A 72089-nucleotide genomic window follows, 5' to 3' on the forward strand; every position below is an offset into this window, starting at 1 on the left:
AGGTGGGCGGATCACTTGAGGTCAGGAGTTCAAGACCAGCCTGGCCAACATGGTGAAACCCCATCTCTACTAAAAATATAAAAATTAGCCAAGCCTGGGGCACATGCCTGTAATCTCAGCTACTTGGGAGGCTGAGGCAGGAGAATCACTTGAACAAAGGAGGTGGAGGTTGCAGTGAGCCAAGATCGTGCCACTGCACTCCAGCCTGGGTGACAGAATGAGACTTCGTCTCAAAAAAAAAAAAAAAAAAAAAAAAGAGAGAGAGAGAGAGGGAGAGAGATCTGAAAAGCAGTCTGTAAGGAAAAAAAAAAATCAGATTTTACAATCAACAGATGCTTTGCCAAAAGAAATTATGGGAGCCAGGTGACATGAAACATTATTTTTATGGTGGTGAAAGTAAATAACCCAATTACTTTAAATAATATAAAAGTATTTAAAACTCCAATTAAAATATAAAATTTTCAGACTGAATGAGAAAACAAAACCACACTACAAGTTGCTTAGATGAAGCTTAAGCATAAGGTCACTTATAGTGGAAAGTGAAAGTATAAATAAAAATATACCATACCAACAATAACCAAAGAGGCTAGTATAGCAATATTAATATGATGCAAAATAGACTTTAACTTGGTAAGAGTTTCTACAGATAAAGGGGATATTTAAAAATGATAAGTAGGTCAATCCAGCAGGAAGCTATTATAATCCCAAATCTGAATGCACCCAAAAATATAGTGTGAAAATAAATAAAACAAAAATGGATAGAACTAAAAATAGAAATAGACATATCCTCAATCATAGTGGCAGATTTTAACACACCTCTTTCTGTAGCTAATAGAACAGGCAAATAAAATGTTGGTAAGCGTATGAAGAATCTGAATAATACAACCAAAAGACATGACCTATTTGATATATAATGAACAGTGCACCATACAATAGCACATTTTATATTTTTAATGCGCACAGAACATTTATCAAAGTTAACAATATTTGGTGATGTAAAGTAAGTTGCCACAAATTTGAGGATTGAAATCCTAGAGAATGTTTTCGGACTATCTTGTGGCTGAATGAGGCTAGGTTACGAGAAACAGAAATAACTAGGAAATCCCCAGCCTCTTGGAAGCTAAACAATATACTTCCAAATAACCTATAAGCAAGAGAAGAGATCAAAATAGAAATTAGAAACTATCTTGAACCAAATGTTAACAAAGATATAACAAATCATAATTCATGTGGCACAGGTAAAGTCATGAATTCACGCTCTTTCTTGTTTGTTTGTTTGTTTTTTGAGATGGAGTCTCGCTCCCATCATGCAGTGGTGTGGTCTCGGCTCACTGCAACCTCCACCTCCAAGGTTCAAGCGATTTTCCTTCCTCAGCCTCCCGAGTAGCTGGGATTACAGGCATGTGCCACTATGCCTGGCTAATTTTTGTATTTTTAGTAGAGACAGGGTTTCGCCATGTTGGCCAAGATGGTCTCGAACTCCTGATCTGAGGTGATTCACCTGCCTCAGCCTCCAAAGTGCTAGGATTACAGGCATGAGCCACCATACCCGGCTGAAACTCACACTCTTAACTGATCAGATTATCTGATATTTAGCCTTGTTTTTCTTATGTCAGATAACTGATAACTGAGTATCAGGTAACTGATATTCAGTCTTTTTTCTTTTCTTATATCTTCCACTAAGAGTATGAGTTTTAACAAGCATTATATCTATGCTTATATCTAAATGTCAAGAAAAAACCCAACAATTTAACCTTAAATTAAAAAGAAATAACAAACATCAGAGGAGAAATCAATGGAATAAAAAACAATCATACAGTCGGAGAAAAGCAATAAAACCAAAAGTTGATTTATTGGAAATAATAAAACCAATAAACTCTAGAAACACTTAGTGCCAAGGCTGTCTGTCTCATCACAAAGTTCAACTTATTTTTGGATAACAAGGAGAAAGGATAGGCTACCATAGACACTCGAAATGAGAAATATCAAATGTGTGTGTGTGCACATGAGTTAACTGTTAGAAAAACACTTTCTGGATTATTGGAAATACAGAAATATATATATACACACACGTAGGTAGAATTTGGTAAGTAGAACTCATTCCCTAGTGTTCTTGTTAACTAATCAGGGAGAACCATTGAACTTAAGCATTTTATCCTCCCTGGCACCATTATCTCAGGAATAGAAAAATATCCCAACAAAGGCTAATGTGAGAGTATAGTGTAGCAACTAATTCCAAGTTTAAGAAGTTCTCCTGACATCTTTCAAAAATTCCCTGCAGCTATCACTGAAGTAGCAATTCATAACACAAGAGATGGGGAAATGTGAAACCAAGAAGAATTGCAGATTGGCAATTCTGCCTTTTCATTTTTCAGCAATCTCAGTTATTCAGCAACAAGAGCTGAGTGTTTTGGTGTAGTCATGGGGACATCTGCACATTCCATCTGTGTCTGGAAAGGCATTGTAGACATCTGAGCTTTCCATTGTATGTCTTTGAGCTTCCCAATGCCGTCAGACTCAGCTGGGCCCTTCTTGCTGCTCTGTAACAACAGCTGGTCTCTAAAAGTTTTGTCCTTCAGTGGGAACTTTATTCCAAGAAATGACACTTGAAATATTTAACAACAACTACAGCACAGACACTGACCAATCAGAATGAATGCCAGCCATAAGCATCCATTGAATACCTACCAGGTGAGTAAGCAGCCTTGAATCCGGGTGATCAATTACTCAGTTACTTTACCCCTGAGACCCTTGGGCTCCCAGATTGTCAACCCTAAACAATCAACTGGATTTCTACTTTCTGCAATCCCAATCATGACAGAAAGTCCATCCTACACTCACCCCATTTTCTTTAGGATCCTTTTTCTGCAACCCTCTTCAACTGCAATTTTTATATCTGCCTAGGTACATCATTACAGAAACTGGTTCTCTTCAGTGAAACAGATGAGACGGCCATTGTCTATTTGTCAGGGAGCCTGGGCTTCTGAAGCAGTGGGGATCCAAGGAGACCCAGGCAGCCTGGCTCTCAGGAAGTCACACTGGTTAGGGAGCCACCAGACAGTTCCTGCCAGCCCGGGAATGAATGCTAAGCTGTCTCTGCCTCTACAAGTCACTCAGTCTTCATGCATATGTCAGTCGGTGGCACTGGGTGGCCAGAAGTGCCAGGAAGACAAAGAGAAAGTGGCTTTTTTCTTCAGCTTTGGGGGCCGCAAGCAGAGCCATGTCTTCCACTGTGCCTCACACAACTGGGGATCCTCAAAATGTGGACAGAGGGTTCACAAGGTGGGGAAGAATAGGAAGAAAAAAAAAGGAAACACAAGAGAAGTGCTCACCAAAGAAAAGCAAGATAAGACCGATCAGGCCTGCCCAGCAGATCTGGGCAGGTCACGTGGGGCAGCAGGAAAGTAGAGAGTAGCACGGGACAAACAGACCTCCTTACCCTCTCGTCCTCCTTGCAGGAAGAGTCAGCTGCAGGGGCCTCAGGAGGTGAAAGGAAACTGTGTTTGAATACCCTGGTCAGTATGGGAAGAAATTAGTGTAGTTAGGGAACATATGAATTTGAGTCAGGGACCTGTGGATTGTCAATCAAATGCTTTACTCAAAAACAACTAGTGTTGCTTTGAACATGCTTCAGTTCTGAACTTTAATGCAGGGAGTCGAGTAATCACTCGACTCATGGCCTGCCACTACCCCTGGCTGACTGTGCCATTGCGATTGGTCACCTTCCTACCACGCCCACAGCTTCATTCCGACTTCTCCTACCTTTCCCACACTCTCCCACCTCGACACCCCTGGCCACTGCCTATGCCTGAAGCTCAGCACCCCACATGCCCTCAGTGATGGACTGAAGGCAGGCACTAGCTTGAACATCACTGATGCTTCCCACCAGGATGTTGTATAGAATGACATGTTGTTGTAGGTTCCAAAACAATTTTCCAGCCACTTAGAATTATTGGATGTTAGAACAGGTATTAACAGGGGATTATGCCCCAAACCACCCCCAAAAGTAGAAGTTCTCTGATTCCTCCTCAGTCCTACTAAATTGGAATTTCTAGGGAGTAATCGGTATTTTTGATAAGATCTGTCAGTAATTCTGATGCCAAGTCAGACTGGATGACCTCTGATTCAGCCTGTCCTGCCATAATATAAACTTCAAAGAAGAGCAGCTAATTAGAACTTCTGAAACACATGCAGGTTATTGGTGAATTGACCATGACTTGTGCCAGCAAGATGAAGTCACCTGAGAAAACTGACACAAGCTATAGGAAGGATGGTGGTGAGTGACAAGCAAGCCTAACATCAGGAAAAGAGAACCCACAGCTAAGTGGCAGTAGGGGGCACCCGGATTTGAACCGGGGACCTCTTGATCTGCAGTCAAATGCTCTACCCCTGAGCTATACCCCCTTGCCTGGTGGACATTCCTCCTTAGCATATTTCACCTGTGTTGCCACACCCAAGGATTCTATAGTGCACTGTAAATTGTATTCATTCCCAGCCAGCTTATGGAAATTGGCAGCCCTACCACAAATGACTAGACACTGCTCTTCAGGCCATGAGTTCACTGCTTCACTCCCCCAGAGAACCCCCATCACTTCTCACTTGTCTAATGGCAGCTTTCTACCTTGTAGCCACAACCTGAACTCCTTCAACTGAGGTCTCCTCCTGTTCCCTTACTCAGTACCTGATGGGAGTAGGGGTTGGGGGAGAGGCAAGTTTAAGTATCAAGGCTATTTTCACAACAATGTATCATAACAAATAATCCCAAAATTGGCTGCATGAAACAATAAGCATGTATTCTCATGCTCATAGGTCAGCAGCATGGGTGCCAATCAGGTGAAGTAGGCTGGGCTTGACCTGGTGTATCAGCTTCAAGCTGTGGGTCCATCTGTGCTTGGTTTTTGTCTGAGCTGGGCTCAAGTCTGCTCCATGTATGTTCCTTCTATGATCCTGGGTGGAGGAGTAGCAGCTAGCAAGGGGACAGTTTTCTTATGGTGACAGCAGAAATGCAAAGGGGCAGGCCCAACTATGAAAGCAGCTTTCAAGCCCCTATTTGCATTACATGTGAGAACAACTCAATGATCAAGGGCAGTCACAAGACCAAGCCTTAACTCAAGAGCAAGAAAGCATGTTTCACCTCCAGTGGGAAGATCTGAAAAGAAGGTGAAGGCCATAGATGCAGAAATAAGTCAACATTCAGGGTCAACAGTTTTATCTACCATGAACTGCCCTCTTGGTCATAATTACTTACATCTCTCCCACATGCAAAATATACTCACCTCTATTCCAAGACTCTCAAAGCCTCATTCAATTAGATAGAGTCCAAATTCTTGTGATCTACATTAAATCAGATGAGGATTCTCTTGACTCAAAGATCTATGAACTCAAAAGAGAAAATTTCTACCCATTGAACACCTCAAGTATAATGATGGTACAATAACAGAATTATTGCAATAAACATTTACATTCAAAGACTGGACAAAATGGAAGGCATGCACAGTCACAGAAACTGGTTCATGGAAACTAAAATGCTGAGACTGTAGAAAATGGTGGATGGAAGAGAAGACCAGTGTGCAGCTCCCACTTGGACAAACAGAACAGCATGTGTAGATTCACATCATGAACTTTTGCTCCAAGAACCACCATAGGATCACACCAAAAAAACCAAAAGAACTCACAGACCCTTTTAAAGAAGCAGCTTGCTGCTCCAAACTGTATGAGCAAACTATACAGTTTACTGCTGCAAACTGTATGCTGAAAACTGTATTTCATGAGTTTTACTCATGAAAAACTGTGAGTTCCCAATGTATGAGTGGGGAAGGTCTGCCTCTGAACACACATCTTCACTGTAGAACCTAAAAACCCAGATCATGGGACTAGGATTTAACCTTACGTGGAGCTAAAGTTGATTTAGGGAGCTGAGCAAAATATAAAAGTAGAAGAAGCAGTAAGAAGGGCCCCATGTGCACTCCCAGACTCCAGCTCAAGCCCAGGGAAGCCATTCCTGACTTTATCTCACAGGGGTCCTTGGGGAAGGCAGCCAGCAGAATTAGGGAGGGGCTACATGGTAATAGAAGCTTCTAGTTGAACTTTTAATAATTTCAACTGAGCATGAATTTTCCTGAGCAGAATCCAGTGGGTGAATGAGAAGTGTAGGTATGAGTACAGGACCTGCAGCTGACATCATGGGCAGACAGGGAGGGATGAGGCCTGAAAGCCCTGCTTGCTTTCTCAGTGGGGAGGCTTCTAGCCTGAAGCAGGATCACAGCCCTGTGTGCCAGCTGCCTGGATATAAACTCGGTGCTGTTGGCAGGGCATGGAGGGAGTGAGACTGGCCTTGCTGACTGCATGGGAGCTGGGTGAGGCCTGTCACTGCTGGCTTTCTCCCACTTCCCTGGCAACCTGTATAATGCAGCAGAGACAGCCATAATCCTCCTTGGAACATAACTCCATTGGCCTATGAACCACTCACCCTATGCCCTACAGTGACTGCAGCAAGCCCCACCCAAGGAGTGTCAGAGCTCAGACCCACTTAACACTGCCCCCACCTGGTGGCTTTCCTCTACCCACCCTGGTAGCTGAAGACAAAAGACATAAGCTCTTGGGAGCTCTATGGCCCCATCAATCACCTGGGAAACTTGAATACTTATCCTGGCCAATTTAGGGCAAGCTTATATCCCCCATCTACTATCACAGCTGGTGCTCTATTGAAAGCACCACCTCCTGGCTAAATGCCAACCAACTCAAGCCATTACAGCAATGTATAACAGAACATCCCACTCCAAAGGAGAAAACAACAGTTAATTCCACTGCCAGTAACATCCTGCCTAACCAGAGGTCCTGAGTCTGTCCACATGACAGCTTTAGTGCTAGCACAACCAACATTTAAGAAAATCAGTGCATTAAGTGAAACTACAACCAAGGAATCTCACAGAGTCCATTTCACTCCCCTGCCACCTCCACCAGAGCAGGTACTGGCATCGCAGCTGGGAGACCTGAAGACGGCTCACATCACAGGACTCTTTGCAGACATTCCACAGCACCAGTTTAGAGCCTGGTAGCCCCACTGGGTGGCTAGACCCAGAAGGGCAATAACAATCACTGCAGTCCAGCTCTCAGGAAACCCCATCCGTAGCGGGAGCAGGAGAGCACCACATCAAGGGATCACCCCATGGGACAAAAAAATCTGGACAGAAGCCCTTGAGTTCTAGATCTTTCCACTGAAACAGTCTATCCAAATGAAAAGTAATTCTGGGAATATAACAAAACAAGGTTGTATAACACCCTCAAAAGATCACACTAGCTCTCCAGCAATGGATCTAAACCAAGAATAAATCTATGAACTGCCAAATAAAGAATTCAGAAGATTAATTATTGAGCTACTCAAGGAGGTACCAGAGAAAGGTAAAAACCAACTTAAAGAAATTTTTAAAAAACTACAGGATAAGAATGAAAAAGTCTCCAAGAGAAATAGGTATCATGAAGAAAAAATAATGACAACTTCTGAAAATGAAAGACACACTTAGAGAAATACAAAATACACTGGGAAGGTTCAACAGTAGCCTAGAATAAGTAGAAGAAAGAACTTCAGAGGTCAAAGATAAGGCTTTGGAATTAACCCACTATGACAAAGACAAAGAAAAAAGTATTTTAAAATAGGAACAGTTTGGGCATGGTGGTTCATGCCTATAATCCCAGCACATTGGGAGGCCGAGGTGGGTGGATTACCTGAGGTCAGGAGTGAAACATGGTGAAACCCTGCCTCTACTAAACATACAAAAATTAATCAGGTGTGGTGGTGTGCACCTGTAGTCCCAGCTACTCAGGAGGCTGAGGAAGGAGAATCACTTGAACCTGGGAGTCAGAGGTTGCAGTGAGCCAAGATCATGCCACTGCACTCCAGCCAGCCTATGTGACAGAGCGAGACTCCATCTCAAAAAAAAAAAAAAAAAGGAAAGAAAGACAAAACTTCCAAGAAATTTAGGATTATGTTAAACAAACAAACAAACTTAAAAATAATTGGTGTTCCTGAGGAAGAAGAGAAATCTAAAAGTTTGGAAAACTGTTTTGAGGGAATAATCAGGGAAAACTACCCTGGCCTTGCTAGAGATCTAGACATCCAAATACAAGAAGCTCAAATAGGAAATTCATCACAGAAAAATCATCACCAAGGCACATATCTAAAGTCTTGACTTATCTAAATCCAAGACAAAGGAAAGAATCTTAAGAGCTGTGAGGCAAAAGCATCAGGTAAACTATAAGGGAAAGCCTATCAGATTAACAGCAGATTTCTCAGCAGGAAACTTGCAAACCAGAGGGATTGGTGTCCTATCTTTAGCCTCATTAAACAAAATAAGAATTTTGTATCCCGCAAAACTAAGCTCCATACATGAAGGAGAGATAAAGTCTTTTTCAGACAAACAAATGCTGAATGAATTTGCCACTACCAAGCCAGCACTACAAGAAATGCTAAAAGGAGTTCTAAATCTTGAAACAGAACCTTGAAATACACACCAAAATAGAACCTCCTGAAAGCATACATCTCACAGGTCCTATAAAACAATAATACAATGAAGAAAAAAAAAAAAGAAGGTATTCAGGCAACAACTAACACAGTGAATAGAACAGTACCTCACATCTAAGTACTAATGTTGAATATAAATGACCTAAATGCTCTACTTAAAAGATACAGAATGGCAGAATGGATCAAAATCCACAAACCAAGTATCTGCTGTCTTCAGGAGACTCACCTGACACATAAAGACTCACATAAACTTAAGGTAAAGTGTGGAAACAGACATTCCATGCAAATGGACAGCAAACACACGTAGGAGTAGCTATTCTTATATCAGACAAAACAGACCTTAAAGCAACAATGGTTAAAAAAGACAAAGGGACATTATATAATGATAAAATGACTAGTCCAACAGGAGAATATCACAATCCTAGTTATATATGCACCTAACACTGGAGCTCCCAAATTTACAAAACAATTACTACTAGACCTAAGAAATGAGATAGGTGGTAACACAATAATAGTGGTGGACTTCATTATCCACTGACTGCACTAGACCAGTCATCAAGAGAGAAAGTCAACAAAGAAACAATAGACTTAAACTACACCCTACAACAAATGAACTTAACAGATATTTACAGAACATTCTACCCAACAACTGCAGAATATACATTCTTTTCATCAGCACATGGAACATTCTCCAAGATAGACCATATGATAGGCCACAAAACAAGTCTCAATAAATTTAAGAAAATTGAAATTATATCAATCAAGTACTTGCTCAGATCACAGTGGAATAAAATTGGAAATTAACTCCAAAAGGAACTCCCAGAACTATACAGATGCATGGAAATTAAACAATCTGCTCCTGAATGATCATTGGGTCAACAATGAAATCAAGAGAGAAATTAAAAATTCTTTGAATTGAATGATAATAGTGACTTATAAAATCCTCTGGAATACAGATAAAGTGGTGCTAAGAAGAAAATTCATAGCATTAAATATCTACATCAAAAAGTCTGAAAGAGCGCAAATAGACAGCCTAAGGTCACGCCTCAAGGAACTAGAGAAACAAGAACAAACCAAAGCCAAACCCAGCAGAAGAAAATAAATAACAAAGATCATAGCAGAACTAAATGAAATTGAAACAAACAAACAAAAAAATACAAAAGATAAATGAAGCTGGGTGCAGTGGCTCACATATGTAATCCCAACACTTTGAAAGGCCAAGGCAGGTGGATCACATGAGGTCACAAGTTCAAGACCAGCCTGGCCAACATGGTAAATCTCCGTCTCTACTAAAAATACAAAAATTAGTTGGGCGTGGTGGCACATGCTTGTAATCCCAGCCACATGGGAGGCTCAGGCACGAGAATCACTTGAACCTGGGAGGCAGAAGTCAGAGTGAGCTGAGATTATGCCACTGCACTCTAGCCTGGGTAACACAGTGAGACTCTGTCTAAATAAATAAATAAATAAATAAATAAAATGAAACAAAAAGCTGGATATTTGAAAAGGTAAAAAAAACGGATAGACCATTATTGAGATTAAACAAGAAAAGAATAGAGAAGATCCAAATAAGCTCAATTAGAAACGAAACGGGAGATATTACAACCGATACCACAGAAATACAAAAGACCATCCAAGGCTACTAGGAACACCTTTATGTGCACAAACTAGAAAACCTAGAGGAATGTGGACAATCCTGAAAATATCTAGCCCTCCTAGATTATGCCAGGAGGAAATAGAAACTCTGAACAGACTAATAATGAGTAGCAAGATTGAAACAGTAATAAAAACAATTTCCAGCAAAAAATGTCCAGGACTAGATGGATTTACAGCTGAATTCTATCAGACATTCAAAGAAGAATTGGTTCCAATCCTACTAAAATGATTCCAAAAGATATAGAAAGAGGGAATCCTCCCTAAATCATTCTACGAAGCCAGTATTACCATAATGCCAAAATCAGGAAAGGGCATAACAAAAAAAGAAAACTACAGATCAATATCCCTGATGAGCATAGATGCAAAAATTCTCAATAAAATGCTAGCTAACTGAATTCAACAGCATATCAAAAAGATAATCAACCGTGATCAAGTGAGTTTTATACCAGGGATGCAAGGATGGTTTAACATACACAAGTCAATAAATGTAATACACCACGCAAGCAATTAAAAACAAAAATTGCATGATCATCTCAATAGATTCAGAAAAAGCATTTGACAAAATCCAGCATCTTTATGATTAAAATCCTCAGCAAAATCAGCATAGAAGGGACTTTAAGGTAATAAAAGCAATCTATGACAAACCCACAGCCAACATTATGCTGAATGGGGAAAAGTTGACAGCATTCCCCTTGCAAAGTGGAACAAGACAAGGATGCCCACTTTCACCACTTCTATTCAACATAGTACTGGAAGTCCTAGCCAGAGCAATCAGAAAAGAGAAAGAAATAAAGGGCATCCAAATCAGTAAGGAGGAAGTCAAACCATCACTGTTTACTGATGATAATGATCATGTAACTAGAAAACTCTAAAGACTCATCCAAAAAGCTCCTAGATCTGATAAATGAATTCAGTAGTTTTGGGATACAAAGTCCATGTACACAAATCAGTAGCACTGCTATACACCAACAGTGACCAAGCTGAGAAATCAAGAACTCAGCCTCTTTTACAACAGCTGCAAAATAAATAAATAAATAAATAAATAAATAAATAAATAAATAAATAAATAACTTAGGAATATACCTAACCAAGGAAGTGAAATATCTCTACAAAAGACGGCTGATATTTTTTTCTAGTTCTGTGAAGAACGATGATGGTATTTTCATGGGAATTGTATTGAATGTATAGATCGCTATTGGCAGTGTGGTCATTTTCACAATATTGACTCTACCCATCCATGAGCATGGGATGTGTTCCATTTGTTTGTGTCACCTATGATTTGTTTCAGCAGTGTTTTGTAAAGACATTTCATTTCCTTGGTTAGGAAGGAGTTGGAGGTTGCAGTGAGCCGAGATTGCGCCACTGCACTCCAGCCTGGTGACAGAGTGAGACCCTGTCTCAAAAATATATATCTAAAGAAAGAAAATAAAGAAGTAAAACCATAGCCTGAGAGCCAAATCCCACCTTCTACCTGGATTTGTAAATAAAGGTTTGAAAAATGTTACTGAGATATAATTCACATCCTATGCAATTCACCCATTTAAAGTATACAATTTAATAGGGTTTTTTTGGTATATTCACAGGTATGTGCAACCATCACGACAATTTTAGAGTATTTTTATCACCTCAAAAATATTTCAAAAACAACCAAAACCCATACTCTTCAGCTATAATCCTACCCTTCTATACTCCCCACCCCCAAGCATAGGCCAGCACATATCTACTTTCTGTATCTATACATTTCCTTATTCTGTACATCTCCTATGAATGGGATAATAAAATACATGGTCTTTTGTGACTGCCTTCTTTTACTTAAACATAGTGTTTCCATGATTGATCCATATTGTAGTACGTAGCAGGACCTCACTCCCCTTGTGGCCAAATAATCCATTGTGTGAATATATGGATATATTACATTTGGTTTATCCATTCATCAGTTGATGAACATTTAGGATTTTTCCACTCTTTGGCTATTATGAATATTGCTGCTATAAACTTTTTTTTGGTGGTGGGGGGGTTGCATACAGAGTCTTGCTCTGAGTGCAATGGCACGTTCTCCTGGGTTCAAGCGATTCTCCTGCCTCAGCCTCCCGAGTAGCTGGGACTACAGGCATGCCCCGCAACCATGGCTGGCTAATTTTTGTGTTTTTAGTAGAGATGGGGTTTCACCATATTGGCCAGGCTGGTCTTGAACTCCTGACCTTGTGATCTGCCCGCTGCAGTCTCCCAAAGGGCTGGGGTTACAGGCGTGAGCCACCACGCCTGACCTGCTATAAACTTTTATGTACAGGTCTTTGTGCGAATATTTGTTTTCATTTCTCTTGAGTGTTAAATTGTTTTGGTTATTCTGGGTTCCTTGTAATTCCATACAAATTTTAGAATCAGCATGCCAATTTCTACAAAGTCAACTGGGATTCTGATAGCAATTGCACTGAATCTGTAGATCACTTTGATGAGTAGTATCATTATCTTAATCTGTTGTGGCTGCTATAACAAACTGTCATAGACTGGGTGGCTTATAAATAACAAAAAATTATTTCTGGCTGTTCTGGAGCCTGGGAAGTCCAAGATCAAGGCACTGGCAGATTTGGTGTCTGATGAGGGCCCACTTCCTGGTTCATAGATGACTATCTTCTCACTGTGTCCTCATGCTACAGAAGGGGCAAAAGAGGCAGAGGGAGCTCTTTGGGGTCTCTTAATAAGGGCACTAATCTTCATAAGGGTTCCATCCTCGTGATCTAAGCACCTCCCAAATGTCCTACCTCAAATACCATCACACTAAGGATATGGTTTCAACTTATGATTTTTTTGGGGGGTGTGGGGGGACACAAACCTTCAGTCTATTGCATCATCTTAACAATATAATGTCTTCCAATCCACAAACATGGAATGTTTTTTCTTTTATTTAGATCTTATTTAATCTCTTTGAACAGTGTTTTAGCTCCAGATAATAGGTCTTTTGTAAAATTTATTCCTAAGTATTTTATTATTTTTGATGCTATTTTAAAGAAATTGTTTTGTTAATTTCATTTTTGGATTGTTCATTGTAAGTTTATATAAATAGGTTTATTTTTGTATATTAACTTTATATCCTGCAACATTGTTGAATTCATTTATTAGTTTAAACAGTTTTTAGTGAATTCCTTAGGATTTGCTATATATAAGATCATATTATCTGTGAATAGGTATAGTTTTACTTCTTCTCCATTGTGAATGAGTTTTATTTTTCTTGTTTATTGCCCTGGCTAGAATTTGCCATATAATGTTGAATAGAAATGGTAAGAGCAGACATCCTTGTTTTATTCCTGATCTTAGGAGGAAAGCATCCAGTCTTTCACTACTAAGTACAATGTTAGCTGTGGGATTTTCCAAAGATACCCTTTATCAGGTTGAGGAAGTTTTCTTATTCCTAGTTTTTGAGTGTTTTTACCATGGAAGGCCATTTGATTTTGCTAAATGCTTTTTCTGCATCTATTGAGATGATCATGTGATATTTTTGTTTTGTTCTATGTATATGGTTTATTATATTGATTTTCTTTTTATTTTTTAATTTAAAAATTTGTGGGTATACAGTAGGTGTATATATTCATGAGATACATGAGATATTGTGATACAGGCATTCAATGCACAATAATCACATCAGGGTATATGGGATAACCATCACCTCAAGCATTTATCATTTCTTTGTGTTTCAAACAATCCAATTATACTCTTCTAGTTATTTTAAAGTGTACAACAAATTATTATTGATTGCAGTCACTCTGTTGTACTATCAAATACTTGATCTTATTCATTCCATCTAACTATATTTTTGTATCCATTAACTATCCCACTCCCCCCACCCCACTATCATTCCTAGCCTCTGGTATCCATAACTTTACTCTCTCTCTCCATGAATGTAACTGTTTTAAATTTTTTTTAGGTCTCACAAATAATTGAGAACATGCAAAGTTTGTCTTTCTGTGCCTGGATTATTTCACTTAACATATTGACCTCCAGTTCCATCCGAGTTGTTGCAAATGACAGTATCTCATTCTTTTTCATGGCTGAATAGTTCTCTATTGTGTATACATGCCACATTTTCTTTTTTTTTTTTTTTTTTTTTTGGACGAGACAGAGTCTCGCTCTGTCACCCAGGCTGGAGTGCAGTGGCCGGATCTCTGCTCACTGCAAGCTCCGCCTCCCGGCTTTACGCCATTCTCCTGGCTCAGCCTCCTGAGTAGCTGGGACTACAGGCGCCCGCCACCTCGCCCGGCTAGTTTTTTGTACTTTTTAGTAGAGACGGGGTTTCCCCGTGTTAGCCAGGATGGTCTCGATCTCCTGACCTTGTGATCCGCCCGTCTCGGCCTCCCAAAGTGCTAGGATTACAGGCTTGAGCCACCGCGCCCGGCCACATGCCACATTTTCTTTATCCATTCATCTGCTGATGGACACCTAGGTTGCTTCCAAATCTTGGCTATTGTGTATATTGCTGGATCATAAAAGTAGTTCTATTTTTAGGTTCCTGAGAAACCTCTAAACTGTTCTCCATAATGGTTGTACAAGTTTGCCCTTTTCTCCACATCCTCAGAAGCATTTGTTATTGCTTGTCTTTTGCCTGTCAGAACTACAATGAGTTATTGTCTTACCCCAGTTAAAATGTCTATGAGCCATTTTAAGTGGGGTAAGACAATAACTCATTGCAGTTTTGATTTTCATTTCTCTGATGATCAATGATGCTGAGCTGTATCTTTTCACAGACTTTTTTGCCATTTGTATGTCTTCTTTATAGAAATGACTATTCAGAACTTTTGCCCATTTTTCAATTGGATGATTAGATTTTTTTAATTGAGTTGTTTTAGTTCCTTATACATTTTGGTTATTGATCACTTGTTAGATGGGTAGTTTGCAGATATTTTCTCCCATTCTGTGGGTTGTCTCTTCACTTGTTGATTTTTTCCTTTGCTGGCAGAAGCTTTTTAACCTGATGTGATCCCATTTGTCCATTTTTGCTTTGATTGCCTGTACTTGTGGAGTGTTACTTAAGATGTCTTTGCCCAGTCCAATGTTCTAGTTTCCTCAATGTTTTCTTATAGTAGTTGCATAGTTTAAGGTCTTAGATTTAAGTCTTTAATCCATTTTGATTTGATTCTTGTATATGGCAAAATATAGGGGACTAGTTTTGTTCTTCTGTATGTGAATAGCTAGTTTTCCCAGCATCATTTACTAAAGAGACTGTCCTTTCCCCGATATATGTTCTTGGCACCTTTGTCAAAAAAGAGCTCACTGTAGATGTATGGATTTCTTTCTGGGTTCTCTATTCTGTTCCATTGGTTGTGTGTCTGTTTTTATGCCAGTACCATGCTTTTTTGGTTACTATAGCTCTGTAGTATAATTTGAAGTCAGATAATGTGATTGCTTTAGTTTTGTTCTTTTTGCTCAGGACAGCTTTGGCTATTCTGGATCTTCTGTGGTTCCATATCAATTTTATAATTAATTTTTCTATTTCTGTGAAGATTGTCATTGGTATTTGGTAGGGATTGCATTAAATGTGTAGATTGCTTTGGGTAGTATTGACATTTTAACAGTATTGATTCTTTCAATCCATGAACATAGAATATCTTTTAATTTTTGTGTCTTTGTCCATTTCTTACATCAATGTTTTATAGTTTTCATCATAGAGGTCTTTTGCTTCTTTGGTTAATGTTATTCCTAGATTTTTTTTTTTACTTGTAGCTATTGTAAATGAGATTACTTTCTTAATTTCTTTTTCAGATTGTTCACTGTTGGCATATAGAAATGCTACTAATTTTTGTATGTTGATTTTGTACCCTGCAACTTTACTGAATTTATCTGTTCTAATAGGTTTTGGTGGAGTCTTTAGGATTTTCAACATACAAGATCATATCATTGCAAATAAAGATAATTTGACTTCTTCCTTTCCAATTTGAATGCCCCTTATTTCTTTCTCTTATGTGATTGCTCTAGCTAGGACTTCCAGTATTATGTTGAATAACAGTGTGAAAGTGGGCATCCTTGTCTTGTTCCAGATCTTAGAGGAAAGGCTTTCAGATTTCCTCATTCAGTATGATACTAGCTGTGGGTCTGTTGTGTATGGCTTTTTTGGTGTTGAGGTATGTTCCTTCTATACTCAGTTTTTTGAGGGATTTTATTATGAAGAGATGTTGAATTTTATCAAATGCTTTTTAGCATCAATTGAAATGATGTGTTTTTTGTCCTTCACTCTTGATATGATGTATCACATTGATTGATTTGCAATATGTTGAACCATCCTTGCATCCCTGAGATGAATCCTACTTGGTCATAATGAATGATTGATTAATTTATTTATTTGAGATGGTGGTCACTCTGTTACCGAGGCAGTAGTGCAGTGGCATGATCTCCGCTCACTGCAAACTAGGCTTCCCAGGCTCAAGTGATTCTCCAGCCTCAGCATCCCAAGTAGTTGGGACTACAGGCACGTGCCACCAAAGCCCAACTAATTTTTGTGTTGTTTTAGAGATAGGGTTTCACTATGTTGCCCAGGCTGGTCTCCAACTCCTGAGCTCAAAGTGATCCACCAGTCTCAGCCTCCCAAAGTGCTGGGATTATAGGCATGAGTCACTACATCCGGTCTGAATGATCTTTTTAATGTGTTGTTCAATTTGATTTGCAGTATTTTGTTGAGAATTTTAAAATCAATGTTCATCAGAGATATTGACCTGTAGTTTTCTTTCTTTTTTGTTTTTTTCATGTGTCTTTGATTTTGGTATCAGGGTAATACTGGCCTCATAGAATTAGTCTGGATGTATTCCCTCCTCTATTTTTTTGAATAGTTTGAGTAGGATTCATATTAATTCTTCTTTAAATGTTTGGTAAAATTCAGCAATGAAGCCATCAGGTCCTGAGATTTTTTTTTCCTGGAAGATTTTATTACAGCTTCAATCTCATTACTTATTATTGGTCCGTTCAGGTTTTGGATTTCTTCTTGGTTCAATCTTGGTATGTTGTATGTGTCTAGGAATTTATCCATTTCTTCTAGGTTTTCCAATTTATTGGCATATAGGGTTGGGTTAGGGTTAGGCTCATAGTAGCCTTTATGATCCTTTGGATTTCTGCAGTATCAATTGCAGTGTCTCCTTTTTCATCTCCGAGTTTATTTATTTGGATCTTCTCTATTATTTTTCTTAGTTTGAGAACAGACCCTCAAATCTGGCCATAAACTGGCTCTAAAACTGGCCATAAACAAAATCTCTGCAGCACTGTGACATGTTCGTGATGACCATGATGCCCACACTGAAGGTTGTCGGTTTGCCGGAATGCGGGCAAGGAACACCTGGCCCACCCAGAACAGATAAACACTTAAGGTGTTCTTAAACCACAAACAATAGCATGAGTGATCTGTGCCTTAAGAACATGTTCCTGCTGCAGATAACTAGCCAGAGCCCATCCCTTTATTTCGGCCGATCCCTTTATTTCCCATAAGAAATGCTTTTAGTTAATCTATAATCTATAGAAACAATGCTTACCACTGGCTTACTGTCAATAAATATGTGGGTAAATCTGTTTGAGGCTCTCAGATCTGAAGGCTGTGAGACCCCTGATTTCCCACCCCACACTCTATATTTCTGTGTGTGCGTCTTTAATTCCTCTAGCGCCACTGGGTTAGGGTCTCCACGACCAAGCTGGTCTCAGCAAGTGGTACCCATATGTGGGGCTCAAACGCAGGTCAAAGGGTTGCCAGGGCAATGGTTGGAGAACATGGAAGTAAGCTGGAGGACACCTGAGTGCTCTTAAGCACTCCCCATGGTGAGTAAGAAGGGGAGCTTGGAAGCATCAGGGTAACAATGGGACAAGTGTGGGCTCTGGTTTGTTCTACCTTGGAACCTTTTCACACTGATGATGAGGAGGAAGGAGAGTATAATGAAGTAACAGAGCAGGTTTGTTTGCCAGCTAAAGCTAAAGCAGCAAAGGAGGAGGAGGTTCATCCCGACCCTTCTGCACCCCTTCCTTATTTTGAAGAAAAAGAGTGGCCTGACCCTCCAGATCTTTCTTTTCCAGAGGACACTGGGCAAAAAGTACTTGTCCCAGTGACTGTTCGAGCAGCGCCTTGAGCAACCGCTTTCAGTTCTATTCAGGCAGGAATTCAGCAAGCTAGAAGAGAGAATGATTTAGAGGCCTGGCAGTTCCCTGTTAGAATACACCCCCCAGGCTGGGCACAGTGGCTCACACCTGTAATCCCAGCACTTTGGGAGGCTCATGAGGTCAGGAGATCAAGACCATCCTGGCTAACACAGTAAAACCCCATCTCTACTAAAAATACAAAAAATTAGCCAGGCGTGGTGACAGGTGCCTGTAGTCTCAGCTGCTAAGGAGGCTGAGGCAGAAGAATGGCGTGAACCCAGGAGGCGGAGCTTGCAGTGAGCCAAGATCACACCACAGCATTCCAGCCTGGACAACAGAGCGAGACTCTGTCTCAAAAAAAAAAAAAAAAAAAAAAAAAACCCCCCCCCCCCCCAGATCAACAGGGAAATATTATAGCTACATTTGAGCCTTTTCCTTTTAAATTACTCAAAGAATTTAAACAAGCTATTAATCAATATGGACCAGGTTCTCCTTCTGTAATGGGACTGTTAAAGAATGTTGCTGTTTCCAGTCGGATGATTCCTACTGACTGGAATGCTCTTATTCGAGCTTGTCAAGCTCCTGCTCAGTTCTTACAATTTAAAATTTGGTGGGCAGATGAAGCTTCCATTCAGACTGTTCACAACGCCCAGGCCCAACCTCAAATTAATATAACTGCAGACCAACTTTTAGGGGTTGGCGGCTGGGCTGGGTTAGATGTACAAGTGGTCACGCAGGATGACACCATAGAACAGCTTAGGGGAGTGTGCATTAGAGCTTGGGGAAAAAAAAATCACTTCAGGTGGAGAACAGTACCCTTCCTTTAGTGCTGCAAAACAGGGACCTATAGTGTTGCTGTTATTAGCTTTCGACAATGCTAATCCCGAGTGCCAGGCTGCTCTGTGACCTATTAGAGGGAAAGCACATTTAGTTGATTATACCAAGGCGTGTGACGGTATCGGAGGTAATCTGCATAAGGCCACTCTGCTAGCGCAGGCAATGGCAGGACTGAGAGTGGGTAAAGGAAATACTCCATTTCCTGGAGCTTGTTTTAACTGTGGGAAGCATGGTCATACTAAAAAAGAATGTAGAAAAAATCAGTGAGTCAGGCCGCCGGATAGAAGAAAAAAGAAAACTGCTGCACCTGAAATATGTCCAAAATGTAAAAAGGGAAAACATTGGGCTAACTAGTGTCACTCTAAGTTTAATAAAGACGGGAACCCGATTTTGGGAAACGCCATGAGTGGCCCATCCCGAGCCCCGTTTCAAACCAGGGCATTTCTGGCTCAGGCCATTCCCTCACCCTTGTACAATGTCTGTCCCCCACCGCAGACAGTAGTGCCGCAGTATATTTATGCTGCACAAAATCTGTGAACCTTCTGCCGGGGAACCCTGTAAAAGGTCCCAACAGGAGTCTGTGGAGCTTTGCCAGCTGGGACGATAGGATTACTTCTAGGAAGATCTAGTGTAAATTTAAAAGGAGTACAAATACATATAGGAGTCATTGATTCAGATTACAATGGGGAAATTCAAATTGTTATCTCTACTTCTGCTCCCTGGAAAGCAGAGCCAGGAGAGCGTATAGCACAGCTCCTGATTGTGCCATATGTGGAAATGGGGAAAAGTGAAATTAAACAAACAAGAGGATTAGGAAGCACAAATAAACAAGGCAAAGCAGCTTATTGGGTGAATCAGATTACTGATAAATGTCCTACCTGTGAAATAACTATTCAGGGAAAGAAATTTAAAGGTTTCGTAGACACAGAAGCAGACATTTCAGTCAATTCTCTACAGCACTGGCCATCCACCTGGCCAATTCAACCCGCTCAATTTAACATAGTTGGAGTTGGTAAAGCCCCTGAAGTATATCAAAGTAGTTATATTTTGCATTGTGAAGGGCCCGATGGACAACCTGGGACTATCCAACCAATTATAACTTCTGAACCTATAAATTTATGGGGAAGAGATTTATTACAACAATGGGGAGCACAAATTCTAATTCCAGAACAATTATACAGCCCTCAAAATCAACATATGATGCATGAAATGGGGTATGTCCCTGGTATGGGACTAGGAAAAAATTTACAAGGTTTGAAGGAAATGCTTCAAGCGGAAAGACAAAGTTCCCACCAAGGTTTAGGATATCATTTTTGATGGCGGCTGTTGTTAAGCCTCCAGAACCTATACCTTTAAAATGGTTAACAGATAAGCCAATTTGGATAGAACAATGGCCACTAAGTAAAGAGAAACTGGAGGTTTTAGAGGACTTAGTTAATGAACAATTAGAAAAAGTGAGAGACAGGACTAGCTGGATTTCCTAGGCTAAGTATTCCTAAGCATAGCTGGGGAAGGTGACCATACCTACCTTTAAACACAGGGCTTGTAACTCAGCCCACACACGACCATTCAGGTAGTAAAGAGTGTTCACTAAAATACAAATTAGGCCAAAAGCAGGAGGTAAAGAAATAGTCAAATCATATATCGCCTGAGAGCAGAGGGGGAGGGACAATGATTGGGATATAAACCCCAGGCATTCAAGCCGGGGGTGGCAAAACCCCTTTGGAGGGCAACCCCCTTTGGGTCCCCTCCCATTTTATGGGAGCTCTGTTTTCACTCTATTAAATCTTGCAACTGCAAAAAAAGAAAGAAAGAGAGAGAGAGAGAAAGAGAGAAAGAGAAAGAAAGGAAAGAAGGAAGGAAGGAAGCAAGGAAGGAAGGAAGAGAAAGAAAGAAAGAAAAGAAAGAAAGGAAAAGAAAAACACTCCATAGTGCCCTGATGATCCTTTGCAATCCTAGTGAATGTTTGGCTTCAGCCTCGCTGGCATCACTCCCATAGTTCCTTGCCTTCATCTGCTACACCCTTTTAGATGATTGTCCTTTCTCTTCATCCTCAGGATCTGTGTGGTCTTTGGGCCTTATAGTAGAAACTTTCAGGGGAAAAGTCCACAGAGGCAGAGATCCTGGTCCTAATACAGAGGATACTGGAGGCCTGAGCTTCAGGGCTCATACAGCCAGCCTTTGTGCCTGGCCCTGGCTCTTCCAGTTGTACTGAGCTACTAGTTTGTGGAGGCTGGGACCCCTCTGGTATGGTGTCTCCCTTTTAAAGACAAGGACTAGTAAATGAGCTGGAAGAAGTGCCAAAAGTTAAAAAAAAATGTAGGACTAAGCCCAAAGTACCCCACTGTGCAGAGGATGAAAGTGAAGTGGAGAGAGAGTATGGGAAGTTTGTTAGAGAAGATAAAACTTAGGAGAGAAAGAGAGAGGAAGCTTCCAACTCTAAACAATTCTGCAAATTGTTGCCCCACACAGGGACTGAGGAGGAGGCTACAGGATTCTAGGCAGGAAAGATTTCTAGAAGTCCTCTGATAGGTCCATAGCGAAGGACAGGGTAAGTCAAAGCCAGATAAGGGTCTGTCTGAATGAGGTCAGTCAGTTGCCAGTGGTTCACTGAAAATGATGAGAAATTATAATGTATATTAGATCCTTGGATGTGGGAACATAGGTGAAACAGTGTCAGTCAGGAAAGTCTAAACAGATAGGGGGGCATATTTTGGGGGCAGAGCATATGGTTGCATATCAAGTAGTCCCTGGTTCAAGACAGTGTCACTTATTGGCCCTTCCTTTCACTCTGCCCACATGTTTTCAATCACTCCGTCCTGTGTCACGTCCCAGTGACCACAGATTTCTCTGATTCTCCACTTCTCCACTTTTCCATGGATTGGATCCTTTCTTCTGGTCACTACTACCATCTGACACATCGTGGGATTCAGCAAATGGAGGATAAAAGGAAAGGAGAGGAAAGGAAAAGGCAGTTCATCTCCTGCCTCAGAGTGTTGAGTGCAGAGAGGCCCTTTATCATGAATGTGGATTCTTGTCATGACTTGGTCATTAATCAGGTGTGTTTTGTTTGGGCACAATTTTAATTACTGTCATTTTTTCTAGATCTGTACCATGGAAGGGAACAGTTTAAACCAGTAGCTTCAAACCATATGTCAGAATGGTGTAGGAGGTTTGTTAGAATCATAAGTTGTCCAAGTCCTCTTCCCAGAGAGTCTGGCTTAGGAGTCCTCAAGTGGGGCCCAAGAACTTTTGCTTTTACCCAGCTCTGCCCAACCCAGCCTCACCTTTAAAGGGTCTGTTGAGCAACCAGTTCTTTGAGTCCTGCTTCTCTAGGTGAGTCTGAAGGATGTTCTGTCTGCAAACCTGTGATTTTAATAGAATTGGAGAAGGAAGAATGCTGGTTACAAGTAGAGCTGGCAGGCAAGTAGGTGTAAAATAGGAAGGGGGCATATGGTGACAAAGCAAGTATGCATCTCATGATGGTGACAGCCAGGGGTGTGGCCATATGGGTTTATAGTGGTTAGTAGAGGCAAATAACCAGGTGGGGGTATAGCTCAGGGGTAGAGCATTTGACTGCAGATCAAGAGGTCCCTGGTTCAAATCCAGGTGCCCCCTCTCTGTTTCACTTTTCTTTTCTTTGTGAGATAGAGTCTCACTCTGTTGCCCAGGCTGGAGTGCAGTGGCGCAATCTCGGCTCATTGTAACCTCCCCTCCCGGGTTCAAGCAATTCTCCTGACCCAGCCTCCTGAGTCACTAGGATTACAGACGTGCGCGACCATGCTCGGCTAATTTTTGTATTTTTAGTAGAGATGGAGTTTCACCACGTTGGCCAGGCTGGTCTTGAACTCATGACCTCAGGTGATCCACCCCCCGCTTCGCCCCCTCAAAGTCATGAGATTACAGGCATGAGCCACCACACCCGGCCCCCTGTTTCCTTTTCACTCACTGAACATGATAGGATATTCTACTCTTAGCTTTTCTTCAACACATGGATTCATTCTGCAAAGGAGGAGAGAGAGGAGGCAGGTCAGGTCTTCACTGGAAAGCTCCCCCTGACACCTGAAGCTCCAGAGAAATCTGATTTCTTGAAGACTAAGTCAGTGCTCATAGGTCTGGGGTGAACTTTTTTTTTTCCTTGCATATCTCAACTCTCTTAATTTCATTTGGGGAATTCACAATTGTGTAACTCTTGGTGGAAGACAAGATCCTGTCTCTGGTTAGGGAAAACAACAAGATCAGATATTTCCTCCCCCGAAATGTTGGTGTGTGAGTCGGGGTTCTTCAGAGAAAATAGAATCAATAGGGTGCATGCGTGTGTGTGTTGTGTGTGCGCGTGTGTGCATGTGTGTGTATACATAGAGATTTTAAGGAGTTGGATCATGCAATTTTGGGGACTGGCAAGTCTGATACAGGACACGGCAGCAGGCTGGACTTGCAGGAAAGAGTTGAGGTTGTAGCTCGAGTCTGAAGACAGCATGGGGGCAGAATTCCTTCTCAGGGGACAGCAGACGTTTCTTCATAAGTCCTTCATCTGATTGGATGAGGCCCACCCACAATTTGGAGGATAATCTGCTTTACTCAAAGTATGGACTTAATATTAATCACCTCTAAAAAATACTTTCACAGCAGCATCTAGATTGGTTTGGACAAATATCTGGGAACCATGGCCCAGCCAAGTTGACACATTTTTAAAAAAATTTTTTTTTTTTTTTTGAGACAGGGTCTTGCTCTATCACCCAGGCTGGAGTACAGTGGCATGATCTCCGCTCACTGCAACCTCTGCCTCCTGGGGCTCAAGAAGTCCTCCCACCGCAGCCTCTGGAGTAGCTGGGACTACAGGTGCGCACCACCACACCCAGCTAATTTTTGTATTTTTTGTAGAGATGGAGTTTCTCCATGTTCTCAGGCCGGTCTCAAACTTCTGGCCTCAAGCAATCTGCACACCTCGGCCTTCCAAATTGTTGGAATTACAGGGATGAGCCACTGTGCCCTGCCAAGACATAAAATTAACCAGCACAATTGGTAATGGCTAATGTTTGGCCAACTATATGCCCCTAAACAAGACTATGAATGTTGAGTAAATTGCACATAAGAGGCAGGGCGAATTTGGAATTCATTCTGGAAATGGCAGAGCTCTGGCAATGGCCGTAGGACCAGAGACTGCAGCCAGCAGCTATCGTGGAGACAGTGGCGGCTGAGGTCCTGCTTACTTGATAAGCCTGGCTCTGCAGGCTTCTCTGAAGTGCATGAACTTCTTGCCATCCTGTCAGTGATTTCCCTCTGTCTCCACTCACCTTTGATGGCCTCTTCTTTAATCACAGTGCCCTGGCTGGTACCAGGGATGTATAAAAAGTGATTTCAGGGAAATGAAGGGAACGTGAATTGGGAATCTGGCCTCATTAAACTTGAAGGTAATGAAAACGTTGGTAGCTTGATCTGGGGGTTAGAAATCCAGAAGCCCATATCAGACTGTAGAAAAGTTGAGTAATTTTTGCCTGCAGTTCCCTCAGGACCAATTTGTATTTCTCAAATTATAAGTGGTCTTTGGGCAGGATGGCTGGTCCCACCAGTTTAAACAAAGCAAATAGTCAGCTCACGTGTCACCCTGTGTGATCTGTTCCACATGGACTGAAACACAGGCCTTTTTCTGTCTGTATCACAAAACTCTCTGATCTCCTGCCCCCGAATAAGCGAAACAACTGAACATGAGAGCCAGGGCTGATCCCTGTGGGTGCCAACCTTTGATGTCCATGGACTTGGCAGCTTCCCCCAGTCTCCCAGCTGAAAATAGGTCAGTGATGAAGAGAGTGGAACTTCAGGAATTGTAAGGTGGATTTATGGAAGCATTTGGAAAACTCGATTTATCCCAAATCACCAACTCTACCTAATCTCCAAGCCTGCCCCCTTGTTCCTGCCTGAAAGCCGACCAGCCCAGACGGAAGGGTTTTCACTGCAGGAGATCAGTTTCCCCACCCCTCACCGTCCCTTGACCTACGATGAGAGTAAGATCTCAGCTGAGCCTGGGCACCAGTTGCTGAGAGACAAAGACTCACACACCAGAATCATTCCCAACTGGCTAATGTCTGTCAGCAAAAACCTCAAGAACATGTGTGGATGTGGATTCTTGGAGTATTTTATAAAGTAGAAAGAGTATAATTTTAAATGAGTCTGAATTTTTTATTAGGAGTATGCCCAATTAAAATTCTATTGAAAACACCATAGCTGGAGCAGCTGGGATAAAATTGTTTGCTCAGTTGGTGGACCTAAGCCTGGATTCACAGGAGGCGAATCCTACATGCATTTGAGATACTAGGGATTTCTTGCTATAATGTAGAAAGAATCCATAGGCTTCAGGGGGCAGGTAAGCTGGAGTGGATTTATCACATGTGACTTGCCCTGGCTTGAAAAATACAGAGATGTGTGGCACTTCTACAGTCTTTTTTTTTTTTTTTTTAATTGAGGTGGAGTCTCACTCTGTTGCCCAGGCTGGAGTGCAGTGGCACAATCTTGGCTCACTGCAAGCTCTGCCTCCTGGGTTCATGCCATTCTCCTGCCTCAGCCTCCCGAGTAGCTGGGACTACAGGCACCCGCCACCACGCCCGGCTAATTTTTTGTATTTTTTAGTAGAGACAGGGTTTCACCGTGTTAGGCAGGATGGTCTTGATCTCCTGACCTCGTGATCCGCCTACCTCGGCCTCCCAAGTGCTGGGATTACAGGCGTGAGCCACTGCGCCTGGCTGCACTTCTACATTCTTGAAAATAATTTTGGTAGCCATTCTCTGTGGACAGAGATGCTGGTGGGAGGGATGATAGCGGAAAGGGAGCCCCTGATTTCAGTGGGGCTGGGATGATCCTAGGGTGTCAGAGTCCAAGCAGTGTGATACTTTAGCCCAAAGCGAAGTTTGGGTGTTATTCTGTGGTCTGTGCCGTACAGGTCTTGGCTGTGACTCATCAGTAGTGAGGTTTTTAGGCCTGAGAATGGGAAGCCCATCGTGGTCCCCTGGATGTGTAGACCTGAACTACCACCATAGCCCGCACAATGGAGGTTCCTGGCTCCTGACCCATTCCCCAGGTCTGAATCTGCTCAAAGATCCTGCCTCCCCTGATGACGAGACAGCCAAGCTTGAGAAAAGAACTCTGCCACAATACCCAGTCATGGACTGTGGATCTTCCTGCCACATTTCCCCTAATAGGCCCTTCAGCCATTTGGCTGGACACTGCACTGAGGAGTGGGAAATATTCACATAATTTGGGACTATTGGTGGCTCTGCTGCATCTGTGAAGCTTCTGGAGATCCAGTAATTTGGGTAACATCAGAACATCCCAGAAAAGACCACATCCTGCACTTTGCCCTGTTTGCGACCACCATCAGAGGGGGCTCGAGAGAGCGCAGTTACTACCCATGGTGTGCTGCTCCCACCCGACCACCATCAGAGGGGGCTCGAGAGAGCGCAGTTACTACCCATGGTGTGCTGCTCCCACCCGAAAGGCTTTGTACAGGGCCTAGGGCAAGAGAAGCCCCTCCAGCTGTTGGGGGAGGGGGGCGGTGTGCAGCAGAAGCAGCCACCTGGCTGTACTGACACAGCTGGTCTTGGGCGCATCGAGGGTCTCCAGCGGGTGGAGGTGCTGTCTGACATCTCCAGCAAGCTTGGGTAGGGGAATTCGCCACTCAGAGTTTGGTAATCAAATGAGTGTAACACAGAAATGAGGAGTTTAGAGTTTATTTTGCGGTAGCTCGGCATGGATCCAGTAGGAAGTCACTTTCTTTTTTTCCCTACACCTGAATGCTCAGAACAGCGTGAAGTCTCTCGTCACAGCCCGTTGTGCTGGTGTGGCTCTGACTGAAGCCTGGCTGCCGAGTGCCCCTGGGATCCTGCCCAACTCCTCAGCCTCTTGCTGCAGGCTTTCCTTCAGTGTTATGAATTGCCTGACAACTGTCACCTTATCTGTTTCAGGTAGTCAAAGCTAGCTTCTGGTTTTGTACCCGAATTTTCTTTTTCTTTTTTCTTTTTTTTTTTTTTGAGATGGAGTCTCACTCTTGTCGCCCAGGCTGGAGTGCAGTGGCACAATCTCGGCTCACTGCAAGCTCTGCCTCCCGGGTTCACGCCATTCTCCTGCCTCAGCCTCCCGAGTAGCTGGGACTACAGGCGCCGCCACCACGCTCGGCTAATTTTTTGTATTTTTAGTAGAGACAGGGTTTCACCATGTTAGGCAGGATGGTCTTGATCTCCTGATCTTGTGATCCGCCTGCCTCGGCCTCCCAAAGTGCTGGGATTACAAGTGTGAGCCACTGTGCCCAGCCGTGTACCCAGATTTTCTACCTGCTACATAAGTTGGTGTTGGGAGTGGGTTTCAGGCAACAGATAATTATGAAAATGGTATTGATTATCCAGACTGGCTGAGGCTAAATTTGGAGGCAGTCTAGTTAATCTTTGGGCCTGGGAATATGGTATAACCTACAGCCCACACTGGCAAAATAACTAAGAATATTACTGCTGGTGGTCATCTGGAATGAAGTGCCCACTAGGGACCAGGCTTCCGGATACACGTTTGCTTCTTGTCATTGAACTGGAAGCTGGCAGTGTAGCTGATGTACTGGGATAGCATAGAGAAAGAAACAACAAAATTTCAATGAAAAGAACCAAAATCTCTCCTTTTTAGCTGCCATGAGGCTTAGCAGAGAGCCAAAGGCAGTGTTTGATTCTGCAAGATTGCTCAATTACAGCCTTCCTAGTGTGAAAATCTAGGACTCTGGGCCGGCCTGATGGCTCATGCCTGTAATCCCAGCACTTTAGGAGGCCAAGGCAGATCCTTAAGGTCAGGAGTTTGAGATTAGCCTGAACAACATGGTGAAATCCCGTTTCTAGTAAAAATACAAAAATTAGCTGAGTGTGATGATGGATACCTGTAATCCCAGCTATTCAGGAGGCTGAGGCAGGAGAATCGCTTGAACCCAGGAGGCGGAGGTTGCAGTGAGCCGAGATCGTGCCATTGCACTCCAGCCTGGGTGACAGAGCAAGACTCTGTCTCAAATTAACTAATTAATTAAAAACAGGAACATCTAGGGCTTTGATCTGGAAAGAATGAGACCCCCAGGAATGGTCACGGGGATCCATGGAAGATTTGTAGAACCCAAACTATACCTAACATGAAGTCTTCTGCACCTCCTCTGCCAGCCAAAGACAACCCTGCTTCTCCTGCTGCCCTTGTTCCAGCGCTGCTCCGCCTCTTCCCTCACCACACCCTCCATTTTTATTTCGATCCACAATTTGAGAAAATCTTAGCATACTCACAGAGTCAATTACAAAGTCACACCTTGAAGATGGAAGCTTCAACACAAAAATAATCACCAGACTATTCTGACTTATGGCACGAAAAATCTGGGGAATGTGTGCAGAAGTGATTTCTCGACAGCAGTTGTCTAAGGAGGGTGGAAACAGTTAAATTCTACTGCATTTAGTGCTATTGAATTCTGCATTTGATGTCCTACTCGGAGCAGCTGGGGATTATTTTATTATTTGCTCAACTTGCTGATTAAAATCAGAAATCAAAATTGTTCAAAGACAGATGAAATTGAGATGCCCTGAACAGTAACTCTACACTTTTCTTTTTTTTTTTTTTGAACGGAGTCTCGCTCTGTCGCCCAGGCTGGAGTGCAGTGGTGCGATCTCGGCTCACTACAACCTCCGTCTCCCAGGCTCAAGCGATTCTCCTGCCTCAGCCTCCCAAGTAGCTGGGACTACAGGCGCATGCCACCATGCCCAGCTAATTTTTTTTGTATTTTTTAGTAGAGACAGGGTTTCACCCTATTGGCCAGGCTGGTCTCGAACTCCTGACCTCGTGATTTGCCCGCCTCAGCCTCCCAAAGTGTTGGGATTACAGTCGTGAGCCACTGTGCCTGGCCAACTCTAGACTTGAAAAGACTGGAAAGGTGAAATGTACTAAATTCATGTGACATTCCCTCCCTCCCAGCCCCGTAGCTTCCACCAACACAATGGTTAGGAGAAAACCCCTTCAATACGTTATTTAGAAGTACTTTATTTCCTGGAGCCCTGGCATCTTTGAAAACCATTTTAATTGCATATCTTTGTCAACCAGTGAAAGACACTACAGCTAAAATGAATTCTCTAATTCAAATTGAGGATGAAGGGGAAGAGGCTAGAAGTTGCCCTTGACCACCACATGTTGGGTGGCAATGGCTGCCTTCATAGCCTGCAGAGCCACACACAGTGTCCATTCAAATGGTCTTCTCATGGAGTTCTCAGCACCTACACAGAATGTGTATCTATGCAGTTTTCGTTTTCACAAAGAGCACTGCAATGACCAGCCATGTATGTACATTTTTGCACACTTATATGAGACAAAGCAAATGCAGATATTTAAACATTTTTATTGCCAAGCAGCCTTCCAGAAAAGATACCCCAATTGCAGTTCATCCCAGCAGCCCTGTATGAGAGTACCCACCACCTTTTAAAGAATTACAATAATTTTGATATAAAAGGAAGATAAATTCAGGGATATGCCTGCTGTTAAATTCAAAATTCTTATGCTTACAGAACAGGACAGGGGACACTGGTAAGGGAGAAAGGCAGCTCCAAATAGAAAGGAGGCTGACGGGAGAGCACCAAGAAGCTGGGCCTGGGTCAACCCTGCAGCAGCAAGCACTTCAATCCTCTGCCCAGGGCTGTGCGTTTTAAGTTTGGAAGAATAGATACCGAACTCTGAACAGGAGTTATTTTACTGGTGCGATTATAGGATTATTTGTTTTCTTCCTGATTTTTATTGTGTTTCCTAAATGTTCTATGTATTTTTAAGTCAACAAGCATTTGTTGAAAATCTGTAATGTACTCAACAAGAGGCCAGGAGATACTGACATGAGATTTTCAAGAAAAGTAGTATTTTTTTTTCTTTTCTTCCTTCTTTCTTCTTTCTTTTTTCTTTCTCTCTCCCCTTCTTCTTTCTTTTTTTTCTTTCTCTTTTTCTCTTCTTTCTTTCATCTTTTCTTTCGTTTTCTCTCCTCTCTTCTTTCTTTGTCTTTCTCTCTCTCTCTGTCACTCTTTCTTTCTCACATGGAACTTGTCTGTGTAATAAGAATTATTGAATCCATTCTTAACAGATCTTTGCCACATCATCAGTAGCCCCTGGGGTGGCTGTGATCCTGGCATCCATCAGGTGTCTTAGGTGCTCGGATGGTCTGGGAGTGGCATCCATCACTACAGGTGTGCCTGCCAGAGAAAAGGTGCACATTCTTCAGTGTAGTCTGTCCTGCTGCCAGGGAGGCCAGGGGCTTGGGCAGGACAAAGAGAGGGTCCTTAGTCCTAGTTCAGAGGCCCTTAGGGCCTGGTCTTTAAGTCCTCCAGGTATCCAGGCTTGGTGCCTCCCCAGCTGTGCTGACCTGCCAGTGTGGGGCCTCCTGTGAGAGACGGGGCTGCATCCCAGCCTAGCATGGAGATGGCAGCCTTTCTGGACAAATGTCTCCCGCAGTGTCAAGCAAGTCTCTGCAGACTCTGCCAAGTCTTGGCCATAGGGTGAGGGAAGAAGACCGCAGAGGAGTACATGGTAGAGAAACCCGAAAGTACATCCAGTGGTCCTGGGGTGAGGGAAGTGGTGGTATCCCCAGATGGGTACTGAGGGAGGGAAACCTCAGGTCAGGGCAGAGGAGACTTCTGGAGTTCACAGGAAGCACAGGACAGGGTGAGCTCATGGCCCAAAGGGGCACTGTGTAGTGAGATCAATCTGCTGGGTGCCAGGGGTAGACTAAAAGCAGCAAATGGAAGTTACAGCGTGCTGGAGTCTGTGGGTGAGGCCACAGTGGTCAATATGCTAAACCTAAGTTACAGCAGAGAGAAAGTGTAGCTCAGGAGTAGAGTATCTGACTACAGACCAAGAGGTCCCTGGCTCAAATCCAGCTGTCCCCTGGCTCTTATGCTTTTATCCCCTGAGCCAGCTGTTGTTCTGAAAACTTATGAGGAAGGCAATGGGCACTGCCACCCAGCCCTCTGGTGCTGACTCAGTCCCTCTCTTGTGGCTTGAGGTGGATGTTTGTATTATTATATGACTTTAGGAACCCAAAATAATGTGAGTCTTGGAGGAAAGCATAGCTCTGCAACATGCTGCATCAAATAGGTGTGCCACATATTCCTGCCTCGACCTCGGGTGGTAAGGGCCTGCTCAGATGTTGAATGTGGACTATGTGCAAGGTGGGGCTGATAAACTGCATCCCACGACGGCAGAGCTCTGGTCTAGCACCAGGGCTGGTGGCTGCAGCCAGCATCCGGCAGGGCTGCAGTGACCCCTGGCCAGCACACTCTCTGCCGTGACTTTGCTGTGATTCTAAGTTCACACCTTCCCATCAGTGCTTTGAGCTCCTGGTACTGTCAGCGATGGTTTCATCTGTTTCCATTAGACAAAGTCAGGTTCTAGTTTTGTGCCTGTGTCTGTGACTAGAACAGAAATTGGTACCAGGTGTGATCTGCAAGCAAGCAATCCTCGAGAAATGAGTATGTGGGAGGACACTGGAGTTAATTGTCAGGTCTGGTTGTACTGAAGTCAATAAAAATCCAGCTGGTTCTTCCTGGATGGGAATCCAGCAGACCAGGGCTCACAACAGCAGAAGAGCTACATACACTGGTGTCTGTGATTGGCTGAAATGGAGCCCACTGAGGGCAAGAGACCCAGCTGCCATAAAACAGGAGAAGCTGTAGGTAGGGGGCCGATACTAATGCATGGAGAACTACTAGGCTAGAGCAAAGGCCCGGCTTCTCCATGCAACTCATGGAAGGGCTCCTAGAGCTTCCAGCATTATGCTGAGAGAATCTTCTCTAAGGCTCCCGCGTGACATAGCAGAAAACCAGAGGCAACATTGGATCCTGCAGTTGCTACATTCAGTTAAATGCACAGCCTCCCTGGGCTCTCATGTGAAGGCTGGGGCATTTTTCAGGAAAGAACAGCAATCTAAGAACTGTAGAGAGAATTTACGAGAAGATGTGGAGAATTCACAACAAAAATCCAAACAAACTCCAAACTCTGCCAAATCTCCATGACAGCAAAAGCAGCCTCCTCTCCAAGCTGATGAAGCGTCTCACAGAATGCCCAGCAGCCCTGGCCCCTGCCCACCAAATGCCAAAGCTGCCCACTCAGTGTAGTAACAGAAAATATCTAGGGGCTTTCCCACCCATCGGGACCCCTGTGCCACAAGTCTGGAATCTACGTGGCTTTTGACTACAGCAAGGGACAGGCACCATGTTTCCCTGTGGATGTGTCTTGTCAGGGAAGGTGCCCGGTTTGCCTGTGTTCTGACGTGCCTGGGGCCGTGGCTCAGCCACTGGAGGGAGGGATTCCTCCTCCCAGTTCAGAAGCCCCTTTAGGCGTGGGCTTTGGATCCCCAGACAGGCAGGCTTACGCCTACTCCCTGTCCCTCATATGTGCTGACCTGCTGAGTGACGCCTTCTGAGACAACTGGGCTGCTCACCAGGAGGGCAGCTTCCACCTCCCCTAGGGTCAGCCCTGCAGTCCAAGGCCTTGAATTTGGCCTTGGGATAAAAGAGGAGGAGAAGGTAGAAAATAGAAAAAAAGGGCCAGGTAGGGTGGCTCACGTCTGTAATCCCAGCACTTTGGGAAGCCGAGGTAGGCAGATCACCTGAGATCAGGAGTTCGAGACCAGCCTGGCCAACATGGCAAAACCCTGTCTCTACTAAAAATACAAAAATTAGCCAGACGTGGTGGTGCATGCCTGTAATCTCAGCTACTTGGGAGGCGAAGGCAGGAGAATAGTTTGAGCCTAGGAGGCGGAGGTTGCAGTGAGCAGAGATCACACCATTGTACTCCATCCTGGGCTACAGAACAAGCTCTATAAAAAGAATAAGAAGAAGAGGAGGAAGAGGAGGAGGAGGAGGAGGAGGAGGAAGCAGCAGCCACAGCAGCAAAATCTAGCCATGGTCTAAAGGGTGAGGGTGAGTGTGGGGTGGAGGGGGGTTGATTTTAGAATAAATGTGCAATAATAAAGAGGCAAAGGAAGGAGAGATGTAGTGGATGATCATTCCAGCAAGAAGCAATGTCAAAGGTCATGCACTCAGCTTGAGACAGAAGGAGGAGAACGGACCACACAGTACAGAGGAGGCTCTGGGACTCAAATGAGGGGTCAGTGGGAGAGGGACAGAGCCAATGGCCAGAGAGGGTTGGCTGGTGTGAGATAGGTCTGCCAGGACATGGGACCTGACCTGGAGTAAACAGAAACTATTGCGGGTTTCAGGAGGATCCCTCCCCTGGGCAGGCCACATCCTTAAGCAGTGTCCTTTGGGAACTCATCTGAGGTGGGTTTCTGGCTCAGAGGAAGAGCATTTGCCTGCAGGTCAAGAGGTCCATGGTGCAAATTTAGTGCCTCTTAGTGCTAGACTTTCAACTGGAAGTCAGTTGGGTAATTTCTGGGGACAGGGCATCTCGTTGGGCCTGTCAAGGGCTCAGCAGATGGGGAGTGGGAGCAGAGGGGGCAGCAGGCCTGGTCATGTCTTGCCCAGGGTTGGGTGAATAGAGAGAGCCCAAGACCAGCCTTGTGGAATTTGGTCACAAACCTTTTATTACTCAGACGTGTGTGCTCCGGCATGTTTCTTAATTATGACCTCTCTTCAAGCCTATAACATGGCGCACCAAGCTAAAGTGGCGGTTCCCAATCTGACTTTCCATTGGGATCATCTGAGGAGCTTGTTAAAAACAGCACCTTGGCCCCACTCCCAAGCATTCTGATTCAGGAGGTCTGAGTGGAGCCTATGAGCCTTTATTTTCCTGCAAGCGAATGTGCTCTCATGACCACACATGCCCAGTGCTGCAGTGGACAGGCCAGCAGGGGAAGCAGCTTTAGGTCAATCCAGAGGCCCTCCATGGAGCAGCCATGGCTTTTGCGCTGACATCCTCAGCGACAGACTGCAAGATTTTCATCAGATAATAATGAGATGAGCCTTAGAGGACTGACCAAAAGGTTCCAATCGGGGTGCCCTCTGCCTATTCTTATTTTTACTTACTGATTTTGGAATCTGATTCCAGCTTCCTTTCCCTTGCTGGAGCCCATGATCTGTATCTGTCTGCATGGAGGAGAGAGAAGAGTCTGATGGGGTCCGGTCAGTCCTTGGGAAGTCCCAGCTAACTTCCTCCATCATCCCACTCCTTGCCCATAGTCTCCCAGAGCCTTCCAGAATCTTTCTCGCCCCCAGTTCATGGTCTGGGTGGGCCAGGGTATGAGTCTGCAGCAGCCCCAGGTGGGAAATCGAGAACCTGGGGATAAACAGCCAAAGTGCAGGATGCAGCACAATGAGCCCAGAAATATATGCTCATTTGATTTCTCATGCCCATTGGAGGTGGGCGTGATATTGCCACTGGTTCAGGTTCTCCTGTGCCACAGCCCAAGCTGGATGCTGTTGGGAGGATACAGCAGGACTTAGAGACATGGCTCAGCCCTCTCTTGGGGATCACATGGATCTTAATGGGGGGATTCTGAACAACTCTGGAAAGTGGGATAGTGGTACTCAGAGGGCTACAGGAGGCAGGGGTCTGTGCCTTACAAACTTTAAAGTCCATAAAATCACATGAGGACTATTGAGTCTGCCCTTCAGATATGCTGTGGGTCAGAGATTAGGTAGGCTGTGTCATTTTTCCCCAGGGTGGATTGGGAGGAACATGTGATCCAGGACCCACTTTGGTGATTAAAACAGGGTAGGGGGCACCTGGATTTGAACCAGGGACCTCTTGATCTGCAGTCAAATGCTCTACCCCTGAGCTATACCCCCAGGCCTGGAAAGATGGTGTAATTAACACCCCTTTCATGTGTCGACACACCAAGAACAAGACTAAGCTCTGCAGGTTGGGATGTCCAGGCCAGTTCTGTTTCTCTGAACTCTGGCCTCCCTCCTGTCACTAACACTTCTTTTCCCATGACTTCTGTGTGGACCTGGTTGAGGACACCCTGGTGGCCTTGTTGACCTTTATAACTGGAGAGACCCTTCAAGTCATCCAGATAATTCTCTTAGACAGTAGCAGTTGTTGAGCATCATGTGAGGCGTGCTAGGCTGGGGACAGAACTCTAATCAGGTGATGCCACCTTCCCATGCACTGACAGGAGGCCCAGTGCCTGTGTCTGGGGCTTGTATTTGACATAAAATACTGTTCATGATAATTTGCCAGGCGATAAGCAAATTGCTTTTGTAAAAGAAAAGTTACTTAAATAATAATACTCAGTATTACAAAGATGTGGCACATATACGCCATGGAATACTATGTGGCCATAAAAAAGAATGATAATAGACCAATAGTTAATGGTAACCCGGGGAGCAGGTGAAGAGACTAGGGAGTGGGTGGGGGAATCTTCTCTTTTCCGATTTACACATGTGATAACTCAAATGTCCATGTTTCCAGCCTTCCAGGTACTGAGCCGTCTGGGTGGTTAAAACTAAAAGAGAGAAATTGGTAAAACATTCCCCAGGAAGTCTTCTCTGCCTCCCGCAGCTGGATTGTCCTAATTCCTCCTCCTCCTTCAGATCCTCCCAGGTTTTCTCTCATCCAGTTCCTCTGTGCCGTTCCTTCCAGGCAGCACTGGTGTTCAGCACCTCCCCTCTGATGCTGTCACTCTCTTTTAACACAGCAGTTGTCCACTGTCCACCAGATTGGGACATCACGATGGGGGTGGTGAGTCTGAGGGCAAAAGGCACCCACAGTAGGCCAGGGGCATCCCTGCTGCCTGTGTCCTGTGCCCAGCACCCAGGCCCTGACCCCCGTCCCCTCAGCCACACTTGAGTTGAGTCCCATGGCACCCTCTTCCACACCTGCCTTCTCCACCCTGACCTACAGCCTCCCCAGAGGCCTCTTGGATGGTGAGGACCTAGTATAGTTGGGTAGTGCCATGCCCAAGGAGGTTTATAAACTGTGCAGGAATCAGTGAAAATAAAAATGCCAGTGCTGCCCTCCCAAGTCAGCTGGGGCTTACAATAAGGTCAAAGTGATGGTGACAGCATTGTTTAAGGCAGAGAAAGGTCCTTCTAGTCATACCTGGGGGAAGACAATCAAGGAAGGGATAAGTCCCCCACTCAGTGATGAAACCACATGTATGGCAAGAGAAATAGACAAGTCATCTTTCCTATATGAGGGAGATGGCTGAGTTGGGGTGGGGGCAGCAGGGCAGTTGCTAGGAAGCCCTCCTGAAGAGCAAGAAAGAGAGCAATGAATGCAGCTCTTGTATGATTCCAATGGCCCCTGTATGGAGAAGGAGGAATCTGAAGGCCCCTCTGCCTGAAATGGTCCTACGACCCCAAGTACCGGGCGAGCTCCTGTCTTCTCAGTCTGGATCTCACTGTGACAGCCCTAAAAAGAGTCAGTGACAGTCCTTGGGAGATAGCTTCCTGCATTGAGCGTGCCTGTAGAAGCAGCCAGCCGGTGTGCAGCTCATGCTGGAGCAAACATCAACAAGGAATCGACTGCACACTGTGGCCACCCTAGCCCAGAGTCCCTCTTCCTCCTACATTAGAATGCCCCCGGAAATTGCCCTAAGCTTCCAATAGGGAAATTACATAAATTACTCAGACCAGTGTGCTAACTGTAAGGAGACTAGAGGGTTAGCAATAGTTGAAGTACTTATACCAGCATATAGACAATTGCACATGGCATGGGAACTCCAGGCATGACCGACCTTGCCCAAGGGGTAGCTCTTCACAAAACCAGAGGTAGTAAGAAGACCTAAGGGGCCAAGGAAGTAAGAGGATAGATGAAAAGAAGGCAGTTGGGCAAATTTTCCTCTCAAATTTCCCTGCCCCACCTTCCAGAAATTATGCAATATTGCCCTCAGCAAGGAAGGAGAGAGTGGACCAGCAAGCCTCTTTTGTGATGGCAAATTCCACCTTCATAAAAGAGAACTTGTCTCCTCTGGTGAGCAGGATGTGGTGAAGACTGGCTCCAGGTGTCCCAACATGGCAGTCTAGGGCATGTCTAGGACTATGTAGACTGTCTAGATAATAGAATCTCTAGAATAATCTTCTCTCAGGGAGTCCTAACAGGGGTTTGGAGAGTGAAATACACACAAGGCACAGACAGAGGCAGCCCAAGGAGACCACAGGGATCAGTGAGAGTTTCCTGGAGCTGGAGTCACTACCTGCCTTATCTCACTGTGCAGAAGCCTTAGCTGGGCAAAGGAGGTAAACTCCAGCACCAGCTTCTATGGCTAAAATGGACAGTAGGTGCCCTGAAAGAAGCCAGCAGGATGGCCTCACTACCCAGGAGAGAGAATTTTTCACATCAGCCCCAATGGGATACACACTACTTATGCATAATAACTACCACGAATATTTTACCTTACCAGTACGCCATGACTGAAACAACACTTCCTCAAGGAAAACGTCCTTACCTCCTGCAGTTGCTTTGATATCCCAGTAATAGTCTTATAATATCCCTGCATCTTACCATCTAGTATTTCTTATATTTTCCATTTTTAACTTCTGTGAACATTTGTACATCTTGATCTACTCCTCTAGTTTCAAGAGCCCATATCTGTTTCACTTGCTGTTGGGATAGGCTGTGTACGGACATGGGCTGTCACTCTGGATTAGATGGGAGCGATTGGAGGATTTCTTGCAGAGGAATGACATAAGCTGAGTTTGTCCTCTGGCTGGCCTGAGGGCACTAGGGCACATGTGTGGAAGCAGGCACACAAGTTCAGGAAGATGTCGCCATAACCTGGATGAGAGATGATTGTAGCTTTGTCTGATGGTGGAGGCAATGAGAAGTGGTCAGATTTTGGATAGATTTTGAAGCAGTGTGAACAGGATTTGCTGATGATTTGAGAGCAGGGTGTGAGAAAAAAGGAAAAGTCAAGGATAATGCCAAGGTTTTCTGTCCTGAGCACCCAGCGGGATGCGGTGGCCATTCTCTGAGATGGCCATTCTCATTGCAGCAGAAATGAAATTTGAGGGGGTGGTGGAAGTCAGGAGTTCAATCTGTGATGTATTAAATTGAATCTGTCTGTTAAATGGTCTAATGGAGATGTCAAAAATGAAGCTGGAGTTCGAAGGGGAGGAGTTAGCTGAAGATATAAATTTGAGGGTCGTCATCCCATTAAAGCCGCGGGATGGAATGAGATCACTGAGGAAGTGTGAGTGAAAAGAAAAATGGTCTAGGAACTAAGACTTGGGCCCTCAAATGTTTAAAAATGGGGATGTTAAGGAGAAACCAGCAAAAGAGATTGAGGAAAAGTGGCAGAGAAGTACAAAGAAAACAACAGAAAAACAGTGACAGCCCCAATGTCAATTGAAAAAAAAAATGCTACTGAGGGCTTGAGTTAAAGATGAGAATCACCCATGACACATGGTCACCAAGGACTGTGACAAGCACAATCTCAGTGAAGTGGAGCACTTGGGTGGGTGTTCTCCTGGGAAGCCCTCCTGACCGTCCTGATGGGCGGGACCCCGGCCACATGCTCCCATGGCACCTGTATGTCTATCAAAGCACACACAGTTTGCCATAATTGCTGCAAAGATGTGCCTGTAGGGTTCCCTGTATATCGTGAATGGCCAATACATATATGAATGTGCTCAAATGTGTCAACAAAAAGAGAGGATATATTGATGGAATGAGATCTCAGGGAAAGCCAAAGGGTGGATGAAGAACACAGGATGTGCTCTAGAGAGGAGCAGGCAGGCTTTTCCTCTTAGCCTGGAGGGGATGAGGAGGTGAAGATGCAGAGCAGCAGAGGATGCTGGGGGGGGCCTCCATGGCCTTGGTCTTCTCAGCCAGGTAGAAAACAAAGTCTTCCAAAGAGAATCAAGGAGGTAGGGTGGGAATCATTACTTGGCAAGAAGGGCAAAGCATGAAGCAGGCACTGTGGGAAATGGAGAAGAGGTGAATTAGAAAGGAATAGAATCATTGCTCATTAGAGAGAGGCACTGGTTGAGGTCAAACTGGTGTAGATTTCCAGTGGGACCATTTGCCTGGCTCTACAATATACTCCAGCAAAGACTGGCTCCCCCAGAGAAAAGGTGGAAAAGGCCAATGGCGAGTGTATCCGCGGAAGCAGAAGGGCTCATGAGGGAGGTAGACAGACCACAGGCCAAGCTCTCAAAGGAGCCTGAATCGTGACTGAGAGGCCACACATGGGGTCAATAATGGGCAGGCAGATAGCTGAGCCCCAAGGTGGCCCTGGGGTCATGGGAACAGAGAGAGGTGGACAAGATTAAGGTCAAAATGAGGATAATGAAACATTTTCGGTAACAGTAAGAACATGTAAACATCAGAAAACATGTCATAAAAGGACTTTTTTGATTCTAAGATCTTGAAAGGGAATGGTTTAAGTGATGATCAGGTTTGGCTATGAATGCTGAACATGCAAAATTACAAAGGATGGAAGCAAAACAAAAACAAGCAAACAAACCAGAAGCTTCCTTTTCTCCCACATAGAAGTCCACAGGTAGGTGGTCCAGGGATGGCTTTCCATAGGGTCAAGAACCCGAGTTCTTCTTTCTGGCTGTCTGGCCAGCTTGGCTTTCATTCCAGTATGCCATCACCCACATTAGCATCTCATCGACCTCCCAGCCAGTAGGAAGGAGGAAAGACAAGCCTCTCCATGTAAGTACACCCATCACTTTCACCTGCATCTCATTGACCAGCCTTGTGCCTGTGGCCTCACAGCTCCAGGGGGTCTGGGAAGTGCAGTTTTCCTTCTGGGAAGCCATGTGCCCAGCTGATAACCAAGAAGCAACCTAGAAGACACTGGTGGAAAACTCTGAACCTCTGCCTCACCGCACACCTTGAGAGCCACAGTGAGCGGAGTTGGTGAACATTCCTAGAGTCAGGAAGATGAAAATCTGGTGAGGCCTTAGCATTGGAAGCACATTGCTGTGGAGTTTGACATTCCTGAGGATGAAAGCAGGAGGAGGTGAGGAAAATAGGATTGTTAGCCTGGTTCTAAAAATTTCCACTAAGTTTGTGGAGAAGACACAAACATGGAGAGGAGAGCGTGGTGGAAGGAAATGGCTTTGAGAGAGGAGAAGCAGGGAGGGATGGTGGAGGAGCTGGGGTTTGGGGGCAACGTGGAGAACGAGGCTGAGAAGGAGAACCCACCCTCTCAGTTCTGGAGGTTGAAGGGGAGGGATGGCTTCAGGGGAAAGCTGGCCTTCAGGTGTAAAAGGAGGGATAAAAAGACAGACTCGCAGAGCAAGGTTAAGGAGGACGGAGACTGTTTACAGAATAGCTGGAGGGCTGGCGGGCTTGGGTGGAGGAGCTGAAACAGTAATGGGGATACAGGAAGGAGGCTGTCCGGAGAGACCATTTTCACTATCAGAAGGCATTGGAAGGCAGGCACGGGAAAGGGGCAAGTACCCAAGTTCTAGGCCAAAGCTCTAAGTGTTTGTGAAACTAGAACAGCAAAAACCACTTCTTAAAAAATTGAAGTTTTTGTGGGTAGAAAGTAGTATATATATTTACGGTGTATATGAACTGTTGTGAAACAGGCCTGCAATGTGAAATAAGCTCACTATGGGGAATGGGGTGTCCAACCCCTCTAGCATTTCTTGTTTGAGTTACCAATGCCACTTTTTGGAGGAAAAAAAAGTACTAAATAAAAAATTCGAATATCTTGTTAACAAAAGGAATCTGCTTTAATGAAAAGGAAATTATGAAGCATGACACCAAAGATAAAAGCAGTGTTATTATTCAGGCCCCTACATCTTATACTAAGAAGAAAGGTCACAGGATACAGAATATTTTCAGCTCAGGGGAGTAGAGCAAAGTGCCATTTGCTAAATGATCACATTAGACGGCGCCTCAAGTGACACTACACTTGGCCAGGCTCTGTCTTCAGTACTTGCTTCTCTGCTGTGTTTTCCTGCCATCCAATGTAAAGATAATAAGACTTTGCTGCTGTCACATAGTTTTATTACAAGAACCTGTTTTTAACCTATCTAAAGTAGAAACTTCTGTTGTTCATAGAAATCAAAAGAATTAGTAAACATATTTTAGGTAGTTCTGAAAAAGATTCATAAAAGGTGATTAGTGTAAGGGATACTAAAAATCACGAACTGTGCTTCTGAGTTCTATGCTGTATAGCTGAACCTCCATGAATTTTGAGATTTTGTACCAAAAAAGCTGTTTGTTCTCCAAAACATAGAATGCTATCACATCCTTGAGCTTTTGAGATGGTTGATATAATAATCCCTTCTGCAGAAGTTTGCTTTTAAAGCTTAAATATGACATAAAATTGCCTTTGATAGTTACAAAATTTAAACACAACATGGAACTTTACTCATATTTTAACCTGTTGACATTTCATCCTCTGCAAACTCTCTTGGCCTTATAAGGGCTCACTCACTGAGCTATAAATCCTCGTGGTTTGTCTTGGAATTAGAAGACCAATACCACCCCATCCCAGGGGGAATGCCTGGATCGACAAGGGGAAAAATTAAGACAACTAGGAAATGCTGAAACAGCCTTTGTTCCTGAAGATGCTGTTCTGGTCCAGGTTTTGTTTTTGTTTTTCTCCCCAAGATGGAGTCTTGCTCTGTTGCCCAGGCTGGAGTGCAGTGGCGTGATCTCGGCTTACTGCAACCTCCACCTCCCAGATTCAAGAGATTCTCTTGCCTCAGCCTCCACAGTACCTGGCATTACAGGCATGCACCACCATGCCCAGCTAATTTTTGTATTCTTAGTAGAGATGGGGTTTCACCATGTTGTCCAGGCTGGTCTCGAACTCTTGACCTCGTGATCCGCCTGCCTCAGCTTCCCAAAGTGGTGGGATTACAGGTGTGAGCCACCGCACCCAGCCACACGTCCAGTTTCAAGTACTGTACACTTAAGTGTGAAAGGAAAATAAATCTTGGGGCCCCCAAATCACTAACGTCAAGGGAAAAGTCCAGCGGGGAACTGCTTAGGGCAAACCTGCCTCCCATTTTATTCAAAGTCGCCCCTCTGCTCACTGAGATAAATGCATATCTGATTGCCTCCTTTGGAGAGGCTCCTCAGAAGCTCAAAAGAGTGCAACAATTTGTCTCTTATCTACCTGTGACCTGGAAGCCCCCTCCCTCCTTTCAGTTGTCCTGCCTTCACCTCAAGTTGTCCCACCTTTCCGGACTGAACCAATGTACATCTTACGCATATTGATTGATATCTCATGTCTCCCTAAAATGTATAAAACCACCACATTCTACCCTCACCATTTGCTGGTTCCAGAAAAAGTGAAATCTTTACTCTACTGTCTAATAGAAAAGAAGTTAAAATATAGGCACCTATTTAAAATGTCAAAATTGAAAAGCCAGAGGGGTTATCTGGATTTGAACTGGTGTCCTGTTGGATCTGTAGTCCAATACTCTACCCCTGAGCTATACCCTATCCTGCTATTGTGTGGGTTAATTAATATCTTTGACTTTTATAGTTCCAGATTACCAGGAACCTATGAGATGCCACTTCACGATGGAAGCTCATAGGAGCTGCCAGACCCACTTGAGTGAAAACTCACTGACCTTGTTTATAACAGGAGGCAGTCTCTCCTCCTCAGATACCCCGGATCCTGTGTCTTCCCTGCCTTGAGTTCCTGCATGGGGGTGGCAGCCTGGAAAAGCACTGCTAAAATGGCCTTCAGAGTCACCCTCCAGTTCCTGTCACGGTGGACACCCACAAAAGAAACTTCGTGTGACTGAGGTGTCTGTTCTAACACACTTAATGACAGAGTTGGGTCTGACTCTCTGGGCCCGGTATTCCATTCAGGGCACTTTCAACACAACTGCAATCTAGGACAAAGATGATTCTTCCAGCTTCACTTCTTCAGTTAATATACATGGAGAATGATGGAGAAGGAGTAACTCCAAGAAATAGTGAGACGGCAGTAGCTGAGTGGATTTTGGAATCCCCAAAAGCCTTAAAATGGCCAATGTTAACCTAGTTTCAAGGACCAAAAAATGTTGCAGGAGAACAACCCCACTTGACTTTTTCATTGTTTTTTTAAGTGACAGGGTATTGCACTGTTACCCAGGCTGGAGTGCAGTGAAACAATCATAGCTCACTGCAGCCTCCAACTCTTGGGCTCAGGCAATCCTCCTGCCTCAGCCTCTCAACTAACTGGGACCACAGGTGTGTGCCACCATACCCAGCTAATACTTTTTATTTTTATTATTTTTTTTTTGTAGAGCAGACGTCTCACTATGTTGCCCAGGCTGGTCTGAAACTCGGGGCCTCAAGCGATCCTCCTGCCTTAACCTCCCAAAGTGCTGGGATGAGCCACTGTGTCCAGCCTCCCTCATGACCTTTCTGATGGCAGGCAGAGCCCTGTCCCTCTTAGAAGGAACACTTGGAGTAACACTTGGGTTAGCTCGTTTTCACCTCCTCAGCTATGCCAAGGCCCTGCCTCTTCTGTTGTCACAGGAGCTGGTAAACTGTCCCATCTGTGAACTGTCTTTCCTTCCTACTGGAATTTCCTCCTTTACCCACAGGCCTTTTGCCTTGTAGTCCTGGCAACCTTCTCAGAAGACAGCTAAGGCAGCCACTCCTCTCCACTCCTGATCTGAGGACCTGGGAAACACTGAATTCCACAGTGATTTCTATGATGATGTTAAATTCCTTCAAGAGACACACAGATGGTCACTTAAGTCCAGACTGCACTTTGCCCCACTGCTCATGTCCTCCAGGACACACCATGGGACACACCATGAAAGCACTAGTTCCCCTCGGGGCCATATTGCCATGGAGATAACATCTCTGTCTCCTCTAACAAGAATAAGCCCCTTTTCCAAGGTAATCAGGGAGTAGGATCTTCCAGGCAACAGGGCAGGGACTGATCAGCACATTGTTGTCTTGATAACAGAGGTAAATTATCATGCAGGGTGACCCGCAAAAAGGCCACAGTGAGAGTGGAAGCAGTGGTCTTCTATTGGGTCCTGTATCAAGTGGTAAAAGGAAGGCTGGACTCAGGGACATTTGCAGAATGGTCTAGGCCAATCTCCTCACTTTACATATGAGGCAAGGGCTGACTGACTTGCCCAAGGATCTCGACTGGTTAATGACAGAACCGACAGGTCTCCTGACTCCCAGTTCCCCCTACAATATCCCTGGTGCACATGCCCCAGCCTAGACAATGCTTGGGTATGTTTGATGCCTCTGCTGGATTTTTTTTTTTTTTAATCCAGGACATTACAGTGAAGCTAAGGAAGCTTCAGAGTGCCTCCCCTGCACCAGCTCTGTGCCTCCTTCTACATTTGTAATTTTATGAGGCTTTTTGTTAATAATGTTCTTCCAGATTACACAAGCTTCAGAGCCATAAAACATGGGTCCACCCCTAGCAGAGGAGATGTGTCACTTGAGAGGGGAAGGAATCACGTGGAAGAGCTGAAGGAAAAAAACAGGAAAAACCCTGGGGGCAGGTCCGGGGACATTCTCCTACAGCTCATGGGGTGAGTTGGGTGATTTTACCCTTTGTGGGATTTACTCCAAAAGACAAAACGATGCCAAGGGCTCCAGGCAGGAAATGTCTAAACCCCCTCATTTGAGGGACAATCACCCAGAGATGAGAGGCATCAGAGAATAGCTGGGTAGTGCCTGTGACCTGAAGAAGAAAGTCGGATGCAGGAGCATTGGCAACACTATGAGTAAGGTCTTCCCCCACACGACTCCTGGGGCAATTCTATTTTTATACACAAACAAGAATGCAACCCGGATGATGCCCGAGATGTACGTTCAGCCCACGCTGATGAAGAGAAACTAGGGGAGAACAGCCAGGCGCGGTGGCTCATGCCTGTAATCCCAGCACTTTGGGAGGCCGAGGCGGGCGGATCACCTGAGGTCCTGAGTTCGCGACCAGCTTGACCAACATGGAGAAACCCCCGTCTCTACTAAAAAACTACAAAATTAGCCTGGCGTGGTGGTGTAATTCCAGCTACTCAGGAGGCTGAGGCAGGAGAATCGCTTGAACCCTGGAGGTGGAGGTTGCAGTGAGCCAAGATCGCGCCATTGCACTCCAGCCTGGGCAACAAGAGTGAAACTCCGTCTCAAAAAAAAAAAAAAAAAAAAAAGGAGAAACTAGCAGAGAATGTTCAGATCCCAGTGCCTAAGCCTGGCAAGCCCCATAGACTCCGCACCACATGGAGCAGTTTCCCCAGCTGGAAAGAGCCCCGCTCAGCCCAGGAATCTGAAAGGCAATGCGCCTCTGTGACCACGTGGGGGCGCCCGTCTAAGGCGTCCTCCATCCCCAGCCTCTTAACGACTTAAATTTTTATTTTTCTCTCGTTTAAAAATACTGTCCTTGTTATTGAAAAATAAAAACATGAATTGGGAAAAGGCCTGTGGTCTATTAAAGAAAACTGCTTAGTCTATGTTGACATATGTATGCTTCCAAACTTTCAAAACTATAGATATATATAACGTATATATAGAGTATATATAACTATATATAGTATATATAACGTTATATATAGAGTATATATAACGCTACATATGATGTCATATATTGTTTTAAAGTGTTAATTTCAAAACAAAGACAGGATCGTTCTTTTTCTCTTAAATATCTCTTTTTCTCTTAAAGTATCATGAACATCTGTCCATACCAAGTTCTTCCCCAAAATGTTCAATGATGGTATTGCGTTCCATTGCTCATGCCATTAAAAAATATTTACTGTAATAAACACATGGTAGAAAATGTTAAGTGGCGTCTACCGGTATATTCCTATTGTTCGAAGTATTTATTCCACTTCAAACACAGATGGGGGGTGAGTTACAGTTGCCCCCCGAAAATAGCCCAAACCTCCAGGCCCAGGACCTCAGGCGGCAGAAGTGCCTGTTCGGGCGCGCCTAGGGCCCAGCTGGGCGAGGGGGTCACACTGCCCGAGGTCACCGGGGAGGGGGCCCTGCCAGTGCACTGGGGCCAGCGCAGTGACTGCGCGCGCGCACTCGGCAGTCGGGGGATGGGTGACGGGTCGGCCAGGGGTCGCGGGGTCAGCGCCGGGTCGCCGGCCAGGCGGGCGTCGCGCCTGCAGTTCGTCTCCGGAGCTGCAGGTGGGGCTGTGCGGCTGCCTACCTCCAGGAAGGCTCACGTGCCTTAGTCGGCCGCGCCGGCTCGCAGGATACAGCGTGGACCTGCCGGGCGCTAAAGGTGTTGGCGCGACTGCGGGCGGCTCCAGGCAGGGGTAGCCAGGGAGGAGCGGCGGCGGGGGCAAGGCCGGGCGGGCGCAGTCTGCGGAGAGCACTGGGAGGTGGGGCCTGCGTGGGGCCGCGCGCAGCACCGCGATGACTTTCTTCGGGCCGCGACGGACCGCGCAGGGCCTTGGAGGAAGCGGCCGCGGCTCCGGTAAGGGCGATCAGCGCGCGCACGGACTTGCGGCCTGGGTACCCTGGGCGACCCGGGCCCGGCACACGGGGGCTCCGGCAGTCGGACCGTACTAACGCGCCTGGGGCTCCAGGGAACCGGAGCGCGGGGTCCGCCGGGGCCTACTGCACCGGCCAGCCGGGACCCCCACTCCGGGCCGAGCCCGAGCGCTGGCGGAACGGTTGTCGCCGCCCCACGCCAAGTTCCTTGGCCTCTCCGGGACTTCCTGCACCCGCCCCAGCCGCTGTACCCTAAGTCTGCGTCTCCCCACCCGAGGCTCCTTTCTCTGCCTGGCGCTTTGCCTGTGGGTCCCTCCCCCAGCTCCTCCCAGCGGCTTAGTGGTACCTGGGAGTTGTGCGGCTTCGAATCCGCATACACCGATACCCCTTACGTGCCCAGCTCCCCGGGGTCGGCGCGGAAGGGGATATAGAGCCAGGTACTGCACCAAGCCCTGTTGAGGCGATAGTCTGTCCTTCTGTCCTTCTCTCCTCACAGCAAGCCAGTGGGATGGGTACTGGTGTTAATCTCTGTCATGCAAAAGAAAAACCCGGGGCCTAGAGAAGTTAACTTGCCCAGGCTGGCACACCTGGAAGTGTGAAGACACACAGTGGCTGTGTGTTCAAGGACCAAGCAGACAGGTACGCGGGCAATAATTGTGCAAAACAGAAAGGGGTGAGTGCTGGCGCCCAGGTGGAAACTTGCGGTGGTCTCCGGGGGAAGGAGCGTCAGGGGGCCGCCTGGTACCGCTGTCCACCCCTCCTGGCCTGATGCTCTCCTGATTCTCTGTGCCTCTGTGATTTGAGCCGGGTTTTTAAGGAAGGCTAGGATTTCAGGCCCAGCTAGACCCGTGGTGCTTTCAGGGAGGGAGGAGTGCCTGGGCAAAGGCGCAGAGAGACGGGACAGTGCAGGGCGTGTTGAGGAACAGAAAGGAGCCCATGAGCCTGGAGAAGATGGTTTTGGTTTGGAGGCAGTGGGAAAGGAGTCTGCAGAGAGAGACTAGGAAGGGGCCTGCATGGCTGGACTTCATCCTGCCGGTGGGCAGTGGGTGAGGGATCCGGCTCCTCTTACCATCAGCTCCTCTCAAACAAAGAATTTCAGCTTCCTGGCAGGAGTCTAAGGACAGCCCCACATATTCCAGCCACCAGACAGTAAGAAGCTGGGCTGGAGTGAGCAGCGCACAGTCGCCACCTCCCACCACATAGTGTGAAGGCCTTGCACAGGGCTTCCTGGCCCCATTAGAATTGTAAAGAAAACCGTGCACCCTGTTGTCCATCTGTAAAAGACTAGTATTTTCTTAATAAAGTAGTTTATGCAGAGGTCCCTTTCATGCCACACAAAGACCGTAATAATGCACGTGGAGGATGGGGAGGATTTCAGTGGATGGGGAGCTGGTGACCAGTTGAAAGGAAGCTTCTGGAGTAAACTCTTGGCGTTTGACTTTATGTGGCAGGGATAGATCTGAGAAAGGAGAGGTGAGGGAAGGAACAGTGGCCTTAGGTGGAGGGCGGACTCAAACCCAGCACCAAGCCAGCTCACCCGGGTACTTGCAGGACCACCTACTCCTTGAGAGCAAGACTCCCACCCACATTGGGGTTTTCGCCTAGAAACAGTTCAGCTTGTCCAGAACCTCCCAGCCTTGAAGACCCCTTAGAGTCCTACCTTCTTTAGGTCCTGCTTTCCTTCAAACAGCCAGACAGGCCCTTTAGTACTGTCCTGGACAAGTTTTTTTTCTACCTTTGGTCAAACTCTCCTTTTGTCTCTATTTTTTGAGGTGTCCACCCACGTTCTAGTTCTCAGTGACTTTCTCTAAGTGAATCTGCACTGGTTTCTAGTAGCCACTTACTCATTTTGCAAATAATCGCCAACCTTTTGTTGAGGAATTATTTTGCAGATTGTTGTAAGGAGGCGTTGATCCTTGGGCATGGATACCAGGAGCTCCTCTCTGCCCTGTAGGTCCCATTTTCAGATGTGGGTGGCTCAAATAGTCCAGCTCCCCACCCAAGGCAATATGTGCTCATTCTTCCTTGTCCCCAGCTGCCGGTCACTGATATGCCATGTGAATGTTTCCAAGGACAGGGAGGCCCCTCATCTCTAATTAAGATGGTTTTTGCCCATATATAAGTGTAACTTTGTGGCATATGTCCATTTTCCTCACCCGACTGTATGTCACCACTCCTGGTACAGCTACAAAAATGATCGATGCCATCATTTTTACCTTGAGCGGATGGGAATTGGGAAAGAGAAAGAATCTTGTATGGCTCATGCAGTGTCAAAAATCTCTGGACTGATGGAGATTTGCAGTCATGGGAATTTTAGCTTATGGGGAGGGGCAGATGGGAAGGAGACAAAATGAGACTATCCTGGGGGAAGAGGAACTGGCTATTAGATTTTTATGTGTATTAAAAGGGGACAAAAATAAGTAGTACTCTTGTTTGTGCTGTTTCAGTGAATCGGCTGTGTTTTTTTGTGTTTTGTTTGTTTGTTTTGCTGCATCATCGTCAATAGACAGTTCCTGTGTAATCATGAGGGGAGGTGCAGGCTGGGCTATAGTAAATCTGCAGTTTACTATTTCCCCACTAAAATACTGAGCAATGCTAAGTCACTGTGTACGTAGCAGAATTGCACTGAGTGCCAGGCTTGGGTCAAGGACTGTGGTATGAAAAGATGCAATACCATGTTCAGGGAGCCCACAGTATAAGCGTGGGTAGGAAATTACTGCGTAGGGTGGTAAGCACTGTGAGAAGGGTCTGCATTGTGCTGCAGAGGCCTGGAGTAAAGGCACCCACCCAGACATAGACCTAACATACCCAAACAGGTGATTGCCAGCCTGAGATCTGGCATGTGGGTACAGGATAGCCCCACTTGTCCACACATATGGGCTCCCAGCCCAGCTCCCCCATGCCTAGGGAAAGAGGGGCTCAGTGAAGACAATGGATGGAATGAATGATGCCGGTTTCTCTTGTGTTTCTGAAAGATTTCTCCGTGGACAATGGCAGCCAACATTCATGCCATAGAGAGGAAGATTGAATGGCAGGCTGCTCACCTGCTTTCCCTAGAAAGTTGAACTGGGATGGCCGAGAAGTAGCTGGCCGATTGTGAGAAGACAGCTGTGGAGTTCGGGAACCAGCTGGAGGGCAAATGGGCCGTGCTGGGAACCCTGCTGCAGGAGTACGGGCTGCTGCAGAGGCGGCTGGAGAACATGGAGAACCTGCTGCGCAACAGGAACTTCTGCATCCTGTGGCTGCCCCCGGGCAGCAAGGGGGAGTCCCCCAAGGTAGCCCTGGGGCACCCTGGGGTTGGGGAGGCCACGGGGCCGAGACTGTGAGCATGTGGGTGAGTGAGTGTGACACTTGTGGTTTCAGGTGCCCGTGGCCTTTGATGATGTGGCTGTGTAGTTCTCTGAGCAGGAGTGGGGCAAGCTGGAGGACTGGCAGAAGGAGCTATACAGGCATGTGGTGAGGGGCAGCTGTGAGACTCTGGTCTCCCTGGGTAAGGCCTGACACTCATTATGGGATTTGGGAAGTCCCTGTACTTCTCTCTCCACGTGGTTGTTTTCATGACAGTGATATGTAAATCAACAGAAACGTTGACCTTGAGAGTTGTTACCTCCTGTGAAAGATCAGCCCTGGGTGATGGAGTTAAAAGCTCCCTTCGCCCTGTGTGCAGGGTCCCAGAACACCAGGCTGGGAGAGGTGGTGGCTTCCCTCCTACACAGGCCTGGGATGTGGACCTTTCTGTTGGTGCTGACTTGGAGCAGGGAAGACCCCTCCTGCTCTCAGAGCCTGTGTGTAATCGACTCACATTTGAGAAAGACTCTTTTTCTAATTCAGCCTTCTCCTACAGACATGCGTGGCCCTTACGGTGACATGCCTCGAGGTCAGTGGAGAACATGGGCCAATGGTGCTTCTTGCAGCAGACATTTTCTTCATGCCTCAAAACTACTCTTCCCTCATTTTTTGGGCTACTACTCTCTGCTCTCCTTGTTTGATCCTGCCCAGGAAGGGCCTGGACTGTGTTTTTTCCTGGGCTGATTTCCTCTTCTGATTTCCTCTTTGTGACCCTGGAGCCAAGGGCAGCAAGGCCTGTTAGTAGAAAGGACAGGAGCAAGTGCAGACGTGAGGTTGTTTCGTCAGCACAAGTGCACTGCTGTTTAATATGCACGTTCTGCGGCAGTTTCTTCACCCCGGCACTGTTGACATTTGGGACCAGGTGATTCTATGTGTTGGGGGCCATCCTCTGCATCGTAGGATGTTCGGCAGCAACCCTGGCCTCTACTCTCCAGATGCCAGTCACCTCTCCCCCAGCCCTGAGCACGACAACCAGAATTGTCTCCAGACTTTGCCAAATGTCCCCAGGGAGCAAAATTGCCTGTGGTTGAAAGCTCCTGCTCTATGACAATCAAGAGATTTCATTTCTAGACCATTGTTGGTTTTCTGGGCTGACTGTCCCCAGCTCTGACTGGAACGTGACAAAAACTGACCTTCTGTCTTTCCTCAGACTACGCCATCTCCAAGCCTGAGCTCCTCTCCCAGATTGAACAAGGGAAGGAGCCCTGCCACTGGCGCCGCCCTGGCCCCAAGATTTCAGATGTTCCTGTGGACCCGAGTCCAGGTAAGGGCTGGGAGAAGGCCAGGGAGGCCCCAGGTGATGTGCGGGAAACAGAGACGGAAAGGCCAGGAAGGGTGTGATCTTTCCAGAGAGAGCCGAGGAGAAACAGGAAACTTACAGGTTTTATGTCTGAGTTTTTTATAGTTGAGTTTTAATCTCTAACTTATTCAGCTAATGCTCCAGAAATGAATACTTTCTATCAGGGAAACAGGTGGAAAACCTAATCTTTTAGGAAGAGACAGAGGCCGGGCACAGGATGAGGGGAGGGAGAGGAGGACACTGAGAGGGAAGGCAGGAGCATAGTGGACCCTTGAATAACGCAGGGGCCAGGGGCGCCAGCCCCCAATCCCAAGCAGCCGAAAATCTACATCTAACTTTTTACTCTCCAAAAAGTTAACTACTGGATAGTCTCCTATTGAACAGAAGTCTTGATACTATGAACAGGGAATAGCACATACTATGTATGCTCTTGTATTGTGTATTGTATACTTACAGTAAGCTAGAGAAAAAATGTTATTAGGAAAATCATAAGGAAAAGAAAAAATATTTACTACTCATTAAATGGAAGTGGAGCATCATAAAGGTCATCCTCCTCAGTGTCATCTTCAGATTGAGTAGACTGGAGGAAGAGGAGGGGTTGGTCTTGCTGTCCCAGGCATGGCAGAGGCAGAAGAAAATTAATTTATAAGTGTGCCTGCATAGTTCAAACCCATGTTGTTCAAGGGGCAACTGTGTATTGAAAACAAGATTAATTCAAAGCTTTGCAAAGAGTCGGCCTTGCTTCTGAGAACCAATGTCTAATTTATTTATTTATTATTTATTTTTGAGAGGGAATCCTGCTCTGTCTCCCAGGCTGGTGTGCAGTGGCACGATCTCAGCTCACTGCAACCTCCACCTCCTGGATTCAGGCATTTCTTCTGCCTCAGCTTCCTGAGTAACTGGGATTATGGGTACCCGCCATCATGCCCAGCTAATTTTTGTATTTTTGTAGAGACAGGGTTTCACCCCCAATGTTGGCCAGGCAGGTCTTGAACTCCTGACGTTAGGTCATCTGCCCACCTCGGCCACCCAAAGTGCTGTAATTGCAGATATAAGCCACCGTGTCTGACCTCAACCTTAATTTAAGCCAGTAGCAGTTGTAGAACATACACCCATTGGTCAGCCTTATGGTTCGGTATGATTAGAAGCACACATTTATTTAAGGTGAATCTGGTTACCAGATATCAGTGTCTCAGATTTCCCTGGAGCCAGTCAGCACCTTTGAAAGTTAAGGGAAGGACAGGTGGACACAGGAGAAAAACCAAATTCCTAAAGTGAAGACCTGCTGGGTCATTTGACCATGGAGACCACATCTCTGCAAGGCTCGACCCCTGATTCCTCCAGAAGACCCGCCCTTGACCGTCCCACCTGCCTTGGTTTTCGCTTTCATCTGACACTTAAAAAGGTGGTGTTCCGCAGAGGCCCTCCTGTGCTCCACTTGTGTGAAATTAAATGCATCCCCCATGTTCATCATCTCATGTCAGTCAGATTTGCACTTTCCTAAGGGCAGAAGCATGTTCCGAGCTGGCCGCTTGCCAGTCATCATCAGGACATTCATGGTTTTTCGGGGGAACCTACCCCTGATAGTTAATGTGGGTTCTTTTCTATTTCCATAAGTGTCTTGACTGGTCTGAGAAATAAAGGAAAAGAGTACAAAAGAGAGAAATTTTAAAGCTGGATGTCCGGGGAAGACATCACATGTCGACAGATTCCGTGATGCTCCCTGAGCCATAAAACCAGCAAGTTTTTATTAGCAATTTTCAAAAGGGGAGGGAGTGCATGAATAGTGTGTGGGCCACAGAGATCACATGCTTCATAAGGTAATAAACTATCACAAAGCAAGTGGAGGCAGGGCGAGATCACAGGACCACAGGATGGGGCAAAATTAAAATTGCTAATGAAGTTTCGGCACACATTGTCATTGATAACATCTTATCAGGAGATAGGGTTTGAGAGCAGACAACCTGTCTGACCAAAATTTCTTAGGCGGGAATTTCCTCGTCCTAATAAGCCTGGGAGCACTTGCGGCTTGGGCTTTTGGACCATGAAAGACGGCAGCCTCCAAGGGGGCCGTTTATAGACCTACCCTCAGGGTGCATTCTCTTTCTCAGGGATGTTCCTTGCTGAGAAAAAGAATTCAGCGATAGTTCTATTTGCTTTTGAAAGAAGAGAAATATGGCTGTGTTCCGTCTGGCTCACCGGCAGTCAGAGTCCAATCTCCCTTGTTCCCTGGACATTGTTGTTATCCTGTTCCTTTTTCAAGGTGCCCAGGTTTCATATTGTTCAAACACACATGCTCTACAAGCAATTTGTGCAGTTAACACAATCATCACACGGTCCTGAGGTGACGTACATCCTCCTCAGCTTACGAAGATGAGGGGATTAAGAGATTAAAGTAAAGACAGGCATAGGAAATCACAAGGGTATTGATTGGAGAAGTGATAAGTATCCATGAAATCTTCACAATTTATGTTCAGAGATTGCAGTAAAGACAGGCGTAAGAAATTATAAAAGTATTAATTTGGGGAACTAATAAATGTCCATGAAATCTTCACAATTTATGTTCTTCTGCCGTGGCTTCAGCTGGTCCCTCTGTTTGTGGTCCCTGACTTCCCGCAACAACAGTTTAGTTCCACCGGTGCATTTTGAGAATCTTCTAGGTGTCAAGGACAGTGCTGAATGCTAGAGGACAGAAAGACGGCTGAGAACACATACTATTGGGCTGGAAAAGAGGGTTACAGCCCATGCGCGTCCAGCTTCCTAGCCTGGGTAGGAGGTTCTGGGTGGGTGGGTTTCGTTGTATTTACACCATGTGTGGAGGCTTCCCTCACTTCCACAGCATCATTAAATGAGAATAAAGAGGGGCCTGGAAATATGCTGGTTGCTGGGAAGACCCCGTAACACTCTTTGGCTACATAATATGATGTTCAGCAGCATCCATGGCCTCTACCAACCAGTAGACAAGATGAGGAGACAAACTCCATTGTCCACCTTGAGCCTGTCGGCAGGGATCCTGTGTGGCCTTTATCCCTGTCCCGTTTATCCAAGGAGCTGGGAATCACAGCTCATCCCTCGCCACATTTGGCCTGGCCCATCCCCTTATGAGACCTCACCTCCTGCACATCCCTCCACCCAGCCTATGGGACTCAGGGCTCAGCAGACCTGCCAGGTCTTGAGTGTTCCCTGCTTGGACTGAGCTCCAGGGGACTGCAGCCCTCTGAGTGCTTGTCATTCTCTTCCCTGCCTGCCTCTGAGCCCAGGCCCACCAGGGACAGGGTCCTCACCTCTCATGATAGCGTCTCTCCCAGCCTCACTCCCTCTCTAGAGACCCTGCCTTTGGGTCTTAGGCCTTGTCTTTTTGCTGTTTCTGCAGACCTTCCCTCTCTTGTCACTCCCTGCCCTTACTCTTGGCCATGGCAGCCTCCTTGTGGATGGTCCTGTGCCCCCTCCACCCATCCCACGGCCATCCATGACTGTCATAACAGTGACTGCACCACACCCACCATCTCCATCTCCAGCACACCACTCCCCGGCCGCTTCCTGCCGTCCCTTCAGTTCCCTGTCTTGTGTCCTGATTCCAGCAGTTTCCAGTCTTTCAAGACCTGCAAGCCATCGACCCTGCTGCCTTTTCACTGGCCTCACCCCTCATTTCCCTCCATGCCCACCATTGTGGTCCCCCCTTGCGCACAGCCTCAGTGTCCTTGCCCCTGTTTTGTTCATTGTATCCACCTGATGAAATCCATTGGTATTCTGCACCTGCAGCCAAACAGCTGCATGTGGCTGTAGAGAACCAGGTAAGCCGGCTGCTGGTGTCACATGACATCCACGACCAGTGACTTCAGTGGGTGCTCTGCCACGCGGTCACACTGTGTTTCCCTAGCCCAGGGGCCGCCAACTGTGGCTGAGGGCCAAATTTACCTCATCTGTTTCTGTATGGCCCACAGCTGTGAATGGTTTAATATTTTAACCCCCTTTGTTTTCATTAAAGAGAAATACAGCACTCACTTGCACAGCCCTCCCCATGCCGTCTGCCTGCACCTGTGCCCCCTTCTCTGCCTTCACTCCTGTGACTGCTAAACTGTCGACTCTCCAGCCAAAGCCCCCCTTCCACCTGGCTCTGCATCCCATTCCATGCCACCTTCTCAAGGGCAACACAAGCAATCCTGCCTTGACCTCGGGGACATCTGCGCTTGCTGTCTCCTGCCCCTTCCCTCCCACTCTTTTACCCCTTCCACCAAAACCTCTCCAACCTCGGTTACCAGGGCCCTCCGTGGTGCTGAACGGTCTGTCTTCTTACTTGGCCTGTTCGTAACACTTGCCATGTTGCTCACTTTCCTTGCACCTGCCACCCACCTTCGCTGCTCTTTCTTCCCTGGTTCCTGTGGCCCCGTGGAGCCTTTCAGCCCCAGAGCGCCCTTGGTTCTCACACTCCCTCTCTACTCCTTGCATTTCCTCACTCCCATTGTCTCCCAGGGTCTTGGGGCCACACGTACCATCTAGGAATGTGTGCCTCGAACCTGGATTTTTGCCCCAAATTCCACACATCTAGCTGCTTGGCCTGCATCTCTACCTGAGTGTCTCATAGATCTCCCCCTAAACATTCCCAGAGCTGAGCTCCTGTCTTCTCTGAATAGCCTGCTCCTCCCACATTCTCCCATCCCAGTAAATGGCAGCTCCATCCTTCCATTTGCAGTCAAAACCCGAGAAGTCCTCTCTGACCTCCTCCTCCACATCCCCATCCACTCCACCAGAAACCCTACTGGCCCTCCCTGCCAGGTTTGCCCAGAGTCTGTCCACACCTCGTCCCCTCCACTCTGACACCCAGGCTTATTGTCTCTTGCTGAGGTTGTCACCAGCCCTTCTGCCCCTGCCGTGATCCCCGAGTCTCATCTCAGCCCAGCAGAGTGATCCCTTTTAGACCCAGTCCTGGCTTTCCGTCTGACCCGCACCATCGGCTCACCTCCTCCACTTCTCTCTCACTCTCTGCCCAGCTGCACCATCCCTGTTGCTGTCCCTTCCGCCCTGTGCCAGGGCCTTCGCAGTGCCCTCTGCTGGGAGTGCTCCTCAGGCAAATGCCACCTTCAGGCCTTTCCTGTCATCGGTACTGCAGCCCCTCCCCACCCAGGACTCCGGGCCTCCTTTCCTGCTTTGGGTCTTCCGTGTCAGACAGCATCGTGTAATATATATGTTTCCTATTTATACATTTATCTTATGTCAGGTCTCCCTCATTAGAATGTCAGTTTCAAAAGTACAAAAACTTTTTAACTGTTTTCTTCGTATATTCATTCTAGGCACCTGGAATATTGCCCAGCATAGAGTAGGAATTCAATAACTGCTTGCTGGATGTATGCCATGCTTTGTAATTTAAAACGTGTGTGTGTGTGTATGTGTGTAATGTGTGTTTGTGAAATAATGGATTTTTCATACCATTTAGGTCCCCTAGGCCTCCCTAGGGCAGCCACTTGTCCTGAATTGTCTATGTTTATCCTTTCTATCCACTTTTTTTTTTTTTTTTTTTTTTTTGAGCCAGAGTCTCGCTTTGTTGCTGAGGCTGGTGTGCAATGGTACAATCTTGGCTCACTGCAACCTCTGCCTCTCAAGTTCAAGCGATCCTCCTGCCTCAGCCTTTGGAGTAGCTGAGACTACAGGCGCATGCCACCACACCTGGCTAATTTCTTGTATTTTTAGTAGTGACAGGGTTTCACCGTGTTAGCCAGGATGGTCTTGATCTCCTAACCTCGTAATCCACCCGCCTCGGCCTCCCAAAGTGCTGGATTAGAGGCGTGAGCCACCGCGCTCGCCCTCTATCCAGATTTTAAAATGTCTACTGTGTGCGTTGGTAGTTGTGAACAATATATGGATTTTTGTGTTTTGAAACGTTACATAGATGTTATATTTATCACTCATTATTCTTATTTCAGACGTATCCATGATACATGTAGATCAAGTTCATTCCTTTTAACAGATGCTTAATATTCCAGAAGCAACTATATTGTAACTTATTTTCCATTCCTCCACTGATTGGCGCTTAAGCTTTTTTTGATTTTTCACACTCACAAGCGATACTGTAGTGATCATTCTTGGGCCTCTTTGTGCCCTGTGGAGATGCTACTTCAGGAAACAGACCCAGCAATGGCCTCACCATATCATAGGCTTGCTTGATATCGTCTCTGCTGTTGCCATATTGCTGTCCCCAGGCGTACCCCAGTGCCACCGGGTGCTCCCAGCAGCAGCTATGAAGACCCTGTTTCCTTACGTCTTTGCCCAGTTTCTATAATTACATTTCTGCCAACCTGATGGGGGAGAGATCCTTGTCCTAATTCAGGATACTGGAGGCCTGAGCTTCAGGGCTCAAATAGATTTCGTGCCTGGTCCTGGCTCTGCTAGTTGTGCTGAGCTAATGGTTTGGGGCCAACATGGACTGGGTCCCCTCTGCTAAAGTGTCTCCCTTTTAAAGGCAAGGACTAATAAGTGAGGAGAGGGAAGAAGAGAAGACAGTCGAAAAAATGTAGGACAAGGCCCAAAGTAACCCCACTGTGCAGAGGGTGAAGTGAAGTGGAGAGAGTATGGGAAGTAGGTTAGAGAAGATAAAACTGAAGTAGGAGAGAAGGAGAGAGGAAGCTTCCAGCTCTAAACAGCAATTCTCCAAATTGTTGCCCCACTCAGGGACTGAGGAGGAGGCTGCAGGATTCTAGGCAGGAAAGATTTCTAGAAGTCCTCTGCTAGGTCCATGGGGAAGGACAGGGTAAGTTCACAGCCAGATAGAGGTCTGTCTGAATGAGGTCATTTGCCAGTGGTTCACTGAAAATGATGAGAAATTACAGTGTATATTAGATCCTTGGGCCTGGGAACATAGGTGAAACAGTGTCAATCAGGAAAGTCTAAACAGATAAGAGGGCACATTTTCGGGGCAGAGCATCTGGCTGCATATCAAGTAGTCCCTGGTTCAAGACGGTGTCACTTATTGACCCTTCCTTTCACTCTGCCCACATGTTTTCAATCACTCTGTCCTGTGTCATTTCCCAGTGACCACAGATTTCTCCGATTCCCCACTTCACCACTTTTCCATGGATTGGATCCTGTCTTCTGGTTACTAACTTTTATCTGACACATCGTGGGATTCAGCGAATGGAGGATAAGAGGAAAGAAGAGTAAAGGAAAAGGCAGTTCAACTCCTGCCTCAGAGTGTTGAGTGCAAAGAGGCCCTTTATCATGAATGTGGATTCTTGTCATGACTTGGTCATTAATCAGGTATGTTTTGTTTGGGCATGATCATTTTTTCTAGATCTGTATCATGTAAGGGAGCACATTAAACCAGTAGCTCCAAACCATGAGTCAGAATGCTGCAGGGAGTTGGTTAGAAGCACACATGGTCCCTAGGTCCTTTCCCAGAGAGTCTGGCTTAGGAGTCCTCCAGTGGGGCTCAAGAACTTTTGCTTTTACCCAGCTCTGCCCAGCCCAGCCTCACCTTTAAAGGGTCTGTTGAGAAACCAGTTCTTTGAGTCCTGCCCTTCTCGGCAAGTTTGAAGGATGTCCTGGCTACAAACCTCAGTGATTTTAATGTCCCTGTCTTCAGTCAGACACTGGAGGAGGAGGGGTGCTGGTTGTTAAGTAGAGCTGGCAAGCAGGTGTGGAGTAGGAAGGGGGTGTATCGTGACAAAGCAAGTACACATCTCATGACGGTGACAGTCAGGGTGTGGCCATACAGGTTTATAGTTCTTACTGGAGACAGGCAATTAAATGGGGGTATAGCTCAGCGGTACAGCATTTGACTGCAGATCAAGAGGTCCCTGGTTCAAATCCAGGTGCCCCCTCCCTATTTTCTTTTGGGGTGATCAGACCCAATACCAGGTCATGGGGGCAACAAAGTCTGGCGGAGTCAAAGGAATGAGAAAAAGACAATTTGAGAGAGAAAGTGGGACTAGGGGGCCATCACTAGTGTGGAGGCTGGGAAAGCCCAGAGCTCTGGGAGCCTACGCTATTTATTGGTGCTCAAACAAACAGGTGGAGAGGATGTGGGGGTTGAAAGGAAACAGTGTATCAAGTGAAGAGAAACAGGATAATGGAGTGCTAGAAGCAAGGAGCCAGCAAGTCTAGCCAGACATGCAAGCCCTGCCTCAGCTTCTCTCCTAACACTCAGCTTTTCTCCCAATATCTTTTCACTCACTGATCACAATAGAATGTTCTACTCTTAGCTTTTCTTCAGCACATGGATTCATTCTACAAAGCAGGAGAGATAGGAAGCAGGTCAGGTCTTCACTAGAAAGCCTCCCCTGACACCGGAAGCTCTAGAGAAACCCAATTTCTTGAAGGCTAAGTCAGTGCCAGGTCTGGGGAGAACTCTTTTTTTCTTGCACATCCCAAGCCTCTTCATTTGGGGAATTCACAATTGTGTAAGTCTTGGTGGAAGACAGGATCCTGTCTCTGGTTAAGGAAAAAACAAGGTCAGATATGTCCTCTCCCTGAATGTTGGTGTGTAAATGAGGGTTCCTCAGAGAAAACAGAACCAATAGGGGCTGTGTGTGTGTGTGTGTGTGTGTCAGAGATTTTAAGGAATTGGATCATGCCATTGTGGGGGCTGGCAAGTCTGATGTCTGCAGGGCATGGCAGCAATCTGGAGAAGCAGGGAAGAGTTGAGATTGCAGCTCCAGCCTGAAGATAGCGGGGAGACAAAATTCCTTTCTTGGGGGACAGCAGACATTTCCTCATTAGGTTTTCATCTGATCAGATGATGCCCACCCACATTTTGGAGGGTAATCTGCTGTACTCAAAGTCTGTAGATTGAATGTTCATCACATCTAAAACATAATTCCACAGCAACATCCAGATTGGTATGGACAAACATCTGGCCACCATGGCCTAGCCAAGTTGACACATTTAAGTAAAAAAAAAAATGTTTTTTTGAGACAGACAGGGTCTCCCTCTGTCATCCAAGCTAGAGTGCAGTGATCTCCACTCACTGCAGTCTCCATCTCCTGGGTTCACAGCCTCCTGAGTAGTTGGGACCACAGGTGTGCACCACCATGCCCAGCTAATTTTTGTAATTTTTGTAGAGATAGGGTTTCGCCATGTTTTCCAGGCTGGTCTCAGACTTCTGAGCTCAAGTGATCCACATGCCTCGGCCTACCAAACTGCTGGAATTACAGGCATGAGCCACTGTGCCCTGCTGACACATAAAACTAACCAGCACACTTGGTAATGGCTTCAGTTTGGCCAACTGTATTCCCCTAAATAAGACTATGAATGTTGAATAAATCCTACATAGAGGCAGGGTGAATTTGGAATTCATTCTGGAGATGGCAGAGCTCTGGCAATGGCAGTAGGGCCAGAGGCTGTAGCCAGTATCTGTTGTGGTGGCAGTGACGGCTTCCAGGCCAGGGTGGGCTGAGGTCCTGCCTGATTTGTTTTTGTTTGTTTGTTTTGAGACAGAGTCTCTCTCTCTTGCCCAGGATGCAGTGCAGTGGCACGATCTTGGCTCACTGCAACCTCCGCTTCTGGGGTTCAAGTGATGCTTGTGCCTCAGCCTCCCAAGTAGTTGGGACTACAGACACCCACCACCATACCCAGCTAATTTTTGTATTTTTAGTAGAGACGGGGTTACGCCATCTTGGCCAGGCTGGTCTCAAACACCTGACCTCGTGATCTGCCCTCATCAGCCTCTCAAGGTGCTGGGATTACAGGCGTGAGCCACTGTGCCCAGCCGGTCCTGCCTGTTTGATGAGCCTGGCTCTGCAGGCTTCTCTGAGGTACATGAGCTTCTTGCCATCCTGTGAGCGATTGCCCCCTGTGTCTACAGTAACGTTAGATGACGTCTTCTTTAATTAAAGTACCCTTGCCTGTACTAAGGATGTGTAACAAGTGATTACAGAAACGTGAAGGGAATGTGGATTTGGAATCTGGCATCATTAAACTTGAAGGTAGTGACAATCTAAGTAGTTTGGGGGGATAGAATCCAGAAGCTCACGTCAGACTGTAGAAAAGTTGAGTAACTTTTGCCTGCAGTTCCATCAGGACCAATTTCTAGTTCCCAGATTATAAGTGGCCTCTGGGCAAGATGGCTGGTCCTACCAGTTCAAAGAAAGCAAATAGCTCACGTGCTGCCCTATATGATCTGTCCTACGTGGGTTGAAACACAGGCCTTTTTCTGACTGTATAACAAAACTCTGATCTCCTGCCACTAAATAACTCAACTAGCTGAAAATGAGAGCCAGGGCTGATCCCTGTGGGTGCCAAACTTTGATGTCCATGGAATCTGCAGCTTCCCCCAGTCTCCCAGCTGAAAATAGGTCAGCGATTAAGAGGGTGGAACTTCAGGAATTCTAAGATGGATTTATGGGAGCATTTGGAAAACTTGATTTATCCCAAATCACCAACTCTACCTAATCTCCAAGCCTGCCCGTTCTTCCTGCCTGAAAGCCGACCAGCCCAGACGGAAGGGTTTTCACTGCAAGAGATGGGTTTCCCCACTGCCCATTGTTCCTTGACCTACAGTGAGAGTAAGGTCTCAGTTGAGCCTGGGCACCAGTTGCTGGGAGGTGAAGACTCAGATACCAAAATCATTTCCAACTGGTTAATGTCTGTCAGCAAAAACTTCAAGACCATGTGTGGATACAGATTATTGGAGTATTTCATAAAGTAGAGAGACTAATTTTAAATGAGTCTGAATTTTTTATTAGGAGTATACCCAATTAAAATTCTATGTAAGATACCATAGCTGGAGCAGCTGGGATAAAATTGTTTGCTCCGTTGGTGGACCTAAGCCTGGATTCACAGGAGGCCAATTCTAAATGCATTTGAGATACTAGGGATTTCTTGCTATAATGCAGAAAGAATCCATAGGATTCAAGTGGTAGGTAAGTTAGAGGGGATTTATCACATGCAACTTACCCTGGCTTGGAAAATACGTAGATGTGTGGAGCTTCTACATTCGTAAAAAGAATTCTGGTGGTTGTTCTCTGTGGACAGAGATGCTGGTGGGAGGGATGATAGCAGAAAGGGAGCCCCTGATTTCAGTGGGGCTGGGAGGATCCTGGGGTATCAGAGTCCAAGCAGTGTGATACCCAAAGTGAAGTTTGGGTGTTATTCTGTGGTCTGTGCCATACAGGTCTTGGCTGTGACTCATCAGTGGTGAGGATTTTAGGCCTGAGAATGGGGAGCCCATCATGGTCCCCTGGACGTGTAGGTCTGAGCTACCACCATAGCCGGCACAATGGAGGTTCCTTACCTCTGACCCATTCCCCAGGTCTGAATCTGCTCAAAGAACCTGCCTCCCTTGATGGGGAAGCCAAGCTTGAGAAAAGGACTGCCAAAATACCCAGTCATGGACAGTGAATCCTTCTGCCCGATTTCCCATATTAGGCCCTTCAGCCATTTGCCTGGAAACTACATGGGGAAGTGGGAAATATCCACATAATTTGGGATTATTGGTGGCTCTACTGCATCTGTGAAGCTTCTGGAGATCCAGTAATTTGGGTAACATCAGAATATCCCAGAAAAGACCACATCCTGCATCTTGCTTTGTTTAGCTACCAGCATCAGAGGTGGCTCGAGAGACCACAGTTACTACCTGTGGTGTGCTGCTCCCATGCAAAAGACTACAGACTGCAAGGTTTTCATCACATAATAATGAGATGAGCCTTAGAGGACAGACCAAAAGTTTCCAATCAGGGTACCCTTTACCTATTCTTATTTTTATTTACTGATTTTGGAATCTGACTCCAGCCTACTTTTCCTTGCTGGAGCCCATGATCTTTATCTGTCTGCATGGAGGAGAGAGAAGAGGCTGATGGGATCAGGTCAGTCCTCTGGGAAGTCCCAGCTGACTTCCTCCATCATCTCGCTCCCTGCCCATAGTCTCACAGAGCCTCCCAGAATCCTGCTCTTCCCTAGTCCTTGGTCTGGTTAGGCCAGGGTGTGAGTCTGCAGCAGCCCCAGATGGGAAATCCAGAACCTGAGGGCATAGAGCTAAAGTCCAGGGTGCAGCACTCTAAGCTCAAAAATCTAAGCTCATTCGATTTCTCATGCCCATCGAAGGTAGGCATGAGACTGTGGCTGGTTCAGGTACTCCTGTGCCACAGTGGAAGCTGGTTGCTGTGGAGAATACAGCAGGACTTAGAGACATGGCCCAGCCTTCTCTTGGGGATCACACGGATGTGCCTGGGGAGATTCTGGAGAACTCTGCCAAAGTGCTGGAGTGGTACCCAGAGGGCTGGAGGAGGCAGGGGTCTGTGCCTTATAAACTTTAAAGTCCGTAAAATCATTTGAGGACTGTTGAGTCTGCACTTCAGAGATGCTATGGGTCAGGGATTAGATAGGCTGTGTCATTTTTCCCCCAAGTGGGTGGATTGGGTGGAGCTTATGACCCAGGACCAACTTTGGTGATTAAAAGTAAAACAGGGTACGGGGCACCTAGATTTGAACCAGGAACCTCTTGATCTGTAGTCAGATGCTCTACCCCTGAGCCATACCCCCGGTCATAGGAGGATAGTGTAATTAACACCATTTTTCATGTGTTGACACACCAAGAGCAAGACCAAGCTCTGCCGGTTGGGATGTCCAGGCCAGTTCTGTTTCTCTGAACTCTGGCGCCCTCCTGTCACTAATACTTGTTTCTCCATCATCACTTCTGTGTGCACCTGGCTAAGGACACCCTGGTGGCCTCATTGACCTTTATAAATGGAGAGACCCTTCAAGTCATCCAGATAATTCTCTTAGTAGCAATTGTTGTGCATCATGTGAGGTGTGCTAGGCTGGGGACAGAACTGTAACTAGGTGACACCACCTTTCCCTGCCCAGTGGCTGTGTCTGGAGACTTGTATTTCACATAGAATACTGTTCGTGTTAATTTGTCAAGTGAAAAGCAAATTAAAAAAAAAAAACTCAAAAAATAATAGTCTTTTAAAAATGTGGCACATGTCCACCATGGAATACTATGCAGCCATAAAAAAGAATGATATCATGTCCTTTGGAGCAACATGGATGGAGCTGCAGGGCATTGTCCTTTGCAAACTAACACAAGAACAGAAAACCAAATACTGCATGTTCTCACAAGTGGAAGCTAAATGATGAGAACACATGGACACAGAAGGGGACACTACACACTTGCACTTACTTGAGGGTGAAAGGAGAAAAGATCAGGAAAAATACCTATGGATAGTACATGACTGACGAAATAATCTGTACACCAAACCTCCGTGACATGAGTTTACCTATGTGACAAACCTGCACATGTACCCCGAACCTAAAATAAAGTTAGGGAAAAAAAAAATGATTGTCTATAGTGTACCACTTGTAGGACTTTATCCTTCAAAAATATTCCTATAATTGCATGAAGACACATATATGTGGAGATTCATGGACAGCGGTTTTTAAATTCCTCACAGCAAACACTGGAGACCATCTAAATATCCATTGGCAGGGAATTGGTTAAAACCAGGCTTTGTCTCCTACCCTGGAGGGGATGAGGAGAAGGTGAAGGTGCAGAGAAAAGCAGAGGATGCTGAGGGGAGTCTATACCTTGGTCTTCTCAGTCAGGTAGAAAACAGGTCATCCAAAGAGAATCAAGGAGGTAGGGTGGGAATCATTACTTGGGAAGAAGGGCAAAGTGTGAACCAGGCATGGTGGGAAACGGAGAAGAGGTGAATTAGAAAGGAGTGGAATCATTGCTCATTAGGAGAGAGGCACTGGTTGAGGTCAGACTGGCATAGATTTGCAGTGGGACCATTTGTCTGGCTGTACAATTTACTCCAGCAAAGACTGGCTCCCCCAGAGCAAAGATGGGAAAGGCCAATGGCGAGTGTATCCGCGGAAGCAGAAGGGCTCATGAGGGAGGTAGACAGACCACAGGCCAAGCCCTCAAAGGAGCTTGAATCATGACTGAGAGGCCAAACATGGGGTTCATAATAGGCAGGCAGATAGCTGAACCCCAAGGTGTCTCTGGGGTCATGGGAAGAGAGAGGTAGACAAGATTAAGGTCAAAATGAGAATAATTAACCATTTTCTATAACAGTAAGGGCATGTAAACATCAGAAGAGGTGTCATTGAAGGAGTTTTCTGATTCTAAGATCTTGAAAGAGAATAAGTGATGATCAAGTTTGGCTATGAATGCTGAACAACCAAAATAACAAAGGATTAAAGTAAAATGGAAAGAAGCAAACAAACCAGAAGCTTAAAAGCTACCACGTAAAAGTCCACAGCTAGGTGGTCCAGGCATGACTTTTCATAGGGTCAAGAACCCAAGTTCTCCTTTCTGACTGTCTGTCTGGCTTGGCTTTCATCCCAGCATATGCCATCAGCCACATCAGCATCTCATCGACCTCCCAGGCAGCAGGAGATGGAAAAGACAAGTCTTTGCTGTAGGGACACCCATCACTTTCACCTGCATCCCATTGACCAGTCTTATGCCTGTGGCCTTATAGCTCCAAGAGGGTCTGGGAAATGCAGATTTCCTTCTGGGAAGCCATGTGCCCAGCTGATAACCAAGAAGCAGAGTAGAAGATAGTACTGGAAAACTCTGAATCTATGCCTCACCACACCCGTTGAGAGCAGCAGTGAGTGGAGTTTGTGAACATTCATAGAGGCAGCAGGATGGAAATCTCGGGAGGCCTTAGCATTAGAAGCACATTGCCATGGTGTTTGACATTCCTGAGGGCAGAAGGAGAGGGAGGTGAGGAAAATAAGATTATTAGCCTGGTTCTAAAAATATCCTGTTTGTGGAGTCCTGTATATCAGAGAAGACATGAATGGTGAGAGGAGAGAGTGGTGGAAGGAGATAGCTTTGAGAGAGGAGAAGCAGGGAGGGATGGTGGAGGAGCTGGGGTTTGGGGGGCAGTGTGGAGAATGAAACTGAGAAGGTGACCCCACCCTGTCTATTCCAGAGGTTGAAGGGGAGGGATGGCTTCAGGGGAAAGCCAGCCTTCAGGTGTACAAGGATGGATAAAAAGGCAGACTTGCAGGGAAAGGCTAAGGAGGAAGGAGACTGTTTACAGAGTAACTGGAGGGCTGGCGGGCTTGGGTGGAGGAGCTGAAACAGTAATGGGGATACAGGAAGGAGACTGCCTTGAGAGACCATTTACACTAACAGAAGGCATTGGATGGCAGGGACGCGAAAGGGGCAAGTACCCAAGTTCTAGGCCAAAGCTCTTAAGTGTTTGTAAAACTGGAACAGCAAAAGCTGCTTCTTAAAATCCTTAAGATTTTGTGGGTATCTAGTGGGCATATATATTTAAGGGGTGTACGAACTGTTGTGAAACAGACTTACAATGTGAAATAAGCTCACCATGGGGAATGGGGTATCCATCCCCTCTAGCATTTATCCTTTGAGTTACCAATGCCACTTTTTAGGGGGGCGGAAAAAGTAGTACATAAAAAGTTCACGTATCTTGTTAACAAAAGGAATCTACTTCAATGAATAGGAAATTATGAAGCACATCATTGAAAATAAAAGAAGCTCTGTTTTTCAGGCCACTACATCTTACACTAATAAGGAGAGTCACAGGATACAGAATATTTTCAACTCAGGGGAGTATAGCAAAGCACCATTTGCTAAATGATCAAATTAGACAGAGCCTCAAGTGACACTACGCTTGGCCAGGCTCTCTCTTCAGTGCCTGCTTCTCTGTTGTGTTTTCCAGCCATTCAATGTAAAGATAGTAAGACTTTCTTACTTTCAGATAGTTTTATTACAGGAACATGTTTTTAATCTATCTAAAATATAAACTACTGTTGTGTACATAAATCTGAAGAATTATTAAATGTATTTTAGGTACTTTTTTAAAAGGTTCAGAAAACATGATTAGTATAAGGGATACTAAAAATCTTGAATTGGTGCTTCTGAATTCTATGCTGTATAGCTGAACCTGCATGAATGTTGAGATTTGTGTCAAAAAAGCTGTTTGTTCTCTAATGCATAGGATGCCATGACATCCTCTAGTTTTTGAGATGGTTGGTATAATTCAGTGATCCCTTCTGCAGAAGTTTGCTTTTAAAGCTTAACTATAACATAAAATTGCCTCTGATAGTTGGAACATCTGAACACAATGTAGAACTTTACTTATACTTCAACATGTTGACATTTAATCCTCTGCAAACTGTCTTGGCCTTCTAAGGGCTTACTCATTGAGCGATAGATCTTGGTGGTTTGTTTTGTAAATAGAAGACCAAGCCACCCCATCCCAGGCAGAATGACTGGATCCAGAAGGGGTAAAATTAAGACAACTAGGAAATGCTGAAAGAGCCTTTGTTCCTGAAAGATGCTGTTCTGGTCCAGTTTTAAGTGCTGTCCACATAAGTGTGAAATGAAAATCAATCTTGGGGCCCCCAGATCACTCAGCTAAAGGGAAAAGTCCAGCTGGGAACTGCTTAGGGTAAACCTGCCTCCCGTTTTATTCAAAGTCACCTCTCTGCTTATGAGATAAATCTGTATCAGACTGCCTTTTTTAGAGAGGCTTATCAGAAATGCAAAAGAATGCAACCTTTTGTCTCTTCTCTACCTATGACCTGGAAACCCCCTCCCAGCTTCCAGTTGTTCCACCTTTGCCTGGCATTGTCCCACCTTTCCGGACGGAACGAGTGTACATCTTACACATATTGATTGATAGCTCATGTGTCCCTAAAATGTATAAAACCAAGCTGTGCCCCAACCACCTTGGGCACAGGTTGTCAGTACTCTCCTGAGGCGGTGTCACAGATGTTCACCCGCAGCCTTGGAAAAATTAACTGATTAACCCTAATTAACTGAGACCCTTCTCTAGATATTTGGGGTTCACCTAAGAAGAGGCAGAGTGGGAACAATGCAGTCTTGGGCTAAGGAGACTTCTTGGAAGCTCTGCTAAAGTGGGGTCTTGCCCTTTGCTACAGTCTAGATCCCCCTGAGAAGCTTTCACCATGCCTGGGCCCCACTCTAGATGTTCTGATTTAATTGATCTGGGGTGGGGCCTGGGAAATGGCACTTTTACGGACTCTTCAAGTGATTCTAGTTTATACCTGGGGTTAAGAAACACCACATTCTAGCCTCACCATTTGCTGGTTTCAGGAAAAAAAAAAAAAAGAAAGAAATGTTTACCCTAGTGTCTAATAAGGAAGAAGTTAAAATGTGGGCACCTATGTAAAAATGTCAAAATTAAAAATGCGGAGGGGGTATCTGGAATTGAACTGGGGGCCTCTTGGTCTGCAGTCCAGTGCTCTAACCCTGAGCTATACCCCCTCCTGCTGTTGTGGGGGTCAGTTAATGTCTTTGACTCGTGCAGTCACACCCAGATGACCAGTTACCTATGCGTTGCTACTTCATAATGGAAGCTCCTAGGAGCTGTCAGGCCTACCTCAGTGAAAATTCATTGACCTTGTGCATAACAAGAGGCAGTTCCCCCTCCTCAAATACCCCCGTGCCTGTATCTTCCCTGCCTTGGGTCCTTGGTTGCGGGCAGTACCCTGGAAAAGCACTGCCAGTGGCTGCTAGAATGGCCTTGAGAGTCAACCTCCATTACCTCTTATGGTGGGCACGTTCAAGAGAAACTTTGTGTGACAGAGGTGTCTGTTCTAACACACTTAATGACAGAGTTGGGCCTGGCTCTCCTAGTCCAGTATTCCAACACAACTACAATCTAGGACAGAAGGTGATTCTTCCAACTTTCACTTCTTCAATTAATTTAATGGAGAATGATAGAGAAGGAGCGACTCCAAGAAATAGTGAGAAGTCGGTAGCTGAGTAGAATTCGGAATCCCCAAAAGCCTTAAGAGGGCCAACATTAACATAGTTCCAAGGACTAAAATATGTTGCTAGAGAACAACCCCACTTGACTCATTTTTGTCTTTAAGTGACAGGGTATTTTCCTGTCATCCAGGCTGGAGTGCAGTGAAACAATTATAGCTCACTTCACCCTCCCAAGTAGGTGGGACCGCAGGTGTGTACCATCATACCCAGCTAATATTTTTTATTTTTTTGTGGAGGTGAAGTCTCACTATTTTTCCCAGGCTGGTCTTAAACTCCTGGCCTCAAGCGATCCTCCTGCCTTGGCCTCCCAAAGTGCTGGGATGAGAGACATGAGCCACTGTGTCCAGCCTCCCACGTGACCTTTCTGATGGCAGGCAGAGCCCTGTCCCTTCTAGAAGGAACACTTGGAGTAATACTTGGGTTAGCTCCTTTTCACCTCCTCAGCTGTGCTAAGGCCCTGCTAAGGCTTTTGTCACAGGAGCTGGTAAACTGTCTCTTCTTCAAACTGCCTTTCTTTCCTACTGGAATTTTCTCCTTTACCCACAGGCCTTTGCCTTGTAGCCCTGGGCACCTTCTCAGAAGGCAGCCAGCAGCCAGCCACTCCTCTCCGCTCCTGGCCCGACAACCTCAGGAAACACTGACTTCCGCAGTGATTTCTATGATAACGTTAAAATCCTCTGGCTTTCCCTTTTCTGCAGTAGGGTGGACTGCCAAGGAAGATGAGGAGGATTGATGAGCCTGCAAGAGCACAGAACTCCCCACTGGCAGGGCCTGGGCAGCAGCCTGGTGAGCGGATCACCTGAGGTTGGGAGTTTGAGACCAGCCTGACCAACATGGAGAAACCCCATCACTACTAAAAATACAAAATTAGCCGGGCGTGGTGACTCTTGCCTGTAATCCCAGCTACTCGGGAGGCTGAGGCAGGAGAATTGCTTGAACCCACGAGGCAGAGGTTGCGGTGAGCCAAGATCATGCCATTGTACTTCAGCCTGGGCAACAAGAACAAAGTCCAGAAAGTCGCAGAAGACCCTGGATATCGTTGGATGCTGGAGGCCCAGATGTCAGTAGTACAATGATGAATGGGCATTTCCAGGCGGAAGTCTTAGGCCCCACCCGTGATGAGGAATCAGGAAGGAGACAGCCTTGCACAAAGGCGGATACAAGAAGGGCTAAGCAATGGCCGGGCGCGGTGGCTCACACCTGTAATCCCAGCACTTTGGGTGGCTGAGGTGGGCAGATCACCAGGTCAGGAGTTGGAGACCAGCCTGGCCAATGTGGTGAAGCCCCATCTCTACTAAAAATACAAAATTAACTGGGCGTGGTGGCGGGCACCTGTAATCTCAGCTACTCAGGAGGCTGAGGCAGGAGAATCGCTTGAAACGGGAAGGCGGAGGTTGCAGTGAGTTGAGATCGCGCTGCTGCACTCCAGCCTGGGCGACAGATAGATTCTGTCTCAAAAAAAAAAAAAAAAAAGTGTATATTTCATGGATTGTTGTGTAGATTGAATGAGTTAAGCTGGGTAAAGCACATAAAACAGGACTGGCACGTAGTAAATTCTGTATACCGTTTGCTGAACAGATAAAAAGCTTGCAGGGAAATCAGCTAACATTCATGAGAGCCAATAAACACAAGAGAATAAAAACCCACATGGCAGGAGAAGGTATCTGTTGCACATAACTGATGAAGGGTTTATTCCCAAAATACATAAAGTATTGCACAAGACAGTTAACAAATAGTTATCTTAATGAAGATAAAAAATGAAGAAGAAACTTGAGCAGTCACTTCACAGAAGAGGACATCCAAGTGACCAATAAGCCCAAGAAAAGATGCTCAAACCTCATGAGTCTAGAAAGGTGCAAATTAGGCTGGGCGTGGTGGCTCATGCCTGTAATCCCAGCACTTTGGGAGGCCGAGGAGGCTGGATCACCTGAGGTCGGGAGTTCAAGACCAGCCTGACCAACATGGAGAAACCCTGTCTCTACTAAAAATACAAAATTAGCTAGGCTTGGTGGCGCATGCCTGTAATCCCAGCCACTCAGGAGGCTGAGGTAGGAGCATTGTTTGAACCCAAGAAGCGGAGGTTGTGGTGAGCCGAGATTACGCCACTGCACTCCAGCCTGGGCAATAAGAGCAAAACTCCATCTCAAAACAAAAAGGAAAGAAAGGTGCAAGTTAAACCACAGTGAACTATCACTAGAATTGTTGCTAGGATGGTTTAAATGAAAGAGACTGATGTTACTCAGTGATGGTATGTAGAGCCATAGTAACTCTCATCCCCTGCTAGTGGTAGTGTCATTTGCTCTATCCACTTTAGAAAACCGTCCGACCTTATTGGCTAAAGTCAAAAATAGAAACACCCACTTCCTCGGCAATTGTATTCCTAGATACAGAGATTAAAGAGTGTCTATGTACGTGCAAGATTCTTGTTCATAGCAACATTCCTTTCAATCTTCTATATCTTGATTTAGGAGGTGGGTACATTTGTGTGTATGTATACAAATTAATTGAGCTGTACGTTAAAGATTTCTGTACCTTATGTAAGTTATATTTCAGGTTAAAGTAAATAAAAAGATGTTGATACTTTTTTTCATTTCTGGAATGTCTTAGTTGATTCATTTAAAAAACATATTTGGTGATTTTTTTAGAGTCTTTTGCTCCTCAATTCAGTTTCCATTTCCCTTTTATTTAAGAACATTTTTGTCTTTCAGTTTTCAATTCAAAGCTTTCACCACCCCACCATTTAATAATATTTCTTTTTATATTTTAGGTAGGCAGCTAGTAGCATATTAAGGAGGTAGAATATTTGTCCTCGCTTGCCAAGAATTTTTTTTAAATCATGAAGGTGTGTTGGATTTGATTGGATGTTTTTCTTCATCTATTTGAATGACGTGATTTTTCTCCTTTAATCTGTTGTCTTAGTTTAGATTTCTTAGAAAGAGACTCTGAAACTAAAATGTAAGAACAAGTAGTTAATTTGGAAGATAAGTTCAGGAAACACCAGTGAGGAGTGGGAAGTCAGACAGAGAAAGCAAAGAAACCAGTAAAAGGTGGTATCAATCTAAATAACAGGCAGAGAGAAGCCCTCTGAAAAGCAATGTAACTTATTTAGGGAATGAGCATGGGCAATGGGAATACAGATGTCATAGTAAACTATGTTTGAGGAAGTTGTAGTAAGAGAAAGGTTTTTTTTGTTTGTTTTTTGTTTTTGCGTCGGGGACAGAGTTTTGCTCTTGTTGCCCTGGCTGGAGTGCAATGGCAAGATCTTGGCTTACTGCAACCTCCGCCTCCTGGGTTCAAGC

General features: G+C 45.6%; 3 non-coding genes and 1 pseudogene across 3 annotated transcripts; 2 read left to right on the forward strand and 2 right to left on the reverse strand.

Moving 5' to 3' along the window:
• Window positions 1-4332: 4332 nt before the first annotated feature.
• Window positions 4333-4404, reverse strand: TRNAC-GCA. Its single transcript has one exon. It is a non-coding gene; the product is annotated as a tRNA-Cys (tRNA).
• An 18259-nt stretch (window positions 4405-22663) lies between these two features.
• On the forward strand, window positions 22664-22735 carry TRNAC-GCA. The gene has a single exon. It is a non-coding gene; the product is annotated as a tRNA-Cys (tRNA).
• Window positions 22736-26584: 3849 nt separating this feature from the next.
• LOC116274438 lies at window positions 26585-51926 on the forward strand (annotated as a pseudogene).
• TRNAC-GCA lies at window positions 34828-34899 on the reverse strand. Its single transcript has one exon. It is a non-coding gene; the product is annotated as a tRNA-Cys (tRNA).
• Window positions 51927-72089: the final 20163 nt, after the last annotated feature.

This window comes from Papio anubis, chromosome 4 (assembly GCF_008728515.1).
Source record: "Papio anubis isolate 15944 chromosome 4, Panubis1.0, whole genome shotgun sequence".
Lineage (NCBI taxonomy): Eukaryota > Metazoa > Chordata > Mammalia > Primates > Cercopithecidae > Papio > Papio anubis.